The sequence below is a fragment of the Blennius ocellaris genome (assembly GCF_963422515.1).
Source record: "Blennius ocellaris genome assembly, chromosome: 10".
NCBI lineage: Eukaryota > Metazoa > Chordata > Actinopteri > Blenniiformes > Blenniidae > Blennius > Blennius ocellaris.
The window spans coordinates 6116701-6178949 of NC_137659.1; the positions used below are offsets into that span (position 1 = coordinate 6116701).

General features: G+C 40.8%; 2 protein-coding genes across 3 annotated transcripts; one reads left to right on the forward strand and one right to left on the reverse strand.

Moving 5' to 3' along the window:
- Window positions 1–30804: 30804 nt before the first annotated feature.
- LOC308135825 (AP-1 complex subunit mu-1) lies at window positions 30805–45306 on the reverse strand. Its single transcript, XM_080503951.1, has 12 exons — window positions 45135–45306; window positions 43792–43948; window positions 43619–43686; window positions 43371–43501; window positions 41900–42047; window positions 41589–41715; window positions 40981–41123; window positions 38412–38483; window positions 37964–38122; window positions 37687–37812; window positions 32034–32109; window positions 30805–31587 (listed from the first exon to the last, which is right to left on the reverse strand). The coding sequence occupies exons 1-12, from the start codon at window positions 45174–45176 to the stop codon at window positions 31565–31567; spliced, it is 1272 nt and encodes a 423-aa protein (XP_080360077.1). The 5' UTR covers window positions 45177–45306; the 3' UTR covers window positions 30805–31564.
- Window positions 45307–51263: 5957 nt separating this feature from the next.
- LOC308135313 (tropomyosin alpha-4 chain-like) lies at window positions 51264–60288 on the forward strand. Of its 2 annotated transcripts, XM_080503220.1 has the most exons (9): window positions 51264–51727; window positions 53550–53675; window positions 57617–57750; window positions 58515–58632; window positions 58728–58798; window positions 58917–58992; window positions 59068–59130; window positions 59214–59283; window positions 59891–60288. In XM_080503220.1, the coding sequence occupies exons 1-9, from the start codon at window positions 51614–51616 to the stop codon at window positions 59971–59973; spliced, it is 855 nt and encodes a 284-aa protein (XP_080359346.1). In that variant the 5' UTR covers window positions 51264–51613; the 3' UTR covers window positions 59974–60288. The 2 variants fall into 2 exon arrangements, with proteins under 2 accessions (XP_080359346.1, XP_080359347.1); XM_080503221.1 differs by lacking the exons at window positions 51264–51727; window positions 53550–53675 and adding an exon at window positions 56410–56694.
- The last annotated feature ends 1961 nt before the right edge of the window (window positions 60289–62249 follow it).

Here is a 62249-nt window from a genome sequence, read left to right on the forward strand (position 1 = left end):
TCATTTTATTATCTTACCTTTATGTTACACGCTATTTCAATTTTACAGTTTTCGTACCTATACAATTTTATACTTTTACATATTATTTCTAATTGATCTTTTATATATGTTTCACATATCTAGTATATGTCCATATATATTTAGCATGGTATCATATGGCTTTATATTCTCGTGAAGAATAGTCTTCTTTGCGCACGTGACGCCCCACCCCCACCCGAAACTTCAGCACTTCCATGTGATGTGCATGCACGTTCCAGCTTGCTAATGATTGTATCAGTCATATTTGAATCACGTTTATCCAGTAATGTCACTACTGTACGAGCCCCGTGGCTTGTTAATATGTCAGAAGGTCCTTAGAAGTGATGTACATGACGCATCACTCAAAGCTGTTAGCTACGAAGTAACAACATTCGGCCAAAACATCGGGCCAAAACAAAAATATATTAGTCCAGAGCTCGATGTCAAAAGTTCTCCATTTGTAATCCTGCAAAAAAAAATTTAAACCAGTGTTTAAAGTCGATACTATCTTTACGAGCTCAATGGTATTGTTGTTATGCGCGCTGCGTTTGAGTCACATGTTAGCTGCTGATCCAATAGGAGAGTGCAAAACATCCTGTATGGCGGCAACCGCAATAGATCTTACGGCAGTTCAGAGGAGGAAGACATGACAAAAACCTTTAATAAGCCATCAAAAGTATGCTATATGACCCTGATATCAATAATGCTGAAAAGGCATGTAACGTCGCAGCTTCCGACACGTTAATGAGCACCTGAACGCATCACTCAAAGCTGTCATCTATGAAGCGGCATTTTACCTTTATGGCTTATTATTGTGTCAAATATACTGATGTATCTTGTGTTTTTGTGTCAAATACACTTAATAATTCTTCCAAATGTGTCGAATATACTTTGAAATCCATTCCTTAAAATCAATAATGCTGAAAAAAAAATCGTCATGGATGAGTTGTTGGAATCGCGTTGACGAGTTGTCCCGGTTTGCAGTTTTGTGGACGAGTTGTCCATGGGCGAGATGTCCGAGCGCCGAAATGCACTTCGCTGCCGTGTGTTTGGACTCCACGTCGTTCCTGCAGGATGCTGCAATCAAACCCTCCTCTCAGGATCGGCCTCAGCGCTCTCCGTCTCTTGAGTGTGTTTTGAATTCTTTCTCGCACTCCTTCCAAAGCCATTGTTTCACTTACCTAATCAAAAACTGCTCCACTATCAGATCAGGGAACGTTTTAACATCTGTCAGCACGGTCACAGGCCGGCCAGGCCTCTCTCTCTCTCTCTCTCTCTCCCTCTCTCTCTTTCTTTCTCTCTCGCTCTCAGCACGCAACGCGCTGCCCGATGAGGTTTGAGGTGCAGGAAAAGCTGTTACAAGTTGTATTTAAAGTACAAATACTTCATTACTTTGCTGAAAGGCAAATGTTGGGACTCGGCAGTCCTGGCTGGTGGTCTTCCAATCCCAAGTCGCTCCTAATGGTTCGTGAGCAGGTTGCTTATCGGCCGTCACCGCCGGTGTCTGACTGTGTGATTGTGCAAATGGGTGTAAAACGTGTTACAGGAGTAAAGTGTGTTTAGTGTTTATGTGGGCCTGCAGTGGCACATTAACGTCCACGAGTTTATTTAGGAGAAATGAACTGAAGCAGGGGTGTCAAATAAACAGTTTTGGCCTCACATGAGGGTTCAACTCCTGCCTGCTGAGAGGAAAGCTGCACTATCAGGATTGATGGGGTTTGACTTGACTGTGTTATTACTGTATAACATCGTTAAGAAGGCCTCATGTTGGGATTGTTCTTTTTTCCTTAGAAAGGTTCAGTTTGTTCTCTTTCTATATGTAAATTAAAAAATATTCGAAAAAAACCCAAAACATTCAAAATGTGCTCATACAACTCTGCACTGAAACAAGTGGATTTTTTATATGGCCAATGCACTGGATTGATCCACTCATATGTGGCCCCTGAACTGAAAATACCAGAAGAAGAAAAAAGGCATGAAAATGCTCAGTTTGTTTTTCTTCTTCACATGAACTGAATCGTCCATATATTTATTTCCTGTATTTCTGCACCCAAAATAGAGTCGTGAAGCGACAGTGCTGACGATAGATGAATGCAGGTACAGGTTTCTAAGACTCTGTTGACACGACAGTGTTTTCAAATGAAAATGCAAAAGTTTCGTTGCGTTCTGGGGGTCTGTTTACATGAATTTTGGAAAACGGATCACGCGGTGGAACTTTTTGATAATGGTCCAACGCAACAACACCACGTAGGGAGTTTTTCTGTGCATGTGCAGGTAGATGGACAATGACAACCATGTTTACCTCCAGAGTGTCATGATTCCAGTCCATATGTTCCTGACAAAAAAAGCCCAACAAGTTTTCCATGCAAACAGACATCGTTTTCAAATCATAGCCATGTAAACACAAACAAACAAACAAAAATGCAAACCTTGTCATATAAACTAAGAAAGGCAAGTTTTTCAATGCAGCTTATTTCATATGCCAGACAAAATCAAAGTGCTTTACATCAATGAAAAGAAAAAAAAGGAGAAAAGATTATGGCAAGCCAACACACATACATGAAAATGAAATACTGAATATAGTAATGTGCATCTTATGGTAATCGGATCTCCTTCCACAAAACAAAAACTTGCATGTGACATTACTTGGAGACTGTAAATTGGCCACAGGTCTGAATATGAGTGTGGTGATCAGTTTCAGAGATTGGTGGACCTTGTTTTTACTCATAGATCGCTGGGCTCCAGCACCCCGCGACTCCGAGCCGGATAAAGAAGATGTCAGATTAGAAAACAAAAAGGAAAAGTTTGCTTTGATGTTGGACACACTCTGGGCTTTTTATTCCATAAATAGACACTGCGATGACTGTAAGTTGCCCGTCCATGTTTAGATCTGGCAGCTGTAATGTCAGCAGGTTTCTTGCTGGTATGTGATGAATGAACACATCTGCCTCGTTGACTGAACCTGGTAGATGAGGAGCAGAACCTCGAAGCCAGCGCGGCGATGCAAGGTGCAATTAAATGTCATTATCTAGCAGCCAGTGAAGGCAGTTGTGAAAATCGAACTGTATGTTGGGTTTAACGGGTCAGGCTCATAGATTGACTCGTCAAATGAGTCAAAAAACAAACAAACATATGTATTCAGTAACACAACACTCCATAAGGAACCTTATCCTGACGGTCATGCAGATAAACCTGAGATTACCTCCTCAGTGGAGTCATGAATGTGTGCCGGGGCTCATGTTCCTGAAGCTCACACTGTGGATAATGACAGTGACTGAACCAGGCTCCATTGTCTGTGAGCATTGTGTTACATGGGAATGAGGACAGCAGGAAACCTGCCTTTTGTTGAATTCTTATATTTTGTATTATCACACCTGCGTTTGGTACATTTGCATGCACAAAAACCAGATCTCGCACACACGCACGCACACACACACACACACACACACACACACACACACACACACACACACACACACACACACACACACACACACACACACACACACACACACACACTGGTGAGGTTCACCACTTCAAAGGGGCTTCAATCTGTGCACAAAGCAAATGGCAGGAGGAGGCAAATTAGAAGGGGAACACGGGTGCTTCTTCAGAGGGGAGAGGAAGCATATCGGAAAACCTTTAATCTCCCAAAACTCAGCCGAACTCGACATCCAGAGGAAATGACGCCACACGTCTCACTTTGACTGTATCACATGGCACAAAGAAAATATCCTCGCCATCCCTGTCCTCAACAACACAAGAGCAGGTTATGTTTCCTCGGTTTGTAAACTTTTCTGTGATGGGTTTTAAGTTGCTAATCCACACTGACAAAAGTAGTCCAGTAATATTATTGTATCACATTTCAATAACATGAAAGAAAAATATCAATGATGTTTGTTTATTGTCCAGCAGTTTGTAAAATAATGGCGAAATGAATTCAGCGACACAATTAATGGCTGTGAGTCTTAATTTGTGAACTCAAGCTGCACAGTATCAATATATCATCATGTGTGTTTTCTTTTGTGTTTTTTATTTTACATGCAGAGATGCGAATCACGTCTATCGAGTATATTTTTTATGTACGTCATTTTTTCCTCACTTTTCATTGCAGTTTACAGATTCTTATCATACGAGTTCCTATGTTTAAGTTGTATTTGTGCAAGTAAGTCGTCATAATGTCAAACAGACCGTGACAACAGGAAAGAAAAGCGTTTTTGTGAAATCAATTAACAAAACATCCCATTTGTTGATTGGGACCGAAAACACTTTAAAAAATAAATAAATTGTGTTATATTACTTTCTATTGACAGCATTAACAGAAAACATCCTGATGCTTCTATTTTTGCTCCGACTGCTGATGGCGGAGTTTGGAATTGAAGGCCATAAAACTTGGGGGGGGGGGGGTAAATAAATAAATAAATGCTCGATTCAACTCTTTAACGTTCCAGCAGCCCAGCTTAACTCATCATCCTTTTCTTCGTGACAACCTACAATTGCAGAGTTCTTTAAGCAGCCCTGGAGATGTGTTGTAGATAAGCTGTCCAGCTTAACACAGTCAAGGCTTCTCAGCGGTTTCCCTCAGGCATGGCGTCCCCGCCGGCTACAGACTTTGTGCGGTAGTGTTATATTTCAAAGACAAAAAAAAAAAAAAAAAAAAAAAACTGCAAACACATTAGTGACGACTGATCCGTCTTGTAATTAGCAGCGGAGAAATATTCTGACATAAATGTTTTGCTTTAAAATGACAGTTTCATTTGTGATCGCGACTTGACGCGCATTTATTTGATATTGTCGGGGGGGCCGGAGGAGGCATTTTACCACCAGAAGGCAGCACGAGAACAACAGGTGGAGTGATTAGGGGTCAGAGCTTTTAGTAAAGACACACTCTTTAATTACTGAAAACACCAGCAGAGGTAAATACTCCGACATCTGATAGCATCTTGCGTAAAAAGACCCCCCCCCACCCCACCCCCCCTTTCTATCAACTCTAAGTGGCAGTAATGAAGCTGCAGCCCCCGAGGTCCCTCCATCTCCATAAAGAAGAATGACAATAGAGGCATATCTGAATTCTATTGTTAAAAAAACAAAACAACAACATTAGGGCAATATAAAACAATAAAGTAATTTTTTTTCAAGTAGGGCTTTTTGATCTGAGAAATGTCAGCAATAAGTAAGGATTTGTCTTAACAACAACAACCTGGACCATTCTATTTTTAAAAACGCCACATGATTACAGGGTGTAATTGAGTTTGTTGTACGAAAACTCAAAATAAAACAACTTTCTGAAACTTTCATCTGGCAAAAAAAAGGAAAGAGCATTTGCACGTTCTGATCTTTATCTGATTGACATCCTGCTCCACTCCAGACGAGGCCTTGTTTGATTAGTTCAGTTGAATCAACTTCAACATACAAACTCCACTGAAAGTGTCTAAAACTATGGACAAGTCAGAGGTCATCTTTGTTATTGAAGTGTGAATGAAGACGATTCAGAAACCCTCACGAGAAACGAGTATTACATGTCTCTTTGTATTGGCGTCCTCTCCATGGCGTACCACAGGGCTCACTAATGGGTCTCTTATTAATTGGATTATGTAATTCACACTGGGGCCGATTGGGGTAGTTTTTTGTTGTTAATGTAGCTCACGTTGCTTTCGAGACATTATGTACACAACCAGCAGTTCAATGAGGACATTTGCTAAACATGTTGTGGGTCCGACAAAGCCATTGCAAATTCACACCAATTAATTTTATGTGAGCTCCGAGTCATGTAATCGACTATCATTACCAGCAGCAGTATGATCTTACAGTATTTACATTTACTTTTAGTCAGCAGTTTCAAACAAGAATCACATTTGTCCGCTCTAGCCCCTGGGATACAAAGAGCCACGGTCTCTTAAGGCGTGAAAATTACTGTTATTACACCTAAAATGGACACATTTTTCACATTACTTTCCATTAATTCATTATTTATTGCAATACAGTGTTTAACACCTTGAAAGGCAGAGCTTGCAATTACTGCCCCACAAATATAGTGTTTCAAAGTTTAAAAATAGACTTTCAATGGATAAAAAAAAAGTTTATAGCTTTTATTTACTTATTTACTGAATATGAAATTCTAAAAAAAATAAATAAATAGATATCAAGATTTCAAGACAAAGACTGGGAAAAACTGAGAAAACGTGACGAAGTGAAACAGTAGTTCTTTGTTAATAATAATAGTAATAATAATATTAATAATAATTTCCCAGCCCTGCTCTAAGGTCATGTTTCGGATTATGGAGCTGACGATAACCTAAAAGTCTTTTTCACAACACGTGTCTCACGGAAATGTCATTTCTATGCTGATGATACACCACTAAATACCCTATAAGTATTGACACTATATATATTTTCTTAAACCTCTTTGGTTTTGCATTTTGGTACTTCCAAGATTGTAACACTCGTGTGTTAGATCTGAGATTAAATTTAAGCAGCAAAGTAGACAGCATGTCTAAGGCTTTATACTCAACTAAACCACAATCTTTACCTAGTGTGACCCAAGAGTTGTGAGCTTGATGACCATTATAATGAGTCACACAGCAATTGCAAAGTGGTTGGAAAACATATTAAACATGAGCATGTTTAGCTAATGAAATATGGGGCTAATGTTTCATGACCGTTATGAGAGCTACAGCCAAAAATCCCCATAATAAGAGCAGCGTCACAGTTGTTGCAAAATGGATCACAAGTGTGGCAATTGCACATAAATACAATGTTGAGGCAACAGGAAGGAGAAACAAAAACTGCTGTTTGTAGTAGTACTTACGCTACATGTACACTTAAGAGTAAACTGCAAGTCAGGCTCGTTTAAGTGGAGTCTTACGAGGACAATTGGTGAACAAATGACTTCTGCAGGGTTTGGATGGTTGAGTTATGTATTATTGGAATGGCCTGTGTGTTTGTACGTAATTAGCCATGTCAGAAGAAACGTGCATGCTGGCAACTGAGTCACCTTGACAGCAGCTATGGGTGTGTGTGTGTGTGTGTGTGTATTTTTGTAACTAAGTCGAAAGATATTACAGCCGCCATGTCCAACGTTGCCCTTGTATGAAAGGGTCATGTAAGTTTCTCAGTCATGAAATAACTTCCGTTTTTGAGAAAAAAAATTAGACCATGAAGACTTCCTCCTAAAAGAGTCCCGTGTTTATTTTTGTTCCATTTTTTTAAAATCAATCTTAAGTAGAGACAACTGACTTGCTTTAATACATTGATTTTTAATACATTGATTAAAAATAATAACCATAATCAGTTCCAGTCATATTTTCAGGTAATTTGTTGCCCTACTTACATGTTTAGATAAGATAAAGGGATCATTTCTGTATTGAAACTCTCTGGCATCAATTCAACCTCTGTACTAAATTAGATTAAAGCCTGGCACATCACCAGATCCAATATGTTCTTTTTGCAAGTGTGCTCCCTCCAAATAGAACATATTGTCTCGACTTTGCCTGGGTTCACATGAGGTGACTGTTCAACTTGGAAAACAAAAGCATGCCGCGTTCCAGTTCACGCCGGCCTCACAGACAAAGCGTTTGGTAATTGGGCATCATTGGCACCAACGTCCTCATACCTGAAGCAGAGAGCTGCGCATAGTTTTGCTATCAGAAGACGCGATGGCAAGACATTAGAGAGGCAAGTCACAGCTCATGGGGGCGGTGGCAATTATCGTCAATTCTTTGTCGTGCTTCATATCAAAATGACACGTTGTTGAGCAATAAATAACAGGCCGAACCGTGTGCAGTCTTGTCCTTCTTCACTTCGTGTGATCCCGGCGAGAGGAATGACTGCATTGTTGCCAAGCCTACATGGCAAAAAAATCGTACAGAACGTTCTGCAGCACTCACAAACTGCTTATTTCTGTTAGCAACATCGTGGCATTCGCCCATCAATTAAAGTGGTAGCACGTTTTCGATTTTTTTTTTCAGGAGTGAAAGTAAGGACTTACAAATACATTACTATAAATGAATTGTCATTTTATCATGTAAACTCTATAGTACAGTTTACATCAAGAGTTTACTAGTTGCTACTGACTACGGTCACAATTTCAATTAAGATTTCAACCTTTACAAAACTTAGCTTTTGTCACCAAATATATATTTTTTTAACATTTGTAGCAATAATTTAATTTGTCTGTACTCCATAATTTGTCTGATAAATATGCATTAAATTAGATATTGTATTGCGCTGCACTGGATCAAAGACTTTGACTACTCTCCAAGAAAAGAGTATTTTGATTGTTGTTGTTTTGTTTTGTTTTTACATTGCGTTTAAGCTGTAATTGAGTACAATTTAAGCAATATACCACTAAAGAAAACAATCTACGGAACCTTTTCCACCTCTGCATTTATTAAACCATTTAACTCTTCAGATACAGTGAATCATCCATTTTTGTTGCAACTAAATGGTATAAGTTATCACTTTTGTGGAATCAACACATTTTGTGCAGGACGTCAGTATACTGTAATGTATAGAATGACAAAGCCAGATTGTGATTTTTTTTAAAATATACATTCAGTGACAAATATTTTTCATATTTAAGGTTTTTTTGGTTGTTTTATTTTGTTTTTGTTTTTTTAGAAAAACAAAACAAAAATATTACCTTTAGCATTACCTTCTTCCCTGGTTGAGGGAAGAAGGTAATGCAGCACACCTGAGTGTCATCAGGGACTAATGACCTCCCTGTGGGGATAAAAGGAGCAGAGCAGCAGTCGCCGGGTGAGACGCTGAGGAAAGAAGCAGCATGGGAGTCTGCAGCAAGGCAGGGAAATGGGCCGAAAAAGGCAGCAGGAGAAGGATGTGTTTAGTGGTGTTTAATAAAAATGGTGAAAGGGGAAGGTGATGAAGAACATTGGAGTACAAGAGTCTCCTGTTTCAAATGTGAATAATCAGTTTGACCTTTTAGAAAGTATTTTACTACAGCTTAATTGAAATAACTTTTGTCAATACCCAATGTTTAAAACAGTCTGTTTAAATATATCTTTGACTTATGCATGACTGCTCTGTCAGGTGGGATTATATTGTGATATAATGAAGCCAATAATTACTTTACTGTATAGTATACAAGTCAAGACAATAATAAAAAGAAGTGATCCACATTCTTTGTTACTCTCATTGTAAATATATTTCTTTTTTATATAAAACCTGTTCCATTACAAAGATATGTAATGACGTTTGCTGATTTAACCCACCTTATTCTAATTCTGGTTGAAAAGACTGATCCCATCTGGAACTGGGTTAAATGCAGTGAACACCATGTTCAGATTTCCAGCACTGACGGAAAGAGACAGAACATAACTTATAATACAAACACACCTACAGGCAATCTGAGGTCACTAATTACTCTTTTCATTGTGGGAGGAAGTCGGAGCATACAGAGATACAAACTCACCCTGACAGCTTTCATGGCAGCATCACTGATATGTCAGTGCAGATCTCAGGGTTGTGTTGTGTCCACTACTCTTAAGAAATTTGTACCAAAAAAAAAAGATGAATGACTTCCTTGTACTTTTTCATTTAATGGGTCAGATTGGGGTCTCTTGTGGGATGTTTTGGCTCAAAAAATACTTGATTTAGAATCTCCAATCAAATTTCTAATTGATGTTTTGGGACTTTTACAAGGATATTGCTGCTGTGAGGCCAAAGCGCTAAACCTTTAAATATAGTTAGTGCTTGCTGTTGTCTCAGATCATGGGACGTAATGCCCACTGTAGAATGTTTCATCACACCAGCAGACCTGGGGAGAGTGAACAGCATTCTGCATGTATTAATCCACCAACACTCCTCCAGTGTATTGAAACCCCTGAAATTGTTGTGCTGTAACTTTAACTGGATAACACCTGCTATCCTCAGAACACTGTCGTTCTTTTCTGAGACGATGCTGGAGCTTGGAAAGGCTTTCAACTGGAGTAAACGCCTACAGATCATTAAAAAAAAAAAAAAAGTCCCTGAGCCGGACAATGAAGTTGGAGTTGTTAAAAACTTTATAGTGAAATACCCCTGCCTGTTCTCCACACACAAGCAGGAGTCAAACATTTACTGACCCTAAAAATAAATGTTTTCTGCCGATTGTATAATTACATGGCGCGGGGGAGCGGGGGTAATGTGATGCCTTTTTGTGTGTGTTTGTGAAGGGAAGGGGTTTGCGGAAAGGGGAGGGAGTTTGGGGCGGGGGAACTTTGGTACAATATAATTAAAATAGGATGGCCTTTGCAGGGCTCGACTTGTTATTGTCTTCTCAACCTCAGAAAGATGACTTTTAAAAATAGACATGTGTTCTTTTTTCTTTTATTCATAGAGTGGGTTTTGCTTTGAGGTGGTGACACGGATCGGATGAAGTTCTCATGTTTCTGTACCTGTGCCCGCCCGCTGCATGCACGTCAGCTATAAGCCCGTCCACTCAATAAATCCCCTGTCTTCAAAAAAAAAAAAATGTTCTCAAAAACTTACGTTGAAACTTCAACCGGCTCCGTTTCGCCAGCTTTTAACCCCGTTCGAGCCGGAGCTTTCTTTTTTGACTTATGCAATTCCATCCAAGAGGTATTTTATTGAAGTGGTTGCCTATTTGCCCTCACATTAAACGCCTGAGGAATGTGTCCCTGGGTTTGCTGAGGTTGTTTTGATGTGCATTCAAAAAGCCTGTGTGTGTAGAAGGAGCTCATTCACGGCTCGCACGGGCCTCAATGGCTTCATTTGTCCTTGAAGGTAAACACTCGCCGAGGAGGCCCACAAATATGGCCTTTTCAAAATGCCAAAGCCCACTTGGCTCTCCATCTTGTGTGACAATGAACAAATTCCTATTCAAAAGCACTTACTGTGCGATAGTGTACCATTGTGGCGCTTTCAGCACACCTGAGCAAATGCCTGCCACCACACGGCCGGTGAACAAAGCCGGCCTTGAAATGTAAACACGACGTGCACCTATGATGCTCTCACGCTGGGCCAGAGCCACATTTCAGCACTCAAAAAACTGTTTGGCCGATTGAATTCGGTCCAAAATAAAGATTTAAATGAATTTGTCAGCCTGTTTTTTGGACTTTTCTCATCTTGTTTTGTTCCCGCCAAAACATGCTTCATCGTCGTGGCACCTCTTGCTTTTATGAATGGACCACAAAATGAGTTACTCCACTCTCCTGGATACTATTAAGGTGCATTCACGCCAAGACGTTTCAAGCATTGTTTTTGTTTCTGTTTTAAATACTATTTTTGTTTACATGGAAACAGCAGAAGGCTGAAAATGGTGATCTGAAAACGATTGCTGTTACGGGTGACTCCACTATAAAATGGCCACTCTGGAGGCTGCCATCGTTGTTATTGTCCATCTACTCACACGTGCAACTGTTCACTGTGGCCTCGGTGCACAGCAGCGGCGTTTCAGAAAGTTGCGTTTTCAGTGGCTCCGACCACCGTTGTTGAATCTTTTGTGTTTTTCTCATGAGCTAAATAGGCACGTGTAATACAGAAGTTGCAGCCATTTATAAATACCAAAAGCTTCGACAGCTTCAACATTTATTCAGGAAACCACTTGCTATTCATACGACACGGATACGGCCGGTAGTTCCCACAGTCACGGCGCGGGTTTGGCCTGTTTAGACATCTATGGTTGATGTCACATTTGTTCAGAAGAGAAACTGTTCCAGACTAGGGAGAGAAACTAAAACCAGCCAAACAGGGCGTCTCGGTCTGTATCTCTGTTTGGTGTGCAGCCAAGTTCGTATAGCGGTGTTCGCACGTCTGTTCAAGTGAAGAGCAGTTACACCAGTGTTTGTTTAAATGACACCATGGTGTCAATGAGTACACACCTTGCCTGTTCGAACAATTTCTTCTGATATTTTTACAGGAGGACATGAAGTACGTCACAATTGACCACAATTGACCTTTAAGGATGAAGCACATAGATAATATTGAGGATTGATTAATCGCTATGTTTTGAATAAAAATAACCGATTTTAAAGGGTTACATTTATTTTTGTTCCCTTTTTTCAAAATGCCTCATGTTTCAACTTTTAAAATTGTTCACAGAAAGTTAATTTCATATTTTGCTTATGTTTTTAGGAGTTTCAATGAAAAATGGTTATTCTTGTACATTTTGAACATCTGAAACATTTATAGTAACATCTCCTCTGTAGAGTTTCTATACTGACAATGGATGCTTAAGAAAGCTGTGAAACTAACTAGTGAACTTTGCACTTCTGACACATGATGGAGTTTTGTCCATATGGGATCATCCTGCATCAGACTGATGCTGACAGCATGTGGAAGTGGTCAATCTCATCATATCCAATGTAATTTCTTTTTTCCCAATACTGTTTTTCATATAAAGTTCATTATTCTCCACTGCTGATATGATCAATAATATGCACTGAATCGTTACAGTGAACAACAGTTCACCACTTTATATGATCACTCATATGCAGATAAATGGGCTTCCAATTGATAGAAAGTTTGAATAGTTTATGCCCCTGTCAGGACATAGACATTGATTTCCTGTTTATCTAAATTAAGTAAATGTATCTGCAATCTGTCAAATCATCCTTGAAGAACAATATATTTATTCAAATTTATGCTTCACTTTGAGTATTTATTATATTAAATGCAGACAACTGACGTCCTCCCACCCACTGGTTGTTAAATCAGAATGATCAACTGCAATTAAAATTAAAAGAAGTATGTGAATGCACTTTTGTACATGTTTTTGTTGACTTCCTTGTTGAGTTGAGGTAATTCAGAGATTCTTGAATGAATCTGCTGAAGCTCCATTGCTGAGTTTTGTTCATATTTCCTCGGTAACCGCTTTCTTTCTGTGATGGAAAAGCCAAAACATTGTGTCCATGCACTCATGCAGGTAGAATTTAAACACACACAAAGGAAAATCACAATGGAAAAGGAGTCTAAAAATAAAGCCGAATGCCTTTTGACCATGTCTGCATCTGATAACCTGATGTTCGAAATACCAGGACATCACAACACATTTCACTCCGCAGGTTCTCAGGCTCGTCGAACTGACTCATCCCCACCGCCACGTATCCCAGGATGCACTGCTGCAGACCTGCAGCTTGTACATTTCAAGGCATTCCCAGGTGAGGTAGGTGTGTGTGTGTGTGTTCGCCTGTCTATTATGTCTTTCGTTGCACCTATTATGCACACACACGTAGGCCTTATGAGTTTATAATAGTGCTCTTTGTCAACACCTCTTGAAAGAAATGTGAAGAGTAACTTCAGGTCCAAGAACAACTCCATGTAAGCTTTAGCTGTTGAGGTATGAAGATGTGTTGTTTTGCTTTGCGGCGCCTCACATTCCCACAACACCTGTAAAATTCCACTCTTGATTGTGTACTTGGTGCAGCCAAGTGGCATCCCATGCAAACATTCATACTCCAGATAAAAGAAATACACTCTTGCATGACGGAAACCAATATTTTTAACTTTGCATTGATAGCTTGTTACACCGGCCAGCTGTGGGACTCGTGTTGTGTTTTCTCTGACAACAAAACACAAATGAAACATTGCATTGCTGGTTGTGAACGCACTTGTCGTATTTCAGGTATTTTGGTCACCAGACTTGATAGACCGCAAACTTGCAAAGAGCATGTAGGTATGGAAACCCAGATGGAAGACCCAAACAAAGTCAGCCCCTCTGAAATCTGAGGTTTATTCTGATGGAGATGAAAGAGTTCGATATACAAGTAGTCCATTCAGAAAGCAACCAGGACAGTAATCCTAAATAAACAAAGGCAGGTTAAGGCCAGGACCGGATAGACAGAACGAGACAGACTTGGACTGCAAATGGTTGTAAATCACACTCTGTCGCTGAAGCAGACAGGACAAGAGGCTGGTATTAACATACACACTGGGATTGGGGAGTGTGTGAGCAGTCAACACTCGAGGGGAATCGAGGTGAGACACAAAACACAAGAAAAGAAACCCCACATAACAGCCTGGAAAATGAACCAGACAAAACAAGACATAGCTAGGTAACAATACTTGGCATGAACTTCTCACAACGATGACTGAGAAAGATAAGAAAACACTTGGGGGAAACAAACCAAGGAGAAACTCGCCAGAGATGGAATATGAAACTTTTTTTTAACACCAGTTGTTGGGCCACTTGTTTTTGGAACGAAACCCCCCCCCCACACACACACACACACACACACACACACACACACACACACACACACACACACACACACACACACACACACACACACACACACACACACACACACACACACACACACACACACACAGAGAGAGCAGTATGTTATCAACATCAACAATGGGCGTACACGGACATCGGTATGGACAGACGACCAAGTTGGATTATCTACCCAGCCTGAGGAGAATACAGAGGTCGCCATTGATATTGTCCATGTCGTCGCGCATGTGCAACAGAACTATTTACTACAGCCGTGGTGCATTGCAGCAGCGTTTCCACCGTCCATTTGGAAATGCACTTTATTTATATTGCACTTTTAAGAACAATTGTTACACAAAGTTATTATTATTATTGTTATTATACAAATCAAAAGAATTCAGTAATTTTCTCGCCCAACATATGTCGGCACGACATTTTCAGATGTTGGTAATTCTGTGTCTCATCTAATGAAATTATTGCTCCATGAATGAATGATTCTGAGTATTTACACAGGAAAAAAAACCCACAATCAATTAAATGTGTATAGCACCATTAAAAACACAGCGGTCTCATGATGCAACAGAAAAAGAAATGCATGAAAAAGCAGGTGAATAGTGAAGAGAAGAAACTCCGTTTAAAGAGGAACAAGACAGAGGTGGTGCGTAAGAAAGAGAGTAAAAGGAAAAGAATGAGGTTGATATCAAACAGTAAGCTAATCCGTGACACATCCGAGAGGACACTCAGGTCTTGCAGGTCCCTAAACTTTTCCTCCCTTTGTGTTTCCGTGACGTTCTCCATCAGATCGTGTGAAACAAAAGAAAGGAAAACGTCCTCAGTTCGCACTGTATAGGCATTGTCTGCGTTCACTCCCATCGCCGTGCAAATCATGTAAATTGCAGGGAAGGGTGGGTACGCATGCTGTAATTTCAATGGAATATGTGTGCTTAAATTAGAGCACGGCGTGGTTAGCGGGGGCAAACGTACTGAGGAGCCGGGGCCTCATGGTTGCCGACTGGCTGCGTGTTGTGCTAACAGACAGGGCCTTTCCACTGGTCCTGACGGGCGGTTCTGATGTGGCCGACCACTCGGCCCTGATGACGGGGTAGCATGTGTTCCTTGACCCTGACCATAATGGACAACTTTTACCCGCCGGAAGAAAATTACAGCCCCTCAGGAATGTTGCTGTTATTATTTTTCCTTCTTCCTATAAAATTGAAGAGGACATTTCAACGTGTAAGCAATTACAAAAACCATTGCAGCCAACCATCCACAGAGGGGAATTTGCTTTTGTGTTGTTGTTGTTGTACATGTAGGAGGGTGACGGATAATTAGGATGGAGGGCAGATGAGTTTAGGAGGATGTTCTGTGAAATTAGACGAACGACAATCAACACATTTGACTAATTTCTTCCTCTGTGTCCCGCCTACCACTCCACTAATGCTTAATGTATGCGTCAGTCAGAGAGGCAGATGGACGGGATGCTGCACGTTGTAATGCTGCGTGAGTCAACAAGCAGAAAACTGAGCTGTTATTCTGAGGGAAAACATATTTGAAGACTTTCCCACACAAGCGTCTAACAATAAAACTCAAACACTTTAACACATCTCTTGTGGGAGTTTTAAATCATCCTCAAAATATATCTCATGCAGCATTTTTTTTTTTTTTTTTTTTCAAAACCAACCTGTGCAGGCTGGTAAAACTACGATTGACTAAAGTCGACTGCATATAAACTGAAAATTGCTTGATATATTTGGCTCAAGTCTTTTGGGTAAATTTAATGGGGTCTACACGAAACTAAATAGAATTACCACATGGGTCAACACTAAAAGTGCGGCTGGCTTTGGCTGCAGCCGATCCAGCATCTGTTTAAGAGCTACGAGCTGCACACAAATGGGGGAACTCTGGCTCACCCTCCTCCTCTGGAAAAGAAGAGGCCAAATAACATACAAACAGGTGGCACAGCTGAGCCGTTTCATCCCTGTGAAGTGAAACTCTTCATTAGGATTTAGGTCAAGAGATTCTCTTTTTTTGGTTGTTGTTGTTTTGTTTTGTTTTTTTGAAGTGTGTAGATAAAGATCACTGAGATTAGCACACTTTGAATCCGGGGAGATGACTCTTAAAAGGTCCTTCGGCCGGCCGCTGAGGCACCGTCGATGATTATCTCTGCCGCGGAGGATCAAAGGAGAGGATCGTCTGCCCTCGGGGGATGCTGCTGCTCACCTCGGCTCACCTCGCCTCACCTGTCCCGTCAGGTGTGTCTCCAAGAGAGGAGCCAGCAGAACGAGGAAGAGGAAGAGGTGTTCGAGCAATTTAGGCGAGGGATGAAGAATCCCTTTTCGGTCTCCGAACGTTTTGCACAGCGATCTGCTGATGAAAGGCGTCCTGCAGGCAGATCCACATCCATCACCTAAATTAGCTGAGATGTGGCTCTAACAGCTTTATCCCCTCTCTGGTATTTCCGGGGGACACCATAAATATTAACTGCCGTTTATAGACTCCGATTCTCTGCCGCCATTACCAAACGCACCTAGAAGGACATACCTGTGGTTTTGGTCAACGCCAGTGAGTGTATAGTTGTACTTTACTACTGTTCTTTGTGTTAACGTACAGTTTTAGACCACTGTCTTGCCTGCAAAGGCTGAAATTACAAGATCATAGCACCGGCATTTAGCTACAAGCAGCGACTGACTCCAAGGATCTTCTTTGTATATTCAAGGATTCTCAAAAGCTTCAATTTTTGGATTCAGCAGACTAAAATCCCATCTTTTAAAGCTTTTTACTGATCATGCAGATTATTTCTGTCTCGATTGCACCAACAGGGACAATTTTCAACGTGTTCCCTGTTTGTTACTGCATTTCCATACAATACAAGTGTTTACTGTGATATTACTCATAGAATCTATGATCTCTTGACTGCAGGCAACAAAAGGATTCCAAACTTGCTGTCGTGTTATTTCTACACTAGAATCATTTCAACGTTCTCAGCCAGATTTCCTTTTCTCTGTTACTTCTTCTAGTTCAACTTCATTTGACCTGAAAGAGCCACTTAGATCATGATCAATTTTGCAAGAAGGGGTAAGGGAGGAGGAAACAGAAAATTACAATTACAAGAGAAAGAAAAACGGATGAAAATTCCACAAGCAAGTATAGAAAACGTATAAACTGCCCAAGATGTTGACTCAAAGGTAAAATTGTATTTTCTAGTTTTTATTGTGAGCTCTAAATATTGAACAGATGATAAATAACAGTATGAAAAAGAACATGACTACTGATGTCAAGCAGCTGTGAGCAACCAGTGATGTGGTAACGCTTGCTGGTGCATTCAGCAAGAATCATTTATGCAATTTTTTTATGCAAGAAAGGGCAAAATTTACACGATACTTTCACAACGTCCTGGTTTGCTTGTTAGAGATTCACTAACTTTATGCCCATATTCTCTTGTGATGACTAAAAAGAAATACATTTAAGTCAGAATTGTGATTTTGACAACAAACTGAGCTTTTAGCGGAGAGGCTGGAAATTAAAGAATCCATTTCAAAACGCATTTTATAAATAAGATGGCAGCCAGTATAAAATTGCAATTCCAAGCAAGATTCAATCCAGGAAACATTAAATGATATATATATATATATATATATATATATATATATAAACAATGTATGCATGAACATATAACCCCCTTAAATAAACAGGAACAATAGTCATTCATCAGATTTGCTTTCAATTCAGTAATAGTTTTGTTGTAACTTGCAAATATTTCTAAACAAAGCAACATCAGTTCAGGTGATCATGATTGCTACACAGATTTAGAGATTTTTCCATTTTAAAGATCATTTCTCAAATATTTGAGTTCCAGCTACATGTGATGCCCAGTTTTCTGTCTTTGAAGATGTAAATGGTGAAATAGAAATCCACTGTTGCCCGTGAGGCAGAAAGCACTTTGTGACCGAAGGCCTGATATGATTAAAATTGCAGTTCTTTTATTCAAATTTCACATTTGTCATCGCCATCACGCAACATTTTTACATCTATCCATCTTCTATACTGCCTTATCCAAGCCGGGTTTACTTATACATCTATTTTAAAAGTCAAAGCTCTCGTGTCACGATAAACCTTCTTGTATTTATTTCCTGCTCGTTCCTATTCTATGCAGTATCAATGCCAGTAAAAACACACACAAAAGATCAGCCATGCATGCATGTTTAAATAACACACCAGGTATGAAGTTCCAAGGAAGCACATCCTATTGTGATGGTGGCAAAAAAAAAAAATCCCTGTGTTGAAATGTTTGCACAGAATCATTGTATTTCAGATATATTTCCTGCTCACACTCCTGGAGTGGTTGATTCAGACATGTAATTTATTGCTTGAGGGCCTTGTGATCTCCTGTGGGCACCGTGGTAAATTACCCCTCTGTGTGGATGTTGAGATAGCGATCACAGCACAACAACCTCGGCTGTGGTGTGAAATGTTTGAGTCTTTCTCTGAATTCTTGGAGTTAAAATAGTCATTTAAACAGAGTTGAAAAGGTCAATTTGACACTGATGATGTCAGTGACTATTTTCACTAGAGTGTGTTTTTTTGTGACATTGTGAAACATCTTAGTGATCTAAAGCCTTACAATGGATCCTCCATGGATTAATTGCATGAATTGGGTTAAAACGTTTCCATTGAAAGCTATGCTCATCAAGAAAAGATGAGACACTGACTCATATAAACTGTTGGGTCTCTTGTTTTCATTTGTTGAATAGTTTGTGTGGCGTACAGTGGCAAAACACTAGAATTCAATATGTGAATGATGACATGAGGTTACATGGTTGCATTTGGTGATGTTGGATGTGTGTTTAATTTTAAGATTGATGCTTTTTTTCCTTATTGGTGCCATTTGTGGAAGAGTTTTCACAAATCTGTTACAATATGAGTGTTAATTCATGATGATTTAAGAAGTAGTCCTTGAGAATTTACTGTGTTGTGTTGATTTTTGCTACATAAAGTATTTATAGTAAATCCAAGAAAAATGTCTTGACTGGAAAAAAAACAAACCCAAGAGATGCTTTACTTTTAATCTATATATGGTGCAATTGACCATTCCGATCATGGAAACTTCCTCATTTCGTCACATTTCTTCCGAATGAAGAACCACTGAATAACTTCTTCATTAACACTTCATTAAACCTCTGATGAACTTAACAGAACGTAACAGTATTTCTGTAAATATTGCTTTAAAATGTTCACAGATGTTCAGTACGATTACAAATTATTTGATTTTACTGAATATAACCCCCTTAAATAAACAGGAATTTGTCTTGTATGTCTTGTTGATCATAACCGGGACATATTTTTTGCTGAATGAGACATTAAATGGTCTTTTTTAGTTATTTGCTCTGAATCCTAAAATGAATGTGCTTTTCGTCTATCTTACACTTCGAACGTGATTTTAATTGTTTATTTATGACCTACAATTTCATCTTTAGTAATACCAAAAAAACCACCAATAGTGACCTAGAAAAACCTAAATGACCCTTCTAAGTGCCCCATCGTGGCTTAAGAGTAAAGATGAATGAACATTTTAGAGTTTTTCTCCATTTTCTTTTCTTTTTCTTTTTCCAGGAAGAAGAAATATGGTTGAAGCCATGAATCTGATGCCCAGCTGGGCAGCTGGCCCACTTTTGTGTTTCTCTTGCATGCTTTGCTGGACCCACTTTGCATTTTTCAGGGTGCTCCGGCTTCCTCCCACAGTCTAAATGGGCCGGAGCTCTGTTGTCTGTCTCAGTGTTAGCCCGCCGATGAACTGCCAACCTGTCCCGGGTGTACCCTGCCTTCTACCCAGAGCCGTCTGGGATCAGCTCCAGCTCTCTGAGACTGTGTATGATGGATAGATGGATGGATGGATGGACGGATGGAAGATTAAACAAAGCCTGCTCAGAGCCTTGCGGCCTGTCGACAAACCTACCGTACAGTCTGTACCAACTATTTCCGTCATTGTGAAACACAAACTGCTGTGATGCTTTAAAGGCCATAAATAAGTCACAATAATTACACGGGCTGTAATCTCTTTAATTGCTCAGAAGTGGGTGAAGTGTGTGTGTCTAACCACATTTACAGGTTAATCTAATCGTGGGTGGCAGCAGACGACGGCCTCACCTTCTAATATGCAGTAGTTACTCCATCAGATGTGTGTGCGAGTGTGAAGCAATACCCTGTTCGCTGGGGAGACTGAAGAAAGAGGTTAATCTTATTAATCGTGTCTGAGACGAACAATAAGAGGCATTTTTCTACCCGCGTGTTTATTTTTGGGAGCGCAGATGTATGCAATTTACATTTCAGGATGTTAGCTTTTTCATAAAGCTGTGGTATGTTTGAATTCTCCGACTTTCTGCGTCTTATGCAGAAGCACACAGCAAGCAAACCACGTGTGCAACCACCCTACCCCTAATCATAAATGGAGGGGGGAAGCTTTTAAAGCTCTCTGGAGAGACCCCATCATTGGGCCACTGAAATATATACCCATCAAACAAGCTATTTCTGGTCTGAGCTTCTTCATGTGGTTGGATTTCTATTTTTGCCTCACCCTGGAGTTTGAACTGAGCGATATTGTATACCCTGACCGTATCCCCACGGCAAATTATACGAGGAGAATCATCTGCAGATAGGATGAATCACAGTAGGTTATCGTAACCAGCACAAAGTGAATCACAAGCTGTACCCAACGTGTCTTCAAACCCCTGTCCCAAGGACGTATCCCGACGGTTTATTTTTACTCAGCTGTGAATGGTTATGGCAGCAAACCGCCACATGGCCGTAAGATTGAGTGGTCTTGGTGGAAAATGGGGATGGAAATTATAGAGGGAGAGAGCTGGTGTCACACAGGCCTCTCATTGCTCCTCTTCTCCACAGTTGATTTGGGTAAATACATCGTTTTTTTGTTGGGGGTTTTTCCTCCGTGACTGGGGGAAACAGTGACTGGTGGGGTTTGTGAGGATAACATCACCTGCCTGGTGAATGAAATATATGAATGTTTTATTCCAGAGGTGGTTGTATGAATCGACGGTTTTTCTCAGGCTAAACGTTCATCCACCATCACCGACAATGAAAGAAATTCTCTCTCATTTCTGTCCTTCATGTAAATGTGTTTGAAGCCTTCAACTTTAGAGGAAGATCTACTCTTTACTTTACTCTTACTTTAAATTCAGGAGGTACATTTTCAGAACAAACCTTTACTGGGCAAAGGATTATATCTGGTAAATTCCAAATTTCTAAAAATGACCTAATGACGCTCACAGAAGCAACCTTTTGCAGAATTTTGTGTAAACTGTAAATACTGATGTTTTTTGCCACGTCACCTTAATATCTTCTACACCAACATACTGCACCTGACTGTGTTATGACAAAATGGTGTTACAGTTTTATTCATATTTTAACAGATACATTATGGGCTTGTTTTTCAACCTTTGTTTCAAATACAACCTCATACTATAATACTGATTAACAGTTTATAACATCTTACATAATAACGTAATCTTTTTATAACCCATTCCCAATTCAGACACGTTTTATAGTTATAAACCATGAAATATGTCCAATTTTGATTCATTTTCTACATCTTCCACTGAATGAAACGCACTGTATAAATACATAAATAAATAAATGGCACATAATGATGTATTCTAACTTTAAAATCTAAAATTATTTTGGAATTTAACCTTTAAAATTCCCATTAGTGAGTATTTTTGTGAGGGTTAAATAAGAAAACATTAAAATTCAAAACATTACGGAAGATTTAATCCATGCATTTTATATAAACTACTTACAGAGCATCCATCCAGAGTTGATCCTGCAAGAGTAGTATAAGCTTATTATAAAAATACTTCCTTCATCTCTGAACAACTACCTTTACTTTTGACTTATGTCTTATTCAATCCCTCAGGTACCATTTAAGACATTTTATATATATTAAATTACTTTATCAGTAATCAATCTAAAAACCAGTTTGACTCAACATCATTAAAAATATGTAATTCTTTCATCTACACCTCAGGAGGGCTGCGTGGGAGCTGCACTGAAGTTGTTCAATGTTTGATAAGATCAAAAACTTTACTTTTAAAAGTGAAACTTTAGAGATCAGCAGTTGGTTACAGCTGGAGAAGAAAAAAATGAGCAGGATTTAGTTCGGGGTTGGAATTACATAAAAGAGAGTGAAACCCTGACCTGCAGTAAAACTCCCAAGCTGACAGATTTGAAGGCAGATCCTCCTGAACTCAGAGTGTTTTGATGTGTCTCTTTTAATGTCTCCGTCACATAATCCCTTTGTATCGCAGGAAAAAATTTATCTCTGGCCTGAATTTCAATAGCTTGTTTCAAAACATTTCGTAATGAAAAGAAACTTTTAATATTATTCATAAGCTGTTCGGCTCATAACAGTCGCTGCGCCGCACACCTGCGAACCGCTGAGCTTTTTTTTTTTTTTTTTCTTCCCTACTCCGTCATCATCAGGCCCAGCTGGAGCGTTGGCCCCGTTTGTCTGTTTTGGTCCTGAACTCCACGGCCGTCGCAGTCATGACGCAGCCGCGCTGCTCGTTCACTTTCCCTTCGCCCGGTCTGCCACTCAGCGTCGGGGTTTCTGAGCAACGCGGTGTTTTGGAGTCGGCGAGGATGACTGTGTACTTTGATGCCGCGCATGTCATACACGACCCGATAGTGGCGGGGAGTTCTGTTGTGGCGCGGGGGGACACGTTGTATTTTGTTGCCCGTGTTTATTTTGCCGCCGTCTATCCAGAGGTCTTTTTCAAAGGGCTTCCAAGCCCAAACAGATCCGGCCGCCGCATCCAAACACCGTTTAACCCCAACGAGGCAGGGCTCTCCTCAAACGTGAGCTCATTGATTGGACTGTAATTACCGGCGCTCTTTTGACTACAGCCGTTGTCAGACAGTAGCCTCGGTTGAGTTTCTGCAAGGGGACAATGAAGCCCCGTTTGCAAAAAAAAAAAAAAAAAAAAGCCTCGCGAGTGACACTGATGTCAAACACATGTTTCCCCCCGCAGCCCAACAGAAATAGACAAGCCTATTTAAGGGACTGGTTTGCATGCAGGCTCCAAGGACTGATGTTTGCAATCTGCGAGCCGCAGCGGGTTTTTACATGATCAGTAATTCAAAAAGTGGTCGGCCAAAGAATTCATCCTGCGCCTCTTTGTTTTGCTGTTGCCATGCACTTGTGCTAAAATATCATTTGGTGCAACAGGCCGGCATTAAGAGACAGCAGAAAGTATGCCGGACGCCGGCCAAGGCCGATCAAATGTCCGGAGGAGCAGAGAGAAGGGAAAACACAAATATTTTCAGTAGCAGGGAGAGAAAACCGAAAGGCGCTCTGGTGGACAATCAAAGTGAATTAGGGGGTTTCTGATGGCTGCGTCAGTGTTTATTACAGCTGTTGCTGTCCGGATAATATCCAGATGTGGATCTGGTGAGACATGTAGCTGGTTAAAGCAGCTATTTGAAGAGCGGCGCTCCATCCACGAAGGCCTGCGATCGTCATTAACCCCCCGAGCGCAAGGTGTCTTTGCTCTCCCTCCGCACTTGTCTTTCTTTAGACCCCCCCGACATAAAACAAGAACAGAAGGTTACCGAAAGCTGCAGCCAGCCTTTGAACTCTCAGCCAGGTGCCCTGCGCTTTCTCCCCCTCCAAAAAAGACGAGGATTTCAACCTCCATTGTGCTCTGAGAAAAGACTTCTCAATTACTGGCTGCCTCCAGCGACATTTATTTAGATGGTTTTGTTCTGTGACAGAAAGAAAAGAGAAGCAGACTTCCCTCTTTGTAATGAAACGTAAATTATGAGCAGCGCATAAAGTGTTTCTGCTCTTTTATGTGGGAGACTTCTTTTTTCTTTTTTTCTTTTTTTTACAAGATGACTTCCTTCTCATACAAGTCAAACACATCTATATTTGTTTAGTGGGGGGGTTGTTGACTTTTCAAGTCTTCCGGTGCCATCGGGCAGCTGTGAAAGGAGAACGTTATCCAAACTGGCCTGTAGATTGAGTTTCAGGATGTACAGAAATGTCATTTCAGATCCTCAGTATTCACATAATCCCCAAGCGGCATGGGGGCAAGTCGTGGCACTGCGGTACCTCCTCAGGACAAGACGACTCACAAAAGTATGAATGTAGAATCCAGAAGCTTATTTAGATTGGTTTTTTAAGGAGTAAAAAAAAAAAAAAAGAGGACACACTTACTAACTGACAAAACAAACCGAGCTCCACTGACACGAGCGGTTAAGCGTCTATTTTTTTTTCTTCTTTTTCCTTTTTTTGAATGCCACAACAGTCTCCAGGGTAGTTTTCCAGGAATAAAAGCAGCACAACGCAGCATGTTTGGCCAAAGGAGAGAAAAAAAAGGAAAAAAGGATGAATTATGACTTCCAGTTATTGTAAGTGAAGCGACACTGTTGGACTATAGTGTTTATTAGTAATGCCTAAAGTTAGTATCTCCGAGAGAAATAGCTGGAGCTGCGGTTGGTAAAAGTGGCAGACAGGATGAAGCATATGTGACACAGACGGGATGCTCCAGTTTTTATAGGTACTGACACCTTAAAGTGGAAAAAAGTCTATTTGTGAAGTTGAGATTTTTGGCAGTCGCTGCCATAATGGAGGAGGCTAAAAACAAAGTATTGTATTATGTATTTTGGGGAAATTCAGGCTCCAAAATGTCCACATTTTACTTTTCCGTACAGCTTCAGTAAAGACATAAAATTGCTGTTTCTACTTTCACCTTTTAACCATTTGCATGCAGATCAGCCCTTCGTCTGATTTTGCTGTAGGTTTTTTAATTAATTTTTTATTTTTTTAGTTCCCCCTGTTTGATACTACTGAAATATTTAGGAATTTCAACCCAAGCATAAATTAAGACTTTTTATATTTTCTCTTTTCAGACTCAAACAGAAATCGTTATATATTCTAGTCACATGCGTTGCATAATTTTTTATCAGGTTTTCTTGCAAGATTGTTGTAAAAGATTCCATCCAATTGTACAATGTGCGATTTGGAACAAAGGAGCATGAATTTAAAAAAAAAGAGAGAAAGAATGGATGAGATGACGCATGTTTGAAACGCCACTTGCTGCCACTTGCTCAAGACAGGAAGAAATACGACCAAATATGGTCACTTCCTTTTAAATACATTTATTATATGGATGTTAAGTGCTTGGGAATGACCAAAGGACTGCAAACTCCCACTTTTCTGCTACAAAAGCCTTTCCTCATTGTTTTTTGCTCAATTCTGAAACTCTCGCGTTTCATGATGGTTCATCTGGTCCTCGAATAAAGAAACAGGCTGAGGGTAATCCATATTACTTTCCCTTAAAACAGTTCCAGAGCAGTTTGTCCAATATATTTACCTTTATTTCTTCTGAAAAATAACCAATGGGTACAATGAATATTTCTCTCCTTCCTGGTTACGAGAAATAGCGCGCTGCCATTAAGATAAGATAAGATAAGATAAGATAAGATCGCCATTAACAATGATTGATCAGCTCAAACAGACCAAAATCACACAATGACTTCCGACTATCAGTTGTAACTTGACTTGAACTTGACGAGTGAATCATTAGACGGACCCTCGCAGCTCCGGCAGTTAATGTGTCACAACGCTACGATAGTCCGTCTTGGAGACAAAAGAGCACAAGAGCTTGCTTGTTTTCTCAGAAACTAAAGTACTTTTTAAAGAGCAGACTGCAATAAAAGTACTTATTCTCAGTAACTTGTGCAACACCGGTGAAGAGTGTATTATTAACACGTGTGAGACTGTATTCCCATTGTTTTCTTAATCTCTTGGTTTTGTGTTACATGATAGTTTGCCAGAGGTGTGGATTTTAGCGTGGCGGCGCAACTCTGCAGAACGATGCGGAGATCTACAGCGCAAACATTCCTAAAAATGAAGAAAAGTGGAGAGAAATTAAGTGTTTCCTGTCGAGGTTTCACACTGGCCCTCTCTCTCATGGGCGCCTGAACCTCTTGGGGGGTCCGAGCCTCACGTTCGGCACCGTTTTCTCCAGTGGTGCATAACTATGTGGTCTGTGTTTGGCGAAATGAATACGTTTGTTCGTGCTCCGCTAAACTTGCTGATCCATCAGACTTCGGACTCGAGTGTTGATGAGTCAGTTTCCAAGGCAAAGACGCAGCAAAACACTTGTTAGAAGAGATCCTTCGGGGGGGGGAAGTAAATATAACAGGCGGTGCCAAATGTTTACCCTGTTGTACACTCTACACTGTAGAGTCACTGACCCGGCGTCAGAGCTCATGATGGGGCTGGTGTGACTGTCTGTCACGTCGTGTGCCGGGTTCCCTCTGCTGCTATCTGCTCAGCGATGTGTGGCCGGCAGGACGCACATCTCAAGGCCAATATGGTTGAGCACTCAGCTATACCCTCTTTAAACCAATATTGTTCCACAGTCTGTGCGGCAGGGTGGAAATTTCCCCCGGACTGGAGGAATACCCTGCAGTAAAAAAAAAAAAAAAAACTACAAAAAAAAAAAAAAAAAGTGGGGACCACACACTGAGCCGAGACGAGTGCAACAACTATTTCAGGTTTGTGTGGGAGGAAGTCCCACACGCTGGCATTCTTCACCTATAGCGGAATCCCTTTTCTCTGGATACTGTCTCAAAAGTGACTCACCTGCTGTTTGCATTTCGCAACCGAGCGCGATTTCTGCAGATGATTACAGGGACACTTTGGATGCCTGAGAGAGGAACGACCTGGCCATGACGTCACGCCAGGGATCAGAGTCCTGATCTGACACGCGAGGGCTTCCCTCGGTTGCTAGGCAATGGGGTTCCGTGTGGGTAAACAGGAGCTTCCTCGCGGCACACCTGTGTGAAGCCGCCGCTGCCACGTTGTCAGGCCTCCACCTGTTGCTTCACCGCTCTTGGGTAACCATAGTTATTTTCCATTGCCTGCACCTACTGTGTGTCGTATCTCCAGTAAAATCAGTCAATAGTGTGGCGACGGCATGGCAACCATATAACACCTGAGGGCAAAGGTGAAGTTTTTATGTCATTCACCTGTTACTCCAGTTATGTTGTAAACACCTGAAGAGTCACTTCTTCCGTTTGGTACCAAAACAATGCTCTTACTGAAAACTGCAAATACACCTGTTGTCATGACATTTCGTTAGTCATAAACTAGTCCATAAATTTCAAGATCAAGGAGTGAATGCATTGACGTTTTCACCAAATATAGATTTGAAGGTAGTTTTGAAGCGAAAAGTGAATGAGAAGAAACTGAAACAATTTATTGCCGGGTACTGTGAAAACCTGTTTGAATAGTTCATTTTTGTGGTGTACGGTGCAAAAAACACAAAGTAAACTAAAGATTAAAAAGTCGAGTTAAAAGAGATACTTATATATCGACCGTAGACATAGTCTATATAAATAATATTAACAATAATGATAATAATAAAGTTCAACTTCTTCCTACCCCATTTTCAAGCATGTAACACACGCATTGTAAAATTGGTATGTGTGTCATGTGAACTCTTTTTTGTTTCATTTTTGTTTTAGATATTTTTATGTTTGGAAAAAATAAAAACATTACTACTACTACTACTACTACCACTAATAATAATAATAATCAGGAGTTTTTAAAAGTTGAAATTAAAAAGGTTATTGGGGTCATTCAGTGGCTAAAAGGCACATTTAAGAAAAAGCTATTTTACAATAGTAGGCTTTGTTTTTGTTGAAAAACATCACATAATCTCATATCCCCCACATACTTATTAACCTGAAAAAAAAATTATCACACAAAAGAAATCAACTATTAAATAATTTCAATATAAATATTTTGGAATCATAAATCACTTGAACAACTAACAGTTAAAAGGAAACATCCACATATTGGTAATTTTCAGGATTCATATCTGAATCTTTTTTTATATCTTTTAAATTAAAATGTATTTGAAAGTTCAGCTTCAATTATTTATTAAAAAGAAATAGGATTTGGCGTTGGTGGTAATAAGTCAAAGTAAAGTAGAAAATGCTTTCCACCACCCTGCAGTTTAGTGAATTCAGACATAAATAAGGTATAAATACAACACAGACATCTTTCAAACCTAGATGCACAACATACTCTAAATATAAAACCATAACTAATAAGCACAACTATGCGTAGCAGAAAAGAGAAGAAATTCACAATGACCTTTGTTAGTGTTACGATGCCATGAGTAACACTCGCATGTTGTAACTTACAGTACAGTCCTTTACACGTCGCACTCCCCCTCCTTCTAGAGTGAAGAGTCACTATTCTGCTTTAATCCGAATCAGCACTTTAAAAAAACAAACAAAAAAAACATCTTTCTACATATGAGGAGGCTGCATTTAAAAAAAATTTAAAATAATAATAATGTTATGATAACCCTGTGGTTAATCATGGGGAAGAGTGCGTGTGTTTGTGTCAAATATTTGCAAACATAAGAGAGGATACCCGTGTTTTCCTACGAGCGATCTTATGACACGAGGTATGTGAGGTTCTTCCCCCCTCCGACTCCTCAGAGGTCGCTTCTGCTCCGTGAATGCGGCCTTTCTCGTCGTGTGCCCAAATACCATATTCACAACGCACATATAAACCAAAAGTGTCGGAGGGAAAAACGTGTCCTCGGGGTGGGGGGAGCACACACACACACACACACACACGTCCATCAGCGAGCGTATTCTCAGATTCCCCCGCTGCAGCTCTGTTATGACCCGGAGTCAAAGATGTGGAACAGTTTTAATACCGACTGAATGAGGAGACGATCCCGACAGCGTGTCCAACATGCAGAACGTGATCCTTCTCAGCTCTAGACGGTTTAAAAGCTCGATGCAGACAAGATATCACTAATCTGGTCTGAGTAGGCGTTATTACCGGTCTCATACCTGAACCTCGGGTCGCTGCGAGATAAAGACGTGTATTCACATGCAAAGCAACATGTAAGATTAAATCGGAAGATAGGGGAAAAAAAAAACTGTACCTGACTTCACTCTGCATCTCCACCAATATGAGGAAAACATATGAAATCAGACACTATATTGACAAAAGTATTTGCTCGCCTGCCTTCGCAACCGTACAGGCTGTGAGGTGAGAGGTCGAGAAGCGATTAATTACTTATTAGTTAGTTTGTTATATGGAGTTAATTTTTAGACTATTGGATTTAATAAGATGTTGATCCACCCTTTGTAACCATAACAGCTTCAACTGTTCTAGCCGAGGCCTTCCACGAGACTTAGGTGTGTTTATGCGACTATCTGACCATTTGTGAGGTGAGACACTGATGTGCTGCCAGAAGGCCTGGCTCGCAGCTCTAATTCATCCCACAGGGCTAATAATAAAATAAAAATAGTGATCTGTTTATGTAATTAAAGTTACTGAAAGTAAAAAAAAAAAAAAGGAACTACTTGAATCATTGAAGTGTGGCTGTGACACATTACCCGAGCTGTCGGCACTCTGCGGGTCTGTCTACCAACTAATTCACTCATTAGTGGCAGAAAGATGCTCTATAATCCGCATGCGAGCGCTTCTTGTGGAGGACTAATGACGAGAAGAAGCAGCCGCAGAACAGCTGAGATAAACGAGCGGGCATGCGGAGAGCAGCACGCAGCTCTTAAACCCATGATAATTTGAGGCTGCTCAAGCTGATCACAGCTACGGCGGAAAACCGTGTAATTTTAAGGTCACACGCACACACACACACACGCAGGCACGCACGCAGACCTTTCATGTTGCAGTCAGTAGAACTGAGTTTCACTGTATCTCCTCCAGTAAATAGGTTTTTAAGTCAAGTTGTGACTGAACATTTTAAAAAGATGTGAATGGGTGAATGTGATTAAGTGTAAAGCTTTGGTGGCTGTTGAATCAGTAGAAAAGCGCTATAAGTGAAAACTGTTTCTTAAAACTTCGTATTATTTGGTTTTCGTAAGAAAATAAGGTTTTTTCTGTTTTGACGGGGCTCATCCACTCGGTGATTTCACCACTTTATTTAAACCCGTGAGACAGCCAAACACACATTAATTCACAAACTGTGGATGGAAACCTGGCCAGCAGCTTCTCGCCAAGCGGAGAGAGAGAGAGTGCCAACCGCTACACCTCGGTGCGCGCCTGTGATGAGCACAAATATGGCGTTTTGTGTCACCGACGTGGCCTCATGAGCCTCCGCACCTGCTGCCGGTGACTCACGGGAGTGCAGGGGTCTTGCACTTGCGAGACAAACTTAAAAGATGACCTCACGCGGGCCCGCTGCCGGGCCGGCTTGGCAGGAACAATAAGCAGCCTGTGCGGGTCCATCCCGACACTTCTCTTCGCGCGCGTCTGTGACCGTTGACCGCAGGTTGAGTCACATCCTCCTCAGCTCGCCAGCCTGTTTACGGAGCGCTCGCACTCGGTTGCCTATGATATCACGGGGCGTGTAGGTATTAAGAGTGGCACTGTTTGAGAAGACCTCCAGGAGAGGGTGGAAAAAGAAAAAGAAATAAAAAACTGTGACAACAGGAAAAAAAAAAAAAAAACCCGCCCCCATCCCACCCTGTCCTCACAGGACAGGTGCCTTCATGTGACACCCTCACAACAAAAATGACACAAGTACACGACGGAGGAGTTTTCTCTAAATAGACATTTACTGATTTTAAAAGATTGTGGTTACAGACAGAGCAAAGGGACACGATGGGGGGGGGGAGTGGGGTTCTGCTCACTGTGCAACTTAAAACTCACAGCGTGAATTATACAGACACTGCGAAGCTGAACGGACATGACAAAGACAGTCCAGCAGCCAAGCAGGAAGGCGTTTCTCTGGCACACGGAGGCAATAATACAAAAAAAAAAACAGTAGACTGCTTTGAATTAGTTTTTTTGAACTAATAACACTGATCAAAGTTCATTGACATGTAACAAATATATACAGATAATCAACAAATGGAGGAAAAGGAATTGTGGTAGAACGAAGCAGCTTGGTACAAAAACAAAAACAAAAGAAAAAGAAAAGTCTTGCTCAGATTCACCGAGTGTGTTGTTGACCTGATTACAGTAACTTTGAATGAGATCTGTAACATACTGACTCCGCGGTGGTAAGATTGTACACAAGCCTGCACTGTGTCGGCCGCTGTAAACGTCGCTTCTGCCCTTTCTGTGAAATGTAACCTTGTTTTCGAACTGCGCAGACCTGAAGGCTCCATCTAATATTTGCATTGATCATAAATCAATAAAACTTCAACAGATACAAAGACCTAAACAACAACAACAAAAAAAAAGTAAGATACTGACAGCCCTCCGGTGTCGTGGCCGCCACCTGCCATTGATAATAGCACATTAGTGGCCCGGACTCCACCCCGTCTCATTTCCACCTGCTTTGCCGCTGCCTACTGGGTCCGGAGCTGGTAATCTGGGGGAGGAAATGGACACGACTTAATCAAATGCACAAAAGAAAAGAGCGAGAATTGGGGGAGAAATCAAGTGGAGGCAGGCAGCTGAGGCTTTCCACCCAGAATGAATGGAACACAAAGGAAATGAGATGAGGATGTTTGCCAATTAGTGGCAACATTAGCAAAAAGACCCAACATGTGCAATGTCAGTGAGAAGATGAGGGAAGCGCAAGTGGAGGAGGAAGAAAAAAAAAAAATTAAGAAAAAAAAAAAATTGAGTTCACTTTCTCACATTTCGCAGGACGTTGCCACATTGCCTCATGTTCTACAGTGTATCCCCTTTTCATAGAGGCTGCATGTGCTCAAGGTCAGTTCCCACCATATTGCACTGCGTTGCCCAACTGTTGCCTAATACCCGCACATATGGGCACAGTGTACGAGCGGCGCCGGTAAACTCTTCACCCACCTCCGTTTTGAGTGATGTAGCGGACCCACGGCAGGGCCTGGTAGCCGCTCTTCTCAATGATCTTCAGGTAGCGCACCTGGAAAACAAACAATCGCCCTTAAAAAAAAAATCTAACGTGCACAACTTCTGAGTTTTGAAAAATTCCACTTTGGGAACTGCTTCCTAAAAGTTGTCTTTTCAGTAGCTTAGTTGTGTAACCAGACACTCGAAATACAATAAAAGTTTTGCATTTTCACGGCCTGAGCGTGTGGCGAAGCTTATATGAAAGAAGCATTTTTGACTATAGTTTGATAAAAAAAAAGTATGTTTTCTTATGCGTTGTACTGCAAAGGCCGAATCAATGACTGTTATATGAACAATGGGTGCTCCTCATCACAGTTTAACCATGTGTATGCCCGCTTTTGCTTCACTGTCCTGTCACAATTTCTCAATTTAACCTATTCTTCTAAAAACATTGAGCATCTTCTAGCAACTAGGAGCCAAAGCGCAACCATTTACACCTCAATAATCGATATTCAAAGGACACATTTTGAGTGTAGTGCACCTTTAAGCCAGCGCCAGTCGTAGTAAGAGTAGTGTTGTGCATGAGGAAGTGCTAGTATGAGTAAGCCTGAGAAAAAGGGAAGCGGCGACAAAACAACTTTCAAGGGACGAGAAATTAATTTACATAACTGTATTTTTTCGAGGCCTGGCAGAGAGAGAGGAAAAAAAAAACCCACGTATCAGCAAAATCAAGATACAACTTTCACAAGCCACCAACCTATGTTTTACCAGCCGAGTGTTACCACAGAGCTGGATTACAAGAAGTGGCTCTAAATATAACCCGCTGTCCTGATCATTGCCAAACATTGATTGCGCAGTATTTTTCCCCAGTCAGGTGTGAGAAATAGCGGTACAGCTCGGTTGGTGGAGCGGTCGTCTACCAATCGGAAGGTTGCAGGTTTGACACTGAACCCCCAAACTGCTCCCATTGGAGTGACGGGACCTTGCATGGCTGCAGCCTCCAATGGTGTGTGAATGTGATGAGCTATGTAAGGTGCTTTGGGGCTGCTCACACAGCTATAAAGCGCTTATACGAGTGAAATCCATTTACCATTTTACCAAGAAAAGGATAAAGTGAGATTCTGCCATACAAAGCGAACCGTCATGAAGTTATTAGTGCATTTGCATCCAAACTTTTCCAATAAACCTCCCTGTAATATAAAAAACTGTGTTCTCGTTGCCTCAGAGATCTGCGCTGTTTTCAGTTTTCCAGAATAAAAACAGAGCCGTTTCTACGCCGGATTAGAGTTTCCAGGGTTGGGCTTCTTTTGAGTATTGCGACAGGTTATATTTTTTTGCCCATGGATTGGACTTGGGCCGAGCGATTTTGTAATTTACATGAACGCTATCGAGGAACAGGGAATGTAACCTGGTTTGTTGAGGTAAATGTCCCCGAACGTCCCAACTAATCTTGTTCTGAAGATAAAATCAGGACAAGCTCAGAGGAGTTTTCAAGATGGTTTCCAAAAAAATGGCTTTCTTTGACAAACATCTCTCAGGTCAGAATTTTTAGATGGATAAGAGACTAGAAATGAACATAACATTTAAAACTTCTGTAAATGTAACTGTGTCTATAATTGTAGCAATCGTTGATGATAAAAATTTTCTGTGTTGGAATTTAACTTTCTGATTGCTGCATTCCTTTGTATAACTCTTCCCTATAAAAACTTTTTTTTAATATACGTCAGTGCATGCCTCCATAAAGCTTTTCGGTGGAAATTTGCAGCGTTCCAGTTTTCTCAGGGCTCCAAAATCAGAGCCGTCTTCGGCGTCGCAGAGCAGAAATAATGAAAGACTTTGCTTCTTTAAGTTGGTGTTCCAAGGAAAATCTTGGGACACTGTTCAGGACCCCGAGCGAGGACAAAAACAGCTCGACTATGCCTTGTTTATAGAATTTGTGTATGATCAAATGTTTTTAACTATGTTGTTTAATTTTCTGATTGGAGCTCTTCCCGACAGAACCAACTGCAGCCGAGGTTTTACAGCCTCTGTGGATGTCTGCATGAAAACTCTATTTTCAATAGGGAAAAACAAAAAAACAAAAACACGTGAGCGAAGCCATTTTCAATCCGACGTGACCCCGCTCCAGGAGACGGCGGCACGCTGTGCCAGTTCCCAGCTGAGCGGCGGGACAGACTGTACAGGAATCCTGTGGGCCGAGGCTCTGGTGAGGCCCGCCGCTACCGGCCGCCTTGTTATTACCTTCCACTACGCAGTGAGGTCAGCACGAGGGAGCGAGCGACGTGGTCAACAGAGACGTGACGACAAACACATAGACATGAGGATCACCGAGTCTGCCGGCACAGCACTTCTTACACCCGAGCCTTCGCAGCCAAACACGCGCCGGGCCCGACCGTGGCGACGCAGTCAGCAAAACGGCTTCAAAAGCAGCCCTCCGCAAAATATCATTATGGCTTGGGAGATGAGAAGGGGAAAGGAGGATGTTTGTTGTATCGCATTTGGTAAGTACAGACTGCATGTGTGGTCTGCATTTATCAGGCTCTTAGTAGACGGCACCGTCCAAAAAGCCATCTGCCAGCTCGTTGGGCCTCCCTCTGCATCACCTAAAGAGCCAAGATTTGAGACTCTGCAGCAACACCTCTGATCTCACTGCCGTTCAGTCAAACTGTGGCCTCACTCCATTTCCGCGTAAAAATTTATAAGGTGGAGTTACGTGCATCATGCATACTTCACATGTGCGCTGCCCTACACTTAGTGGTGGAGTTAAGAGGAACTTTCTCAAGCTTTGATATTTACATGTGTCTAATTAAACCTGGTGGCCTCTTCTCACACGTAGAGTGGCGTAACAGAGCTGCATTAGAGTCTGATGTTGCCCTATAATAAGAGAAAGGTTACAGGCCTGACACTGGGGCTCTCTGGCATTATGGCTCTTAATAGGTGGTCTGTGAAATGGTGGGGGGGGGGGGGGGGCACAGTATCAACAGTGGGAGAAGGGTTTACGGCAACCAAAGCGAGTTGAAGGCCTTAAAAAGCACCTTCACCAGCACATTGATTCTGGCACCCAAATGTTTCTAAACCAGGTCATAGATGCATTCTTCTCTAAATATTTACAAGAGTAGAAAACAAGCTGTGGGAATGTCTGGGTTCAAATACCGGCCAGGCCTTTCTGTGTGGAGTTTGCATGTTCTGCCTCTGTGTGTGTGTGTGTGTGTGTGCGCACGCATAAGGATTGCAAAACATGTGTGAGAAACTGGACAAGTCGTCTGTGCAGCGATCACAGAAAACCCCAGTGCTATCCACATTATCCAGACTGATTTGAAAAGGAATCATAAATCGCCCACAAAACAATCACCCAGATTGATGTGATTGATCTGAGCCAAGTCTACAAAACCTGCACTTGATATCAAGACGTGAAATGTTATTCAGTCTTCATCAATACCATCAGCTCTGTCTGCAGTAAAAAGCTCCATCTCACGAACATTTGCAGCCAGTTCAAACCAGCTTTTCCCACCACACCGATTCAATGCAACTGCTCTTATTGCAACATCTGTTCATTTTAAAGACTTTAAAAGGACAAAAGGGGGGGAAAAAAAGAGGGGATTACTGCTTTTAGCTGCCAAATTACCTCGGAAAAATAGCAAAGCATTCTTATAATGCCAGCCTCCTGCTCTGAACTACAAGATTCATGCATTTCAATTAACTTGGGATTGAGCTACTTGTTTCCGAGTGGGCTGCATAATGTCCATACCAGTTAATAACATTTTATCGACTGGCGGAGGAAATGTGGAGAAGCTGGAAAATGTGACATCTTAACTCTTTTAATGAGAGTCAGACAGAAAACTGAATTAAAAAAGTTGCGCGGTAAATGAGTGCGTGGTGGCTGGAGGGTGACCTCTCACACAACTCTACTGTCAGAAAATATACTGGATTTGATATGAGACTCGAAAACACAACAGTTAAATCCAATGTACTCTAATGCCTCCAGTTCTCTACTATAAAATGGCTAAATTCTTCTACAAACAGGATCATTTATGATATTTCTGATTAGAATGAGGATGTTTCATCATTCATATTGTGAGTGTATCCAGTCAGGTGCAGTATTTGTCCACAGTGGTGTAGCGGGAAGCAGGCCCAGCTGGAGTCCGGTTGGCGCTTTGGGACCTTCATTAGAGGAGTTTGCAGATTCGTATGTGTGTGGGTTTCATTTAACAGGGCAAAAACATGCAAACACTCCTTAAAACCCACTTGCTCAAACTTGTTTCCTCAACTCTTCATTTTATGTTCCCGTTCTCTTATGTAAAGCGGCTTTGAGTACACTAAAAAGGACTATTCAAGTTTGATGCATTATTATTATTATTATTATTTTAGTTTAATTGGTCCTTCTAAATCGTGTGACTGCCTGTGTCTCTGTGGATCTCTTCAGTGTGTACTCTGCTTTCAACCAGTCAGACTAAGTTTGGATAAAATTGTTTAATTTCTACACCCGTTCCACAGGAATTGGCGACATTAAAATTACTTTTATTTTTTACTATGCAGACCTTGAAAGGGGAGCAGGGATGACACTATGGGGAGGGAAACCTTTAATTTAAGGGGAAATAGGAAAAAGAAATGTACCTTTTGATCACTTTTCTGCTGCTTTAGCATTTAGCTGCTTCTTAAGCACATTTTGCCAAATCAGTGTGGTTACAAGTTGCCATAGTTGTATTTGTACTATTGAAAACTTATTGATTATTGATTTCAGTCATGTCTACAGGTTAAAATTCAAGAAAATGCAGATGAGCTTTTCATCAGAGGTTTTAGTATCTTATCTGCTGTAAGAGTTTTAAGTTTCATTTCAAAAAGTCTTGCTCAGCAGTGGTGTTGCCTTTCTTAAAACCGTTTTTTTTTTTTCTTCAAATGAGTGCACCAGTGTTGTACAACCCCACGTTAAGCCATCACGTGACCGCCGAGAATGTCTCAAAAGGCCGTGCCTTAAATAAAAAAAAGTACACCATGACATTGCATTTGTTTAACGTGAAACTCAAGTGTAATTATACAAATGTACTTTTGGAAACCAGTGTTTTGTTGTTCTGAGGCAATAATATAACATTGTGAAATTGAGTTTGTCAAGCTGCCATTGTGTCCTTACGTGAAGACTTTATTTTGTGCTGCGGCACTACACGTTCAGCATAATCACACGACCCACTGTGATTACACTGTGAGCGCATGTGTGGAAGTCTGTGGCGAGCAGCTTTCTATTCAAACGTGAAGGAAACGTGGAGAATAAACATTTGGTCGCCGCTTCATGACAATCGCAATCAAACTCCAATAAATCTGCTCACCTGTTCCCAAAAGCATTTTGCAGGACTGTGAGTAACACGGAGGCAGGGAGCCAAGTTCAAGCTGAAAAGCAGCTGGTTCAACTTGTAGATTTTTTTTTTTTTTTTTTAAACCACAGGAGGAGTCTCAAGAGTTTAACAACGCATCCTTACTGCCCCCTTTGGCCACAAACTGTATAAATGTGAATTGTTTAAATTCCTGATGTGCTGGGAAGGGCCAGATGTCTGAATCCAGGTCTGAACCGTTGGTAAGGGGCTATTTGAGTGACTGGACAGGGTTTGAGACATGATTATTGAGGATTTTCAATGTGACATGTGCACATTAAACACACCTGGATGCCTGAAGTGGTGAAGTACGGGATCTCAAACTTGACACTGATGGGTGGCTTCCCCTCCTTGTCTTCAGCCTCCACACTGGGCAGACCGAAGTGGGCTCGCATCAGATACTCCTTTCCACCCTGTGGGAAGAGGCAACGCAGGCAAACACAATCAACAAATGTTCATCTCTGCGGTTTAATACAGGAAAACTTTCACCGGGACAACTCAGCTAAGCACACTACACGTGAGCAACCATATGCATGAAACTCGTGAGTCACACTTTCTGCTCACAGGGAAGGACTTGATGGACCAGACGATCTCACTGTTCTCGGGCACCCACTTCACGCTGCCCACTGTGGTCTTGAATTTGGGCGAGTCGGCATCCGTTGGCACAGGAATGTGAATCTCCACGTTGTTGGCCGTGGAACGCCTCTTGAACTGACTCTTTGCCTGAGAAACAAAAACAAGCATGTCGAGTTTAGCACGACGCGCCACCTCCGCAAGCTGATAAACCGGTGGGTGGCTCTTATTTTGACGGGGTTACCATGCACAACGGTGAGACACATGACGTAAACTATACAATAATCCCCCCCACAGATTAGTTTTGCTATGACAGTGAGCTTAACAGTTACTTAACTCGCTCTGAGCTGGAAGCTCACAACTAAATTGTTTGTTTTATGTACCAGAATGAAGCCGCAGCCTCAGGGAGGACGGAGTTAACTTCCACATAGTGACCCACCTTGATCATGTACTCGATGCGACTGTGGGAGTGCTTCTCGATGACAGACTCGATCCAGATCAGGGGCTTCACCTGAGACACATACAACATATTTCAACTGGAAGTAAACTGCTTTTCAATCCACCTTCATCACTCACTGAACTAATGTCGATACTCATGGCACTCATGAGGAGAAAAGTTTAAATTCAGATTTCATTTTGAAAACCTTTCTGGGGATGTTCTCCCAGACCTTTGGGGGGTTTCTGGGTACTTTGGTTTTCTCCCATGTATTTAAAAATAAATAAATAAAAACCATGTGAGGTTAATTAGTGAACTGTAATCGTGTAAATGTCAAATTAATAGTGTGAATGTTTCTTTGCCTGTGTGTACTCTGCCTTTATCCACAGGTGGATGCACTGATACATTAATGCCAGCTTAAAAAAGGATGTGTCACAGTCACCGCCTAGTGGAAAACATGGCACACTGCAATAAGAAAACAGCATTCTCAACACAGCACACCATTGGGGGTTTTTCTTTCCTATTAGTACCAACACACACACACACACACACACACACACACACACACACACACACACACACACACACACACACACACACACACTAAAAACCAGTTCTACACACATTCATCCAGTTATGGGTGGAAACTGTGTTATGTTCACGTAAAAGAAATTCAGGGGAAAAACAGATTGTGCAAACCTTAGGGCCAGTTGTGCAACATTATGTAACATTTCTTTTTTTTTCTCTAAAGTTTGACAGTTAGAATAAAACTATGAGATAAAAATGTGAGCGATGAAATGGAATAACATCAATGAGATTAACAGTTTAAATAATAATCTGCTGACAGAGTGTGACTGAGTACAGTAAATCTAAATTACAGTAAATGTGGAAAGAATACATGCTTTTAGAGATGACTTTGGAGTGAGACATGACAGAAGGATTGTTTGTGTGAGCTCCCCAGTTTTACCAGTTCAGGAATGAAACATGATTTTAACAAGCAGCTATATATTTCATTTGCTTAAAAATCACGTAGTCTGCAGAGGATTTTAAAAGCTGACGATGTCAGGCAGCTTTGTTTTTTTTTTTTATTATCGAAGTACACTGTCTTTAGTTTGAACTCTGCTCTTTTATTCTTTCTTTTTTGACAGAGGCAGGTTTGTTTATGATGGCAATAAACAGGTCATGAAAAATGTAAAAAAAAAATTATAAAGTCTACAGTTTCCATTATTGGTAAAAAAAAAGTTCTGGTCCATGACTCTTATACAGCAGTGTCATTTCAGTTCAACACAGGCATAATTGGCCAGGCTCCAATCTCATTTGGGTTTTTTTCCCCCCAGGAAAAGACTTTTGGCCATAAATATTTACTTGATGCGCCTTCCAAAAACATCTTCCCCCAGTAAACAGACAATATCTCTCCTCTGACTCAGCACCAGTTGTTTATCTACATTTGGCTGTAAAATTTAATATGATGGAAAATAATGTGCTTACGATAAGAGATCGAATATTGATCACAATTTATCTGCTTGCACCACAACGACATAAAGATCTGCCAAACAACTGATTCTGCTGGCGTTTGCTAATCTATAACGAATCCATCCGAGAAGGAGCTCTACCTCACGTTATTCAAACCAGTAAAACTGTTTAACACTACCTCCTCAATGTAATCAGATACATGTAATCGATTGTGAATATGTACATTTTCTAAATATGGAATCTACACAATATTTATCTATTATATACTGCAAGTCCATTATTGCCCATTTATAATTTACATTATCATTAATATTTAGACATGTTAAATTTTTATTGTTCTTTTATATCCTTATTATCTTTGATGTGATTTTGCCAAACGGGTGAATAAAGTCTTCGTTTTTTTTTGATAATTGATTGTATTTTGCTTCTCGTTGATGCGTTTTGGCCCGCTCAATGAGATTTGATTCTTAAGTTTAATTAAAAAAAAAAAGCAGAGATGTTGTATTTTAATTTTAATTTAACACATCTTAGTTATAATTTATATAGCTGCCAGACTTATCAGTTTGATTTCCACACAAACTGTAAACATGGAATCAGAAAAGGTACATTTTGATAAATGCCTTTTTTTCCCTAATCATTTTTATTCATAGCTTTGAGAATTGTTTCTTAATGGAAGTTAGATTTTTGTGAGGCATTATATGGCCAACATTCAAGTTGATGTGCTCATCATGTCAGCTTTGTTCATCCTGAGAGACAGAAGATGAAATATGTAATATGTTTTTTTCATCAACTGTCCTCTAATCCAGATGGTACATTTGAGTTCCTTTATTATCTTATTGTTTTTTATTGTGACGATAAATGCAAGTAATCTCAATCTACACTTTTGGATTTTTTTTTCTTTGTGAACCTGTGGCCAAAAAAATACACTAGAAGCTGCAGATATGTCGGTAGGGAAAGGTGAAATCATGTTAAATTCAAGAAGACAAACACTTTCACATTTGACTTGGTTGCTTGCTTACTTTTGTATACGTCACAATATATGTGACGATAAAAAGGGCCTAGTGTACCGGACTGGGTGCTTGGGAAGCGTGATACTTACGTGAGTGTTGAGGCGGTAGGACATGAGCTCAAACTCTCCGTCGGGAGGAATGAAGGAGATCGTGCGGTCATTCTCGAAGCGAGACAGTCGAACACACTGGTGAAACTTGACGTCCTCGAGCTCGACTGATTTGCTTTTCCCTCCTGTAGATAAAAAAAAACAAAAAAAAAATCTAATATTTTTATCAGTTGCGTCACATGTAATAAAAATGGTTATACTAAATAGCAGTTGGAAAACAAAAAATGTTCCATCAAACAAGTGGATCAAGAGAGACAGACACACATTTATATTCTAGGAGCAATTTTGAGTCAGCAATTAATCTCAAATGCGTGTTTCTGGACTGCGGGAGGAAATCAGATAATCCAACGAAACCCTTGAGTTTATAAGCTACACAATGAGTCGTGTATGCATTTCTCGAAGAAGTTGCCCCGACTCAAACTTGCTTTGTGCTTCTAAAGTTGATAAGGCCATACATAACTCATTGTGTAGACCACAAACTCAAATGCAAATCAATGATTAACCAAACCGAATGTCTGCATTAAAAGAATCTTTGAATCGTGACGCATCTGTCGAGCTGAAATCGTTTCGTAAGCGAAATGGAAACTCACGTCCGGTGTTTTCAAACAGAACCTTGTCGTTCAGACCGAGCCGCAGCTCGGGCATCCCGGAGAGGAACACGCGCATCTTGATGGAACCGACGATCTCGCTACGGAGGACGTTACCATTGGCGCTGACCTGAAAGACGGGGAGAATCAGAAAAGGATAAGTTACCTTAAGAAATGTCACGACAGAAAATAAAGCACAGATTGAGAAGCTTGACACTGTGAGAGTGTTGTGACACATGCAGGGAGGAAGTTTACGAACGCAGTGACTGGCATTCCTTAAGCAACACAGGCCTTCCAAAACAAGGAGTTCCTACCAGGAGGTTGACTGACTCAATGACGTCCAGGAAGACCTCGTTCTTCCTGTACTTGATGCCCTCTGACCTCCAGGAGACTGCATTAGTGACTGTGGCCGGCGGTCGCGGGGCGCCAGTGTCTAGCTTGTGCCCTTCCTGGGTTATGTATCTGAGACAAAAATGTAAACGATGAGGCAAAACTGCAGAGAGAGGGAAATTCCTCTGTGAGGATGCGGTCCAAGAAAGCAACGAAAAGATAGGAGAAGCGCTACAAGGGAGGACGGTGTGACTTATGACAGAGAACACAGTGGGGGGGGGGGGGGGGGGGGGGGGGGGGGGGGGGAACCAGAGTTAGCTCACTGCAAGTCTGCATTCACAACAGTCCTGGAAGTCTAAACTGTCATTTACAGTTCCTCATGGTGAGGACAGTAAGCTCCTTATGACGTTCAAATCTGCAGAAAACAGCTGCAAAAATGTGACTAAGCTACAATAAATTTACTGAAGTGTTTCAACATAGTGAATGAAACAGTGAAATACATCAACTGTATACATATTCTGTATAAATGAATCATGAATCCTATTATTCAAACCATCATGTACATTTTTAGTATTTATTTCTGCTTATTCATAACTAGTCACCTTAGTCACCTTTGACTGCCCGCAATGAATGAGTAGGAATTACAGTCTTAATAAAAAAGAAATGATAAAAGGTCAGTCATTTGTGCGCGGTAATAGGGTTGTAACAAAGAGGCGTTCAGGCATCCAGGAAAATACTAAACTATCATAGTTTGTCCAACAAATGGAACTACAAGTGTGTAATGTTTTAATGGCTGTTTAGCTGTCACCTAACAGCATAAATACAAAATTGAAAAGAAGATTTTAATGTATAGAGTTTGAATGCTTCGCTCATGCTTGAGCTTTTAAAGGTACTTCAGTTTCAACCGCCAAAAACATGCTTGTTCGGTTAAATGGCAAATCTGAATGAGTTAAGTTTCAGTGCGTTTGCGACAGATGTTCGTCCTTTTATTCTTGTGGTGAACTGACAACACTGCTTCTCACTCAATGTTGGAGATGGGAAAAGCAACTCTGATTAATATATGAAAATATGCACATTATTAATAAACTATTCTCTGCTGCTTTATGCAGCTCAGACTCCCAGTCCACGTCATATCACAGAGACACAGAAAGTCAAACATGTTCACATTTATGTCCGAGGGCTACTGAGCGTAAGCAATTGGTCTCAAAAGTGGGGGAGACCAGCGTGCCCAGACAAAATGTGTACAATAAGACAAATGGATGATATTTTCCCTGTGAGGTGAGAGTGATGACTTACCACTGTTTCTCATGTGCTTTATAAATAGAAGTTACTCAACATGAGCCAGAAATTCATCAAAACATTAACCAACACTGACAATTCCAACTGGTTACATCTCCGAGCAACGTGAACCCAGACAATTGGATTCAGTGGAGTTGTGACTAACAGGACACTCACTCTTGCAGGATCTTGCTGTCGGTGGTTTGAGGATATCCAAAGTCCATCAGCTCATCCATGAGCTCGTAAATGATGACAAAATTATCTCTGATGCTCTCTTCCTCCAGTTCTTTGAAATATTCTGAGAAGACCTGAAGAACACAAAAAGAAAAACGTGTCCATTCACTGCTGTGTACAATCGTGTATGATCAGTGTGATGAACTAAACAGCTGCAAGCAAATCAGGGGGAAAAAAGCACTTCGTCCTACCTGAACAATTTTGTACAAGAAAGAGAAAACCAGTGAGACGCTGGCATTTTTCTTGGATGTTGCAACCACTGGTATGCGATTTGTGTCAAGAATTTAAACAGCAGGAGGTGGGAACCAAGTTGACGGCAAAAGACAAAATGCTTCGAAAAAGAACAACCAAGCAAAAAAGATACGGTAGAGATTGTTGTGTTTGATCCACATGAAACGCACTCCTCCGTGGGCCAGGATCGGAGAGAGCGTGCCTTCCTCCTCCTTATCCATCAGGAGGGTCATGAAGTGCTCGATCTCGGACATGTCCACATCTCCGCGGTAGTTTCGACATACCAGGACCTGAGAGAGCGAGACACCACGTTAACAGAGTGATTCCCAAATCATTCAAATGTAATATGTATCAATCAAAAGAAAGTCACCAACCATAGATAGATAATGGATGAACGGTTTTAATTCAATAAAAGCATGATTACATATTTAAATTTCATGGTAGCATTTGAAGAGAATTATCTTTTGTACTCCGTGAATTCAATTGGAGAAAGAGAGGCAATGACACAAAAAGACGACTTGATTGTGTGACAGTATCCTAATGGCAGAAAGAGACTGAAGGATTGAAAAAAAAAAAAAAGTTTGCATCAAGGAGCTCAAATCACCACATGAGGGCACAAGTGAAAATGAATCACACAACAGTAACAATGAATCCACTTCAGAGGAACAATCCGATTTAACCTCAAAAGAAACACTTTGTACGTTTATACTTGATTTCACATTATGTGGGGTTTTTTTTCCCTTTCACTTTTAGCTGCGAATGTTAAACAAAATCAAACCGATTTCATACGTTTTCTCATGTGTGTGAAATACCATGACCTGCCAGAGATACATAAATAAATTAAAATGTTGTTCCTGTCTGTCAAGTTGTCAGGTACGACAAGTGTGGCGTTTGTTGTTATGGGGTTGTTTACAAACAATGAATATACAAATTAGTCTTTAATTAACAAATGTTCAATATTACTTATCCAATTAAATTGTGGGCTTATTTAAAAGTATAGACAGACATGCAGAACTCTGAATCACTACTTGACAACACAGAACGATGTGCCATACTTGACATACCTGACAGTTAAGACACGTACATCATATACGTGTCTTTATGTAATGTCAGAAAAGTGGGCGGAGGCAACACATTTGTTCCACTTTAAACACAAAAACGTGACATCTGGTTATGTACCCGCCTTCAATAAAATGTTGAAGTTAAAAGATCATTCTGCAGTAACAGCTGGTCACCTGATTCTTATTCAGTCGATATTACTGGACCATTACAACCTTAGTAACAAATTCTACATTCAACCACGTTGCTGGCCTGAAAACTGATGATTACGATCACAAATAAATAAACCTTTAAAGTGCATTTGACGTACTCTGCACAGATGCGCTCGCCACGGAGCCGCAGATTGAGCCACATCATAATCTGTTAGCTGCTAGGCTAGGGTAACGTTAGCTTAGCACCGCTGCCCCGTTACTTTACCTTTCCTTTCAGATCCAAGACGTACACAGCACTCGCCGACATCTTGATCAAGCTCCGAGCTCAGACCGGCTCGTCTATAAACACCTTAAAGATGATGTTTCCCAGCAGTAAATCCAGTCTAAAGCCGACTTTCATTCATAATACTGACAAGAGGAGCGAGACCCTTCCCTTTTCGCTACGCCATCCGCGTATCGAGCGCAGCGCCGCCTGTGGGACAGGAGGTGGTTCTGCAAAAGGGACATAAGACAAAAACATGAACTGGATGCAGGAAAGACGCTTTTACATAGTTTATGAGACTTTATCCAAAATGTATGTCAGTACTGTATTATGTAAAGAATAACACCATACAGGGCATACAAAGCAGTCACAGAAAAGCTCAAAGAAAATGAACATAATCATAATAGAAGATGAAGAACAGAAGATCTGTGATAAGTTTCCATGTTTAATCAAATGCCATAATTAAATATTTACACAACATTTTAATTTTGATGCTTAAATAGTCTGTAGAAAAAAAATATTAAGTTGTGTTAATACTACACACAAAATGAACAACAGTGTCTCTTTCAAACTTTGTTTTTGTGTTGTAGCTTCCTCTCCTGGAGAAACATATGTTGTGCAATGGTTTAATCTTTTGTTGAATCTCAGCTCTTGTTCATGCGGATCCCATAAGATAACAGCATTTCTAACAAGTTAAAGAAAGTAGGAGTGGCAAGGAGGAACAGTGCTGCAGCACCCTCTGCTGTTGGATAATCTGGATATCTCCAACTTCAAACATGCAAACCAGAGATGGGAAATTTCGATCATTGTGCGAGCTGCAAGAAATGACATCCTCACACCTCCAGAGGACCAAATTGTGACCGACTTCCTGGGGGTCCGTCACAATTTGTGCTTCTTTTATTTTACTTAGGGAGATGAGTATTATACTAATATTGTATTAAATACTAACATTTATTATGTAAATGTGTCCTTTAACTGTATGTATGTATGTATGTATGTATGTATGTATGTATGTATGTATGTATGTTGTAGATGGGAAATCTGGTCCTTTAAATGTGTTGTAATATATTTTTAATCATTAAAACTTTAAAGTTAGTGTGAAGATAGTGTTACATGACAATTATACAATCTAATATCTTCAACAATTGACCAAAGTTTCACATGTGGGGGAGGCTGTGCAAGACGAGCAAGATACTGAACCTCTACTCCTGCTCCGAATAGATGGATCGAGTGCCTTGCATAGCAGTGTTGGTGTTGGTGCGTGAATTATGTGTGTGTGATTGGGTGAATGTAATTAACAGCGTAAATCACTATGGGGACTGTGCAAAGAGTGGATAGGCGCTATATAAGTGAAATCCATTTACAGTTTCAACATTTGTGTTTGACAGTCGAAGTAGGCAAATATATTTTATATGACCTGCTTGACTGCCAGAATTAGATACGCCTACTCGGACATGTTTTTATAAAGCATCGGAGACCCACAGAGGTGCAGCTGTGGCGTTCATGCTTTTATTAGAAATACTTCAATTAACAGTCGTTACATTGGCTATGCTCTTATATATAGTATCTTATTGTTATGTATGTTGTTTATTATTACTTTTCTCCTATGAATCCATTTCACCTTATTATCCATTATTGGCTGTTACCCGTCATTGTTGCAACACTGAACTTTCCCCATTGTGAGATAGACAAAGTCTAAAGTCTTTTCTTATTCTAAACACTTGTGTGATTGATTACTACAACTTTGTCATAGTATTTTTTTCGTATTTTCTTCAATTATGGCTTCAGTCTTGTGTATGTATCTCACACATTTTGTTTTCTATGAGAAATCCTTCGTGATCAGCCTAGCAGTAGATTAATTGATAAATGACGAAGGATACACTCTGCACAGACTACATGAATTACAAATATTAAATGGATTAACCTCACAGCACTCCCTCGAGGGAAATATGTTCCCACGGCTATGCAACAGGTTTTACTTGTGTGGCTCGGACAACAATGTGCCATCACAAAAGGCATGCAGAAAATAAGAGTGAATCATTGTTACCCATTCATCTTGTGTACCACTTTATTTGGGGTTGCCGGTCTGCAGAGGTGTAATGGACCCAGCCATCAAGCCAAAGAACTTTCTAACACTCTGATCTTTGTAAGTATATGTGAGCTATGGTGCAGGGAAGCCTTAAGGATTTGCTCTGCTATTTTGATAATGCTCTGCTCAGACCTTAAGTCATGCAGGAGCTTTGCACTTTTAATACTAGAGCACGATGCAGCGTGTCAGAATGTGTCAGGGCCACGGCTTCTCTGTGGGAGCAGGACTGGTGAAGGGATATTTGCTTTTCTGAGCTTCGATAGAAAGTGAAGCCATTTCTTTGGCCCTTTTTTTTTTATTTTTTTTTTTTAATAAGAGCAGATCTTCTGGAGAGTACAACTGAAAGAGGTGTTGTTTCTGTGTGCTCTCCTATTTATGATCAGCAGTGGATGCACACTGCAAAGTTTCAGGAAATCAACCACTTTCTCATTACTTTTCACAATTTTTCATCAGTATGTTTAATAATTCAGCGAAGAAGTGGCAGCATGGTGCTGTCACGATCAAGTTTGCGTATTCTCCCGGTTTCTTACACATTTTTTTTCAAGTCTTCACTCACAATCCAAACACATTTATGTAAAGTTATTAGGTGACCATAAAATCTTTAATGTGAATCCATGTGACCTTTTAACTAATGTGTGCGGGGATTGTCTCTAACCCACACAGCATTAACTTGGAAAGAGGAAATAAAGCATATGAATGTGTTATTATGAAGGAACAGAATGAACAGTGATACACAATTCAGTTCCACTCTCAAGTGTACGGGGTTCTACTAATTTCCCTGAATGACTTCAGATAAGAAAGTCTCCATCCAAGCAAGAGAATAAGAGAGGTGAATTAAAGTCAATGACTTTATTTGGTAACCACTACATGATTTGTTCTAAATAGTGGTTTAGATAGGGGTTTCATTTATCTTTGAAACACTCATTTCCCAAACAGCTTTCCTCCATATGTTGTACTTTAACATACTGATGTTGGTTCTGCTGCAACGAAATGTAAAAATTACTTTTGAGGGATTGTACTATGCATACAGGTGTTTAATAAAAAGAAATGTTAATGTTACTGTGTGCTGTTGAATAGATTGTCCTCAGCTGAACCTAAAGGCTACAAAAGGCTTAAAAGTTAATCATCAATAAGACCTCAGGTGCAAAATTTTGCATCAGATACTATATTTCCACCACATGGGTCAACAGTCAGTGCACTGATGCTAATCTTTTCATTCAAGCAATCCAAATGTGTGCAAATCTTCACAGTAACAATTGTTGATTTAGCCAATTCAAAACACCAGTAGCTCACTCTGTACACAATGCTGATAATCATCCCTCAACCACCAACCAAATTTTGATTCGCAACCAAGCAGTGAAGACCTCTGAAATGTAACAAGTCTAAAATTACAACATCTATTGATGCGTCGGTGTATTTTAATACAGAAAGTGGAGCTGGCTTAGCATTAAAAAAACAGTGAATACTTGTTCAAGTACAATGACCAAAACGGCTCTTCTGTCTTCTCTGACACACTTTTAAGAAATCATATCAAACAAGGTGGAAAAAAAACTAAACTTGTTCAAATTAAATGTATAGTTGGGAAGAAAAAAAAAAAGTTTCATTAGTAAACGCTGCCCATGTTCCGAGTCTTCACTCGAAAAGCTTTTTGGCACTTGGATCGTCCAAGACAACTGTGACCTGGCAAAGTGACAGATCTCTGTGTCCCCTTGGCGAGTAAGATGAAGTCTAGACATTGTCAGAAGTCACAGATACAGCTGGACCGAGTCACCGAGCCAATTATAACAGATTGCCACTTCGCTGGCATGCTTTCACATGCTACAGCCCGTGTTTGTGTCCTGGCGGTGCTGTTAACAGACATGTTTTTACAGAAGCCTCCAAGCTGAACAGGACTGATGTGTTTGCTCCGGTTGAGGTATGGAGGCTTGTCTCTGCACACTATGACTCAGTGTATCATGCAGGTGTTACATTTGATTTGTCAGATGTGTAGGGATCGTCGCAGCACACTGAATAGTTTCCCCCGGGAGCGTGATGACATCACTTGTTCTGTCTGCTGTTGCTTTGAATTGATCCCTGATCCAATCGCATCTTAGTTGGTGTTCTTCATGGTAGCACTAATGCAAACGCTCATCCGGTCCACTATTCCCATTGCTTGGTGATTTATACTTAGCAGGTCTTTCACTCTACACTCCCAAGGCAATACTGTGGCTTTTGGGGGAGTTTTTACCATACAAGGAGAAGAGGGGTTTAGCATGGTTTCCTGTGGGAGGGTTCTGATTTCTCTCACTCCTCTTCTGAATCACTCTGTCTCGATTTCTCCTGGGCCTCGCCTCCTCTCCCGATTTCTCAACCTCCTCCTCCTCTTATCACTTTAAATCCTGAACAAGTATTCCACCAAGCAAAAGCGCTTCCAAAGTCAATATTTGCAGCATCGAAGACAGCTTGTAATCATAGCAGTGTGTGCAGACGACGTCCTGTCCTGCCAAACATGTTACTCAATTCCAGACTGTTTTCACCAAATGTCATGATGTCGGCTTGTTTTAACCCAAAGATTTTAAAGAGATAAAACAACCCCCCACACACACACACTTTCACAAATGTCTGACAAATAAAGGCTCCAGTTTTCTGCCGTTGGTGATGACTCTCACACTCATTGTGTTTCCTCTGGGTGACTTCCGTGAGTGTAAATGTCAAACTCAAACCACAGAACTAACGTGAGCTTCAGAACTCACTTTCATCCATGGTTTGATAGTATACAGTATTCTGTGGGTACCTTAGCCACCTTATCCATCTAACAAAGTGAGATTACGTCAAGAGAATAGCCTTGGTTTAGCTCTCTGAATTTCTCGTGCTTAGGGGTCTGTCTGTATCTGCATGCTCTCCCTGGTTTACTCCATGTGCTATGGTTTCCTTGCACAGTCAGAAGACATGCATGTGAGGTTATTTGGCCACTCTAAACTTGTTCGCAGGCATGAATATGAATGTGTGACTACGTATCTGCCTCTGTGACGAATTGACAACCTGTCCAGGAAGTAATCTGCCTTCACTCTTTATCAGCATGGATTGACACCAGTCCAGAAAATGTTAATTTATTGAAGGAAACTTCCTTTCTTAGTCTCATCTGAAAGGTTTATACTTTGATATATTTTTTTTCACTCAAACTTAAAATTCATGCAGAAAACACAGATTATCTGATCATTTCCTCCTTCCTCTTCAGTGTTCGCTGCACCAGAACATGACCATGGTAACAGCTGGCATCAAACCAGTGAAAGGATAAAGTGAAAGAGATATGACACGAAAATTAATCCATTCGTCAGAGTCGACTGCTCTTTGCACAACACAGGATTCTTTGAGTTTCCATGTAATTGTTATTTTTAGACAAGGCAGCTGGCAGAGACCAGGAGAAAGCAAACAGAAAGGTCCATCAGTGCAGATGTCTATATAGACATGGAAAATATAAAGGCTGTACTTCTTCATTTCATCCTAATTCTACTGTATTTTAGATCTAATAGTGTGAAATTAAAGAACACGAGGTAATGAACTTAGAATGCTTAGATGTAGAGTGCAGTTCATAAAGTGTTTGTGCCTCGCAAGTCCTGGAAAGCATGTCTAAATAGAGGACTGTCAAAGCAATAGTAATTAAGCAGATGTTAATTGCAGTGGACCTGTGGTTTATGTCTGTGGAACTCAACTGCGACGCGCCGACTGCCTGGTGTAGCTCACAAGCAGACAGCTCTTTCCCCCAATTTTCTTTGGCTGGATCATTTTCCATACAGCGCTTTTTCATTCAGCAGTAGAATGAAAACTATGTCCTTTTCTAACCAACTCTGGTATTAACATCATTTTGAACATTCCTAAGTAACAACCCAGGCGTATAGATAGCACAAAGGGGGAACAAAAATGACTCGTATTACTGATGTGAACCGGGATCTTTTGATGTCTTGATGCTGCTTATCAGCTTTTCACCTCACATTTCTCTCCTGTTTTATTCCCACCTTTTGAAAGAAAGGTCCAAACAAGGACATGGGCCGTGCAATGCCAAACATCAACACCTCCACAGAGACTTTGAGAGGTGAAGTTTAGATTAGGGACGGAGGTGGGAGGGGGTTGAGGGGCGCACAGTAAGTTACGGAGTAGCCAAGGCGGGGAGTGGCGGATGGGGTAACCACTGGGAAAGGGCTTTCACTGGGACTGAGGCTGCAACCTCCAGCCAAGTTTAAAGCACACGGAGCTCCACAGACTCTCAGTTTGCATCCTCCTCGCTGAACTCTGCCTCTCCTCCTCTCCTCCTCTCCTCCCGCGAAGTGTCTTCCTCTCAACGTCGGAGCCGGATTCAAGGAACGCAGCCTTTTCCTCCTGACGCCTCACAAGACACCGAGACCCAACTGTCGCCATGGAGGCCATCAAGAAGAAGATGCAGATGCTGAAGCTGGACAAGGAGAACGCCATCGACAGGGCGGAACAGGCCGAGACAGACAAGAGCGCAGCGGAGGATAAGTGCAAGCTGGTAAGACGATGAAGATGAACTTTAAAAGGGGAAATCACAGGATGGGTGAACTCTGTGTGGGGTTATTGACCCAACAGCAGAAAATCTAAATGAGGCACAAAATTCTATGCGCAATATTTACACACCAACAAATTAATAAAAAAAATTAACCCAGTGCTATATATACATATTTATAAATGCTTAAAAAATTCAAAGTGAGGTCAGTGTAATTATTTCAGAAATGTGGGTGACTATATTTTTTGTCCATTTCCTAAAATGTTGATAGTCTCACTGTTATTTCATCAAATTGTTTCATTCAGAACATCATAATGTTGGCACTTTTCAGTCATGATTTGCATATTAAAAGACTATTAAAACACAATGGCACAATGGTAGTGGCAGTAAATTCCCATAAACATTAAACACAGAAATAATTGTGCTAAAATAACTTTTGATCTTCATTTAGTCCAAAACACAAACCGAAACGATCGTGTGCAGAGGGGGATCAGCATGAAATGTCAAGTATTTACCAGCAGAATTGCGGAAAGCAGCTGATTGGGAATCCTTTCATGTTCAGCAGACATGAGGCACGCAGAATCAGCATGACAAGATCTGTGAAATCAACAAAATATATGTATGCAGCTGCAGAAGTTAAACATGAGCAATCGATGTCTGTGGCTTTAGTTGAGTGAGAAAACTAAAGAAATATCTGCACGTCCATATTTGGTGCTGTGCTGCTCGAGCCTCTGACAGTCCCACAGAAGCCTGGCTGATTCAGTGACAGCACTTTGAATGACTTGATTCAAGGAAAAGCAGAATATAGGGACGTAATAAGATATTCGAGGGGTCTAAATAGGCCGTTATTGCACAGCGGGGAGTTGTTGTGGTCATTTTTTGGTGGCACGAAAGGAATGTCACAAACCAGAGAGCTGGGGAGGCTCGGACAATGCAGGATCCACGTTTAAGCGAGTGGAAGGAATCTGAAGTCCTCATGATGTCCTCAGGGAGCACAAGCAGTGACACTTGTCAGTGGCACTGCACATATGGAGCAGCAGTTCATCTTGTGCCTGAAGAACCAGTGAACATGAAACATGAGAAGATCTGTTAAGATGGCCAGGAGACAAGCGGCACCAAGAGATGCTTATATTTTACTATTCTTGGCAGGAGTGAAGTGAGCATCAGAGTTCACTTACAATGTGGTGAAAGTAAACAAAACTAATACACGATATCAGTGTCGGCTACTGGGTTGCATGAGCTGCAAACTCCAGAAGTGTCAGAGCCAAATGACAACAGAACTTCATTCCCTGTAGCCCTGATGGGCCAAGTTACTCCTGATGATCCTCAGATCTGTGAGTGAATGATTCACTTCAGAGTTATTTTCTAATGATAAAATCCCTTGGATGACGACTGCAAAATGTTTTATTACTAGTAATAGTTAAGCCATTTTTTAATTTCCTTTTTAGTCCTGCTCGCAGAAGCTAAAGAAGTAGCGATGTGAGTCAGTCTGTGTCCACACAGTTGTGAGGTAAATCATGTGTAGACGTTCATATTTGCCACTGGAAGCATCGTAGCGATGCTCTGTCTTTACATCTTTCAGCAGGTGAATTAAAAATAGCTCCAGTTACTCAAAAATGGATTTACCATGCCTTTACATACATAGTCTTTAGGGATCTTATGAATTCTTTGGCGGTGATTATTAACTTTTGCTCATTATTGTTCACGTCAACATTCAAGATACATCCTACCCACAACACTGGTTTGTGCCAAGTTCAGTTCTACTTATCTTGACAAGATGAAAAGATGTTTATGTTACTGACTTTCTGTCACATTTGTCCTCCCTCAGCTGGAGGACGAGCTGCTCGCCATGCAGAAGAAGCTGAAGGGGACAGAGGATGAGCTGGACAAGTACTCAGAGGCCCTGAAGGATGCTCAGGAGAAGCTGGAACTATCGGACAAGAAGGCCACGGATGTAAGTCGGCAATCTGAAACAAAAAGCCAGGCCCGAAAAAATTATGAACCACAACCCTTTGCGATGCACTGAACTGTGTCATGATGAGAATGCACAAGAACAAGTTTGCTTTCTATCCAGAATAGTTATATCATTATAGGAGATGTTATTTGCACTCGTTTTGGCTTCTGTCATCTAAAACAAAGAAAGCAAAATGTCCGGACTGGTTGTCTCAGGGTTCAGCTGTTTCTATAGCGACCAAACATGGCTCAACACAGACATTTAGAAACACAATATATACCAAGAATAAACTATAAACAAACAAGAAAATCAACTTTGAAAACATTTAACACTAAACTTTCACATTCTCACAGAAAACAGTGTATTTCCTCAGCATCTTTAGAAATAACTTGTGAATAGATTATTAATTAAAGTGACCATGATCTTTCAACCTAGATTTTGCTGGGAATAACCAACTTAATGCTGGCTCACTGGGGCCTGTAAGTGAGCTATTTCTCAAGCACAGACAAAAACTTGGCCAGCCTGTAGTCGACCAGGAATCTCAGGAATGCAGCTTAAGCAAACAGAGAACCCCATACTGCAGCGTCTAATGAAATAAATGCTTCAGACTTTCTGAGGAGGCATATATATAATGTGTTCTCCTCTGGATGGCCTCACACTAGCTCCCATGAGTGACCACCGGCATCTTGGTCTCTGTCAATTAGCTCAAAAAGCACTTTTCTACTATAATCCTGTTTAACACTGAGGTTTCTCAGTGAAATAATCTGTAAACAAACCAAGTAAATGTATGTATTTGAAGTCATGAGAAACTGCTTTTACTCATACAAAACAATGTATACTCCATAATCTGCTTCGCTAGTTTTAAAACCACAAGTCTCTCTTCAAGATCCATAAATAATAGTCGAAAGGACAAAATTACTACTTTATATCGACTTCATTTTATAGATATATTTATTGTTTGTCTTTGTAATATGATTTAGAAATGTTATGGAGGCAAAGTGAATTTAATTCCTTGCTATTGATGACTTCACATGAAATTAAAAAGTACTTTTAAAGAAGAGTACTTTGTACTTCTACTAGAGTATAATCGCAGAACTTTTACCTGAATTTGAGCATGCTTTGAGCCACACAGTTTTGTAGTTGTTTTGACTCATAGGAAAGGCCTCTTTAGTTTTGAGTTCATTTTTGGTTTGGGGGACCCTTTTGACCTCCCCAGGTGGGTGGGTTTTCTTTTGGTACTCTGGATTCCTCCAAAAGTTATCTCTGATTCTAACTTGTCAGTAGGAGTGAGTGTGTGTGGGTGTCTGTGTGGTGGACAAGGGAACAGGCTAGGGTGTACCCTTCTATAACAAGTTCAGTACTATATTAATCTTTTCTTGTATATTATGGCCGATAGTGATTCCATCCATCCTTCTCTCCTTGATACCCTATACCAGCTGATTATGGGTGAAGGAGGGCAACCCACAGCCTCCCCCCTGAACAGGGACGACATGCACAGCGCAAGGCTGCTGCCACATACTGGGGTCTGGATCTATAGATCTTGTAAAAGTAATTTCTTGCATTTTCTACAGATGTTGTAACTGATGATCTCCTGCATTCACTATAAACATAATAAGATGATTGGGTGAATTACATACTACAGGTGTAATAACAGAATAGAATAGAATAGAATAGAATAGAATAGAATAGACTTTATTAATCCCAGAGGAAACATTTTCAAAGTGTTGCTTACCCAGAATAGAACATTAAAATATCAAATGATTAACCATGATCGTTTCCAAGGCAAAATAATAATTATATATGTACACAGGAAAAGGGCTTGACAGTAAAGATTGTATGACATTGTTCGATTTAAATACGATAACAGGTAATTTTCAACACTTTTTGTTTGCAAATGTAACTGCCAACTGCCTGCATTTAATACAGATAAAGGAACTTTTTTTTTTTTTATTGTATCTATAACGCCAGCTGTCACATTCAAAGATGTTTCTCTGAACCATTTCCGCACTGTGAGGTTCCTTTTTCCAACTGTGTCCTTTGTCGACCTCATTTAATAACATATAATATTTCTCCAATCTCGCATCAGGTGCTTTTTGTTCCATTGCTTCTTCCTCTTATTCTCGGGGTGGTTTCTGACGCGTTCGACTGACACAGAAACCGGAAGAGTAAAATGTTCCAGAAGGGGGCGCTATGGGAGCGCGCCTCCGCCACCATGGCTGTGGGTCATGTCTGCAACTAAATCAATTTACATTCCAAACCACTGCAGGCCAACAACCCCCACAAGGATTACTGCCCCCAACACCCCACCCATGATCCCTTCTCCTCCTCCATTGAGGAAGTAACTTCCACTGTTACATTTTACCTATTTCACTTTTACGCACGCGCAAACACACCTTTTCTTCCTTGTTCCAAAACGTCGTAGCCGATCATACTTCATAAGCTGTGTAGAAATGAATCATATATGTGAAACACAATAATGACTCAGGCAGCACCCTTCCTCTGCTTCCTTTTGGCAGCCCCCCCCCCCCCCCCCGGCAAACTTGCGTTTGCCTTATAAGTCCACAATGGATCGTGCGTAAAGTGGCGTTACACACCTCTTTTGTGTAGGAAAAGAGCAGTCCCTTCCCCTCCTAAATCCTGTGATGTCATCTGAGACAGGCTTCAGCACAGGATTGGAGGATCTCGACATAAATTTCCTGAAAACTCCCTGCCCTTTTTTTTTCTCCCTCATCCCTCCCCAGCACGTCTCTGATTTCCTGTTCGAGAGGGAGAGAGAAAAAAAAGTTTTCACCGGAGCCTTCCACTCCTGATCAATAAGTCCGACGGTCGCTTCGGACTTGGTCCATTTGGTTTTGTGGCAGTTTTCTTCTTAGTTTTTGAGGAAGAACAAAAAGCGATCGCAACAATGGAGATGGTAAAGAAGAAAATCCAGGCGCTCCAGCAACAAGTTGATGAGGCAGAAGAAAACACACTGGCGGTACAAAGGGAGTTGGACATTGAACGGGAACAGCGAGAAAAAGTGAGATAAATCCTGATTTTAAACACTTTTACGCGAAGTTTTCTTCTTTATATGATGCGCACGCACCTATAGGCGCGTCTTAACTGACTATTGAATATTTTCCCTTTAGTTTTTCATTGTTGGACTACGACGTTAATCTACTCCCAGCCCGTTCCTGGCTGGCTGTCAAACTGTAAAAGTGTGCGTTTAATCGTGGATTGATTCGGTTTGGGTTGGATTTAGTCGGTTTTGGGGTCCGTGTGCTTCCGTACAGTCGTGTCAAGAGACAAGTTGAGACATAATTGTAGCGACATTCCTTTGCAGACTTTTGTTGAGCTGTTACCTAACTTCAACCCGCCCCACATCCACCCCGCACCAACACCTAGAGACCGCAAACTCACTGGCCTCCTTTTCTTTCAGCCTCATGCTTCAAATCTTTATAGATTATTCGTAAAAAGTTACTTTTTTCTCTCTTTAAGAAAGCTTGAAATGCCCACACCTTGTTCTGCTTTATTATAACGATTAAAGTTCTTGTCCTACTTTATATTTTTTTCTTCTCATTTTTGAATGAATCTGATTTACATTTTGAGACTGGCAGGCCTTCCTCCTCCTCTTCAGCTTCCTCACAGGAAGACGAGAGCAGGCCTGGCTATCTGTGATATCAATCCTGCAGGAAACGGCAGAGCAGGAGCAATCTGTTGTCCCCACAAACATTCAGGGGTGAAAAGAGTCGAGCCAGCTGTGCCGTTTCACATAAGAAGAAAAGAAAGAAGGAAAAAAAAACCACCCCCCTCTATATGTCGTCAGCATATTTCTAAAGTATCTGGTCAAAGTCCAGGACTCCTCCCGGTGTCTCCAAACGAAACTCATTGAAGCAAAGGTCCTAGGGAATAGGTCATCAGCTTGACCTCTAACCCTTTTTCCTCTCGTGTTTTTGCTAAAGGCCGAGGGCGATGTGGCATCCCTGAACCGCAGGATCCAGCTGGTGGAGGAAGAGCTGGACCGCGCGCAGGAGAGACTGGCCACAGCCCTGCAGAAGCTGGAGGAGGCCGAGAAGGTTGCGGACGAGAGCGAAAGGTGACGTCTGTGCATCCTGCTCTTCCGATCATATTCCCAGAAGCCAAACGAGCAGGTTTTGACACATCTCAGCCTGGTATATGTGTTAAAAAAAAACAAAAAACTTCATTAACCACACATCATGAGGTCATGTTACATTCTAACCACGTTCACCGTTTGTCTTCCTCATAGCAGAACAATCTGAGCAGATGCATATAATTGACCTCACTAAACCCAGCCTCATCTCCATTGGCTGTACGCAGTGACATAACCTTTATGGAATGTGTTGTTCATTCCCTTACAAGTACATTTTTAAGCTTTGAAGAAGCAAAAAGAAAGGGAATCTTTTAATTGTCTGAACTTTCTCTCCTCACCTTGGAGCCCTGATAGAAAAAAAAAACCAAAAGGTTTTGCCATGTGGAGTGGAGATGATGTTTTTGCAAATCTGGAAACATTTACTTTTCCATGAGAAGTTACAAACTGAAACCTTTCTACAAAATTCTCTGGCTGCTTCCATGATAATAACAGGTTACATAATCGTTTTAATTATTGTAATTACAAGTTGTGTTTTCCGTTGAGATTTTAGAAGTCATTTTGGCTGAGTTAAAAAAAAAAAAAAAAAAAATCTTCAAGGAGAGTCAAAGTATTGAAGCTTTAACCCCAAAAAAGTTAACTGAAATCTGAAGTTTTAACTGATATGTTCAAGATGGCCTTTGATTTGAATACTGCGAGTGTTTCTGTGGCTTCGTCGCGCTCAAGATTTTTACTTTTCCTCCCATGATTAGAGGCATGAAGGTGATCGAGAACCGAGCCATGAAAGACGAGGAGAAGATGGAGATTCAGGAGACCCAGCTCAAAGAAGCCAAACACATCGCAGAGGAGGCCGATCGCAAATACGAAGAGGTACCGAAGCAGAGATCGCGTTTGATTTTCAAAATCTAGGTGCATTTCTGCTCCTGCTTGGGTGTGAATTTCCGATTTAAAATGTCATAATTCAGGTGGCTCGGAAACTGGTGATCCTGGAGGGCGAGCTGGAGAGGACGGAGGAGAAGGCAGAAATCGCTGAACTGTAAGTTCAAATGAAGAAAAAAAAAGAAGTGCATATTCAACATATTCAGAAGATGGAGAATTCACTAAAAAAAACACACACACACACACACACACAAAAATTCTCTGTTCCCCTTTAGTAAGTGCCGCGAACTCGAGGAGGAGCTGAAAAATCTCACCAACAACCTGAAGTCTCTAGATGCTCAGTCTGATAAGGTGAGATTATTTAACTGTACTGGAGGGGAAAATGTCTAAATAAATTCATTTAACTCTTCTCCGTCTTCCATGTAGTACTCCGAGAAGGAAGACAAATACGAGGAGGATATCAAAGTCCTGAATGACCGACTTAAGGAGGTACATTTAACGTCTGCTTCTACTTCTAATCTTGGTTAAAGTGCATTCTGGTTGGTTTACATTCATTCTTGTTTCGGAAAAAGGCCGAGACCCGTGCAGAATTTGCCGAGAGGACAGTGACCAAGCTGGAAAAGTCCATAGATGACTTAGAAGGTGCATTTTTTTTTTTATTATTATTTCAGTCACTGCACTTGCTTCTTTCACCTGGATGTATGGTCTCAAATCTGATTTCTATCTGGTTTCTTTCTTTTCCCTCTTCTGGTTTCCCCCGACGTGGTCTGCACAACTCTGCACTTTCCTCTGAAACTCCTCCTCCTCCTGCGGCTGCTCCGCCTCCGTGTTCTCTCACCTTTGTCCTGCAGATGAACTGTACACTCAGAAGCTGCGGTACAAGGCTATCAGCGAGGAGCTGGATCATGCCCTCAATGATATGAACACCTTGTAGTCCTCCAGACAGCATGCCCCCCCCCCCCCCCCCCCTTTGCTGGAAGCACTTTTTCGTCTTAATCTTTATCTTCGCTTTGACTGCTCCTTTTCTTTTGCATTGAACTGAATCTCAATAAAGATGTTATTTTTCTCTTTTACCCTGTCTTCTCTCGTTTCACTTGTGCCTCCGCTTCACATTGCAACTGTAACCCGTCAGTGGTTTGAGCTTTTATTGGTTTTCTCAGTGCTGATCTCATCTGAAATGGGTTTTACTCATTGCATTGCACCGGTGTGACTGTTTATCTGTTACAACTTTTTTTTTTTTTTATTGCAGAAAAACTAAAGAATTCAAAGGAGGAAAACCTAGAAATGCAGCAAAAACTGGACCAAACACTGATGGAACTCAACAGCTTGTAAAAAAAAAAAAAAAAAAAAAAAGGCCACGGAGAGCATCAAGTGCAAACAAGCAACAACAAAAAAAAGCATCCTTTTTTGTTTTGTAAAAGATATTTTCTACATGCCATCCAATTCTCTGTAACTTCACTCCTATCTTGTGCTCATTAATCACATGTGCCCCTTTTTATATATTTATGGTTCTTTTTGTTTCCTTTTTTCTAATTTTTAAAAAGTGGTTTCGGGTCCAAATGATTTCAGTTTGGGTGCTGGACAAATTGTGGTGTAAAAACAAAACTCTAAGCACAAATAAAACTGATCGTGATCATGGTGATGTTGGTTCATGCTGTGACGGAGTGACTTTTATGTTTATGCTGGCTGCATATGTTCGAGTGTCCTCGACGGGGTTTCAACACGCAGTTATAAACTGTACCTGGGGGGGGTACTGCGACATGTGCAAACATGCAGAGTTTTCACAGAATGTGCTCTGCTAAGACTTAAGAATTTGTTTTTTCTGGGCTCCTTGTAATCCAGAGTCTCAGCTAAAACACAATCATTAAATAGGATATTTTAGAAGGGGGATGTGGAAGTTAGTTCAAATTGAGTGAAAAGGCTAAATCAGGGGTGTTAGACATAATATTTTCATCTTGAGTGGGCCTGACCAGTAAAAGAGTGTAATAACCTTTTAAAGTTTTTATTTGTTGTTGCAACATATGTAAATTCTTTTAATGGATATTTTAATAACCTTCAGGTGCAAAATATAGTGAAATGTTGCTGAAACTCCAGCTGCTGCATTTTGCATCTTTATAGACATCTCAGGTCAAGTCTCAGTATTGTGTCTGCTACTCTTGAGGAATCTTTTTAAAAGTCCATGGTTTCTTCAAATGTTCACAATTTGCTGGATACTTTATTCTATTCTATTGTATTTTATAACATTCCTAGGTACCAGATTGTTGCAACAAAACAATTTCCCTTCGGGGATGAATAAAGTTATTATCTATCTATCTTTAGCCAGATTAGAGCCTCTTGCGTGCTGGTTTTGGCTCACAGACCTTATGTTTGATGCCCCTGTGCTAAATTGTTAGTCGCAACACGCTGTATAAGGTAGTAATTATTAACAGACCCGCTCTTTATCATAAGCAGCCCTGTCAAGTCATAACTATTGTTGACTATCTCACCTCAAAACCAACTTATTCCAACACAAAATACTCCAAATAAACAAGTCCCGTATTTAAAAGTTACCAGGCTCACTGTACTAATAGGGTTAATATCATGAATGTATTAGTCTATTTAACATCATTGACGAATGCCATATAGGCCATGCAGAGGCAGTCGACTCACAACACAAATATCCCCATTCCAAGTCCAGTATGCAGAGATATGGTTGTTGAAAGACAGGAATTTTTCCAGTGTGTCCTGCCTTCATCCATAGTCAGCTGGGAACAAATCCATCCCCTTTGACCCTGAATGACGCAGTATAGAAGATGAATGGTTCCTTCACTTGTTTAAAGGATTGGGGCTGCACATACCTGCTCGGCAAATAGGCATCCACATGGACATAATGACGCTGCAAATACACACAACACCCACATACATATCAGTCCAGCAAATGGTTAAAAAGCAGGATCCATCACAGGACAAAGACACAAGAGTGCTAACCACCACTCTGCAGTGTGGCGAGAACTGCCATTTATCCATATAAATGCATTTGCATGCGTTCATGTACACACTGGGTGTCCTTCTGCGGGGTAATACGATCTGATATCTCAGCTTTTGTAAATAAAACGGGTTTAGTTCTGCACAGGCGTTTGTCATGGTGGTTTTAGCTAGAAATAGGGGCTGCATGGTAGTGTGCTGTTTTCCACTCTTGCGTCACAGAAAGGAAAAAAGAGGGAAAAAAACACTGGTTTGAACCTGAACCTTCCTGTGAGAAATTTGCATGTTCTTCCTGTTACGTGTGAGTTTTCTCAGGACTCTCTCTGCCTTGTCGTGCACGTTCAGCTTGTTTGCGGCTCCAGATCGCCCAGAGGTGTGTGTTTTTTGTGTGTTTGCATTGTGAAGGACTGGCGATCCGGTCCTGGTGTGTCGTGTCTTGAAACTCAGTAGGTCAGAGGAAATCAGTGAATCTAAAAGTGGTGTTAGAATAGACAGGATTACATTCAGGTGTGGTGAAGTAGAATAAGCCTCCATGAAAGTGAAATCCATGCGATGGATTTAAAGTTTAAGAACATTCTTATTATGACACATCCAACAGAGCATGAAGCAATAACTTTAAGATGATGAAATCAAATGATGTTGAT

Bases quoted from the DNA above. Each gene is read 5' to 3' on its own strand.
- LOC308135313 (XM_080503220.1), top strand. From the start codon at position 51,614: ATGGAGGCCATCAAGAAGAAGATGCAGATGCTGAAGCTGGACAAGGAG. The intron at 58,633-58,727 runs GTACCGAAGCAG...GTCATAATTCAG, and splicing joins CCGATCGCAAATACGAAGAG to GTGGCTCGGAAACTGGTGAT. The intron at 58,993-59,067 runs GTGAGATTATTT...TCTTCCATGTAG, and splicing joins TAGATGCTCAGTCTGATAAG to TACTCCGAGAAGGAAGACAA.
- LOC308135825 (XM_080503951.1), bottom strand. From the start codon at position 45,176: ATGTCGGCGAGTGCTGTGTACGTCTTGGATCTGAAAGGAAAG. The intron at 43,502-43,618 runs GTAGGACGAAGT...TGTGTTCTTCAG, and splicing joins TCTTGTACAAAATTGTTCAG to GTCTTCTCAGAATATTTCAA. The intron at 42,048-43,370 runs GTGAGTGTCCTG...TTTTTGTCTCAG, and splicing joins GACAGCAAGATCCTGCAAGA to ATACATAACCCAGGAAGGGC.